General features: G+C 31.9%; 6 protein-coding genes across 16 annotated transcripts; 4 read left to right on the forward strand and 2 right to left on the reverse strand.

Moving 5' to 3' along the window:
- Nucleotides 1-7,362: 7,362 nt before the first annotated feature.
- On the reverse strand, nucleotides 7,363-9,087 carry LOC108332987 (ribosomal RNA-processing protein 17). 2 transcript variants are annotated; one of them, XR_008245626.1, is made up of 4 exons: nucleotides 8,835-9,087; nucleotides 8,588-8,687; nucleotides 7,605-7,955; nucleotides 7,363-7,510 (listed from the first exon to the last, which is right to left on the reverse strand). XR_008245626.1 is itself a non-coding variant. In XM_017568284.2 (3 exons), the coding sequence occupies exons 1-3, from the start codon at nucleotides 9,033-9,035 to the stop codon at nucleotides 7,705-7,707; spliced, it is 552 nt and encodes a 183-aa protein (XP_017423773.1). In that variant the 5' UTR covers nucleotides 9,036-9,087; the 3' UTR covers nucleotides 7,363-7,704. The 2 variants fall into 2 exon arrangements, 1 of the variants encoding a protein (XP_017423773.1); XM_017568284.2 differs by having other exon boundaries at nucleotides 7,363-7,955.
- An 8,804-nt stretch (nucleotides 9,088-17,891) lies between these two features.
- Nucleotides 17,892-22,209, forward strand: LOC108334448 (sphingosine kinase 1). 3 transcript variants are annotated; one of them, XM_017570305.2, is made up of 10 exons: nucleotides 17,892-18,300; nucleotides 18,375-18,497; nucleotides 19,257-19,357; nucleotides 19,527-19,599; nucleotides 19,701-19,787; nucleotides 19,876-19,953; nucleotides 20,066-20,136; nucleotides 20,519-20,815; nucleotides 21,234-21,356; nucleotides 21,449-22,209. In XM_017570305.2, the coding sequence occupies exons 1-10, from the start codon at nucleotides 17,985-17,987 to the stop codon at nucleotides 21,638-21,640; spliced, it is 1,461 nt and encodes a 486-aa protein (XP_017425794.1). In that variant the 5' UTR covers nucleotides 17,892-17,984; the 3' UTR covers nucleotides 21,641-22,209. The 3 variants fall into 3 exon arrangements, with proteins under 3 accessions (XP_017425794.1, XP_052727286.1, XP_052727289.1); XM_052871326.1 differs by having other exon boundaries at nucleotides 17,905-18,300; nucleotides 20,519-20,819; nucleotides 21,449-21,474; XM_052871329.1 differs by lacking the exon at nucleotides 19,257-19,357 and having other exon boundaries at nucleotides 18,043-18,300.
- Nucleotides 22,210-23,946: 1,737 nt separating this feature from the next.
- On the forward strand, nucleotides 23,947-24,981 carry LOC108334489 (syntaxin-125). The gene has a single exon (XM_017570365.2). The coding sequence runs from the start codon at nucleotides 23,947-23,949 to the stop codon at nucleotides 24,862-24,864; it is 918 nt and encodes a 305-aa protein (XP_017425854.1). The 3' UTR covers nucleotides 24,865-24,981.
- A 1,930-nt stretch (nucleotides 24,982-26,911) lies between these two features.
- LOC108334527 (vacuolar protein sorting-associated protein 28 homolog 2) lies at nucleotides 26,912-28,608 on the reverse strand. Its single transcript, XM_017570378.2, has 2 exons — nucleotides 28,452-28,608; nucleotides 26,912-27,852 (listed from the first exon to the last, which is right to left on the reverse strand). The coding sequence occupies exon 2, from the start codon at nucleotides 27,751-27,753 to the stop codon at nucleotides 27,115-27,117; it is 639 nt and encodes a 212-aa protein (XP_017425867.1). The 5' UTR covers nucleotides 27,754-27,852; nucleotides 28,452-28,608; the 3' UTR covers nucleotides 26,912-27,114.
- A 2,276-nt stretch (nucleotides 28,609-30,884) lies between these two features.
- LOC108334464 (endonuclease 4) lies at nucleotides 30,885-34,538 on the forward strand. Of its 5 annotated transcripts, none has more exons than XM_052871335.1 (9): nucleotides 30,885-31,117; nucleotides 31,363-31,564; nucleotides 31,799-31,963; nucleotides 32,059-32,114; nucleotides 32,379-32,462; nucleotides 32,975-33,067; nucleotides 33,239-33,306; nucleotides 33,675-33,748; nucleotides 34,187-34,538. In XM_052871335.1, the coding sequence occupies exons 1-9, from the start codon at nucleotides 31,001-31,003 to the stop codon at nucleotides 34,303-34,305; spliced, it is 978 nt and encodes a 325-aa protein (XP_052727295.1). In that variant the 5' UTR covers nucleotides 30,885-31,000; the 3' UTR covers nucleotides 34,306-34,538. The 5 variants fall into 5 exon arrangements, with proteins under 5 accessions (XP_052727295.1, XP_017425826.1, XP_017425818.1 ...); XM_017570337.2 differs by having other exon boundaries at nucleotides 31,363-31,543; nucleotides 31,859-31,963; XM_017570329.2 differs by having other exon boundaries at nucleotides 31,412-31,543; nucleotides 31,765-31,963.
- Nucleotides 34,539-48,361: 13,823 nt separating this feature from the next.
- Nucleotides 48,362-50,558, forward strand: LOC108334497 (uncharacterized). 4 transcript variants are annotated; one of them, XR_008246398.1, is made up of 6 exons: nucleotides 48,362-48,493; nucleotides 48,629-48,993; nucleotides 49,125-49,251; nucleotides 49,381-49,444; nucleotides 49,975-50,220; nucleotides 50,357-50,558. XR_008246398.1 is itself a non-coding variant. In XM_017570377.2 (5 exons), exons 1-5 carry the CDS (start codon nucleotides 48,386-48,388, stop codon nucleotides 50,434-50,436), a joined length of 789 nt encoding a protein of 262 aa, XP_017425866.1. In that variant the 5' UTR covers nucleotides 48,374-48,385; the 3' UTR covers nucleotides 50,437-50,558. The 4 variants fall into 4 exon arrangements, 1 of the variants encoding a protein (XP_017425866.1); XM_017570377.2 differs by lacking the exon at nucleotides 49,125-49,251 and having other exon boundaries at nucleotides 48,374-48,419; XR_008246399.1 differs by lacking the exon at nucleotides 48,362-48,493 and having other exon boundaries at nucleotides 48,513-48,993; nucleotides 49,541-50,220.
- Nucleotides 50,559-53,227: the final 2,669 nt, after the last annotated feature.

A 53,227-nucleotide genomic window follows, 5' to 3' on the forward strand; every position in this document is an offset into this window, starting at 1 on the left:
AAAATAAGATGAAGTTGTATACCTTTTTTGTATTCTAAATGTTGTTTGACTTTTTTAAAAAGTTCTAAAGATTTCTTTGTAGACAATACTTTTAATTGTAGTACTCAAATTTTCATCTTCTTCCAAAATTAAGATTTTTAATTATTTCTTTGGTTTGATAGTAAAAACAATAATATATATTTGTCCATGTGAATATTTGACAAACTTAAACTTTCATAAGAAATTGTCCTTGACTCTTATTGATTTTCATCACAAAATAAAACGATAATAAGATTTAAAATTTAAAATGCAATCATAAACTAAAAGACACGGAATTCATTCTTAGTATTTGATCACAGCAACATAAATCATATTTTTGTCTAACTCATTAATTTGCAATCTTTTGTCATTATGAATATTTTTTTCTTAATCAATGTTTGTTTGAAGAATAATTGGCACATATGCTTCCAATGTCAATCAAGAGTAATGATTCTTTGACACACCTAAATTTTTTACATTCATTTGACATTATCATTTGTTACTTTTTACTTTCTTCTTTCTTGAAAAAATACAAAAAATTTACACTTTTATGACCATTTTACCCTTATGTTTTGTATCAAATGAATGTAAAAGTGTGTTATGATACCATTACTCTTTCAATCAATGATTTGGTTTCCCTGAACATTTTACTTCATTTAAGAATTTAGATGTAAACCACTCTGATTGACAAGGTGTATATGAACTTAAATAAGCACTAGTGAAAAAATAGGTTTTTGTAACGACATGTTATGACGAGTGAAAACCACCAGTCATAATAGGTTGATCGATGATAGTTTCGTAATAAACATAAGATTTATTATGATGGAGTTATGGACACCAATCATAAAAACTAACACGATGACAAACTTGTAAATAAACTGAAAACATATTATGATAGGTATATGATGATATGTCATAATATACGAGACAGGGCGAAATGTATTATGACTGATTTTGAAAAACCTATCATAATATCTCTCTAAATCCATTTTTTCATTTCCCTCTTCAATTTCACTCACGGTTATCTCTTACTCTAGAGGTTTCTTTTCAAGTTTATGTTTCCAATCCCTAATTCTTTCCCTTTGCATCTTGTGTTTATCGCTCAGTCGTTCATCACTCATTCATCACTCGTTCATCACTCACTCTCATTTTGATTTTTCGGACAACAAATCCATCCTTTGACTCATTTTTTGGCACTTGAAATCAAGCATCCAAAACAAGCTCATTGGTTTGTACAACATCAACATTTTTTCCTTCAACTTGTAACTTTACAAATGTATGCAATGTGAGCAATGTAACACTAGGAGCCAATGTGCATGCTAATGACAAGTCGTTGGTTGAAGACGGATTATAAGAAATATTAATATTGTTTATTAGCCTGTGTGAAGAAAAGATGAAAATGAGCATTAGTCAACATTATGTGAGAAATAATATCTTATGGTTATAATAAAAGGTTTAGGCAATCATCATAACATCATAGCAGAGAGACGAAAAGGATAGCTTAATTAGAACTTGTCCTACATGTGGTCATCATATCAAATGCCAAGAACAAGATTTTTTTTATTATTATTATTAATAAACATGTTATGCATATATATCATTATCCTTTTGGTTAGTTTTACCTAAGATCATTTGATCTGGAGGACTTGATCTGTTAAACCAAGACATCACAATAACAAGTATTTCCATAGAATAATCAGTAACCACTATGATTAACTTCAGCGATGCCGACAAAAAAATGGGAATGAGGTGTGTCTCATTGTTAAATTTGAATCCATCAAAAACAATCTTGTACACAATGAAGCAGAGGAAAATGATAAACCCAAAACAAATGATCAAGTAAGCTAACAGGCAATGAATCTCAACAACAGTGACAGGACTCGTACAAGTGAATTGCCAAAGTTGCGATCCATATTACAGGTTCCTCAATTCTAACACGGTGATGTGAGAATGAAACAGAAACCGTGTAAATGTTTTCTTTTCACCCCCTCACCTTTGCCTTTATTTCATCTACAAACACGAACAAAGATTTACCACATTTTAATTAACTCTTCTTTCTAAAAACTACTTTTATCAAAGAGCGAGAAGGATTGAATATTACAGTATATGTATATATAATTTACACCTATTCTGTACATACATCACTTTACCTTTTTGGCCATTTCCGTAAAAGAGTGAAATTAGAAGATAAAATGAAAAAGAAAGAGGGAAAATGATTATGTCTATGTGTGCTCGGACATATATGAATAACGAACTAATAATAAATTTCAATGAACTCAGTTTTGCATGTGGGACTGACTAAACAAAAACAAAAATGCCTGTACTCCGTTTAACAGGAAACTAAACATGTTCAAATGACTAAACAAAATCGCATATGTGTACTAAGTTTTGCATTTCCTTCGTTGGATTTAAAACCACAAAAAAAATTACCTGCGACGGCGTAGTTGAAGTGAAAGGCAAGATTTATAGAGTTTTTAAACAAAAGTCAATACTCTAAATTAGAAGTTTATCTATTAAACTTATCACTAAAAGGGTTGTCGATTCCGATTTGGAAATGCAAGAGTCAACATCAGACAATGGAAGGGATGAGCGGTTTTCAGACAGCGAAATTGCGAGATGGTAAGAGAAACTAAGTTTTATCTTTCAAATGTCCTCACACGCCCTTCAATTTTCCAATTCCGGCGTGGACCTTCCATTGCAAGTGTCATCCTGCCAAAATAAACGAAAACTTGAAAAAAAGAAACACCCACGTAGGTGTGTCAAAAGTGGGCAACATGTAACATCCCGTTTTTACCAAAAGTTATATAAAATTTAAGAATAGAAATCTTTTTTAGTTGAAACATCATTATTGTCCAAAATTTAGAACTAATTTTAAATATCACAAACTTAAAATATTTTTTCAAATGTTTTCCAAAAGCTTCTAAAATTTATCACTGCGTCTCCTCACATTTATACATTAATAATTATATCGGTAAATTTGTTCTCGTATAACAAACACATTATAAGATTATTATACAAACAAGTAAGGGTAAACTAACATCCAAAAGATCAATACTAAAACATGCATAAATATATACTACACATAACAATAATCATATTATCATGCAATAATCATACTAGACTCGATCGTCCGGATGAAAGGTTAATATGAAATATCAAGGGGCTGTATACTTGTGGAGTCTCCACTACAAATTACAGACTCATTGTTAATGCAATACATCATGTCATCCATAAGATTAGTCAATCAACACCTATGTCCAAAACTGGCACATAGACTAGGACCTTCTGCCACTTTCACCACATAACTCATCATTTTCTACTTGAGACTGAATGGTTATTAGAGTATCAGGATAACCTCCAATGTTAGGACTCCTAACATCAATGTGTACACTAATCGATTACAAACACAAAATCTCTCTATGAGACCCTTGGTCAATCTCATATCATGTTCATATTCATCAATCAATCCATCATGTAATACATACTTGATCCAAATTCATGCTCATAGCTTAACTTAGAATAGTGTTCAAGTCAATTATACAACCATACATATAAATCAATTACACAATCACTTAATATTTAACCCAATATGATAAAAGATTATTAACCACTTAAGCAATTGGAATATTACGTGAAAAAATTGTTCCAACGCTTAATGAAACGGAAATCTTAATGTTTTTCCTAGATGATCCAAAAACATAATTAAGGTGGTGTTGAGTTCCCTAAGAAACAAGAAACTAATTTCTCTAAATATAGACATCTAATTAAAAATTCGAGTGGTCAAAGTGAACCAATATGTCTTAGGAACTACATATCTAAATTTTAGGTTAATCTAATATTTAACTATATAATAATTGAGGTTTTACCAAGACCTTAAGGACAAAATTCAAGTGCTTTTCAGCTCCACCAAAAATACGAAATTAATTTCTCTAAGTATAGACTTTAAATTAATAATTTGAGCGATTAAGATAAATTGATATCTCTTATGAACCATATATCAAAATTTTAGGTCAATCTAACGGTAAACGAAATGGAAATTGAAGTTTTACCAAGATAATGTAAGGATAGAATTTAAGTGGTTTTCATATCTACCCAAAATGAGAAATTATTTCCTCTAAGCACAAATATCCAATTAAAAATCTGAGCAGTCAAGATGAATAAATATATCTTATGAACTACATATCAAAATTTCAAGTCAATATAATTGTAAACGAAGTAGAAATTGAAGTTTTATCGAGGTAATTTAAAGATAAAAATAAAGTGTTAATCAAGTTACTCAAAAATATTAAATTAATTCCTCTAATAACATACCAATATATCTTATAAAGTATATATCAAAATTTTAGTTTAATATATTGGTAAACAAAGTAAAAATTGATGTTTTACCGAGATAACTCAAAAAATAGAAAATAAGAAAAATATAGTCTAGAAAACCAAAATGTTACTTTGGTTCTTGGCTTCCTTGTTTACTTTAGAAGTTTCCTTCATTTTATAGGCTAACTTAGGGTCCCATAATTCTTATTTTGTTCATTATTCAATGTCAACACCGAAATGTATGCCTACACATTAATTTGAACCTTTGACCCTGCTATCACCATACATAGTTACCATTTGAGCTACCACAATTCTTTATTTAGCTTACCACTTTTCTTTTATATAAATCTATTAAATGTTTCGAATCATAAAAAAATTTATTACTACTAATAATAAAAATTATTTACTATTTATTAAGATAGATATTTTCAAAAGTCTTACACAACATTTTACTATATTTAAAAAAATATCATTTCGTTCTTGTGATCTCGTATATATATGGAATAAATTAATTGTTTTCTTTATGTTTGGTTACAATAGATATATCATGTGATGATGATAAGTTCCTTATCATATGTAATGATGAAAGTTCCTTATCACAATGACATAAATATCGATGTAACAAATAACAAAATGTTGATGTATTGCATATTTCAAGATAATACGTAAAAATAAAATAAAATAAATTAATGAATCTTGAAAATGTCAAGCATTGGATTAGAACTCCATTTAACCCATATATATATATATATATATATATATATATATATATATATATACTAGTTTCCATATGATAAATCGTTTAAAAAAATTGTTAAATTTGTATTAGAGTGTGACAAAATTCTACAATTGTGTTATACAAGAAATACAATTCATTCAATTAAAATATCAGATACCAAAATCGTGCGACTACATTGTATTTAAATATTTTTAGATATAAAGATAATTAAAACAGGTTGTCTTCTCTTTTCAACAAGTTCTTTCCCGTCAACGAGGTTAAATTCAACTAATTTCAATTGTCGATTTGATTAAATTGTGGACAGAGATAATATGATCAAATCCAGTCGATATCAACTTAATTAAATTTGACTAAATTTTGGTTTGAGATCAACTCAGTCAAATTCGATCAAATTTTGGTTATGGTTGACCTTGTCAAATTTGGCTTAATTTCAATTAAAGTGGACTCAGGCAAATTCGAGCAAAATCAACTCGGCCGAATTTAGTTAGAGCCGACTAAACTAAATTCTAGTCATGACCGATTCAATTGAATTCGGTCAAATTTTGATCGAAGATGACTTGACTGGATTCAATTGAATTTCAATCAGGGTCAACTGAATTTCAACCCCTTGGTCAAATTTGACCAAATTTCAATTAGGGATGACTTAATCAAATTCGAAAAAAATGTCAATTGTGACCTACTCTATCAAATTTGATCAAATTTCGATCGTTAAATGTAGCCAAATTTTTATTGTGGCCCGGCCTGACCCATTTCAACTTTCAACTTGGTTTGGTCCATCTTGATCTTCAACCTAAGTCGACTCGTCACAACCTTTGGATCAAACTAACCTATATTGACTCATCTTGACCTTTGGCCTATGCCAACCCACCTCGACCTTCAACTCAAGCGAACTAATCTCGACTTTTGGTTTGCATTAACCCATCTTGACCTTCAACTCACACTAGCACTTCTCAATCTTCGATTCAAGTTGACTCGTCTCAACCTCCAACATATGTGACTAATGTGTATTTATCAACAAAGTAGTTTTAAATTAATGCACAATTAACTAAGTTATAACTAACTAAATTGTAAAATAGTTCAATTCAATTTTTGTTATAAATAATTCAATTTTTTAGTCTAATATGATAGAAATATTTGATAGTTCATATCAATTAGTATAATTTTACCCACATCTACTAACATGTATTTGTTCAATACTAACTTTTTACAAAGAAAACTGGCAAGAATAAATGCAAATAATAATTATAAAAAAAGACAATTTCATAAACTTAATATTTAATTATAATAATCAAAGTAATCCTTTTAAGTTGTGAAAAATAAATGCAAATAAAAAACTATGAAAGTGAGAATCTCACAATCCTATCAATTGGTGTAAAACTTGTAAGAATTTCTTAAAAATAACGTACGGTAAAATTTTCTTAAGGTTAGCACCAGAGGGAGAGTTTCTTATAATACCATTTTTATTATAAATACTCTAATTCTTAGTTCTTTTTTCTTTCATATTATTGCACCACAATTTTTTTACAATAATTATAATTTATTTATTTCTGCTCCTGTCTCCTTAACTTCCTTTTCTTGGATTTGTTCTTAGTAAAAAAGACTAGCCAATTAATCATCGGCCACATGCATTTCACTGGGTAGATAACTCTTTTACTCCGTTCCTGCAAAATTGAAGACAATTCTTTCTTTAATTGAAACATTATTTTTTTCTCATAAGGAACAGCTAGCCATTTGCTACCAATTGTAAAATCTTGCTCATTAAATACAAATAGATGTGCATTTTAGACCAGGCATGGGTAACAGATGCTGTCATGCCTTGTCGATGATGCAACTCCCAATTTGAAAAGAGCCCTATATGTTAATAGCAAATATATTTTAATATTAGTCCAACATCCGCACAATTTCACCAAATTTTCAGTCAAGTCGCTTATGGCTAAGAAGCTTTCAACTAAATTTTGATTGCTCAAAGTTTTTGCAACTGAATCCCAATATGGCAGCAGTCATTTGACCTGTTTTAATTTTTGGAGACACGGCTGTAAATATTCTTGATTAAGGTTTAAATAGAACTAACAACTGCAACAGCTTAATCTTGAAACCCGCGTCAAGTTTTCCCTAACTCCTCAACTTTACCAAGGATTTTTCTTAAGGTTGTCACAGGATTAAGGGCTTGATTCATTATGTGTCTTCATATAACATGAACCATAGCACCCAGAAAAGGAAAAAAGATAAAACTAAAACCCTTCTTTGACCTGAAACTAAAAATTTAGACATAAAAATAAGAGAAAAGAAAATCTAGAAAGTTAAATATGTAAATTAATTAAATGTACAATACACAATACCGTTACCGATTAACCAAACAAGAGAAAAAGTAGGTGCTTCTTCCTTAACTCTCGAATCCCCCAAATTAAGAAGTCGGCAATGACCCCGCTGGAGAAAGTCCTGTCATGAACATTAGGTACCAGGTAACCAACTAGAACAAATATTAAAAATGAAACAAGTCCAAATCCTGCAATAAGCAAGCACGAGTTCTCACTTCTAGGTGGCCAAGTTACTGCACTTAACAAACACCTCAAATAAACGCAGTTCATTGTAGACTTAGGATTGTCCTGAAGATGCACGGTGCTTAGCTACCATTACTTCTTGCCCCGCTTCTTTCCTTTCTTCTTGTCTCTCTTATTTGATGTCTTGGGTCGTGACTTCTGTTTTGCAACCTTCTTAAAAGATTTCTTGTTCCTTATAGGTACCCTTTGCCCTTTATCAGCCACAACGGAATGGGGGGTCACCGTCTCCTCCTTCCTCTCACTATGATAACTTTCTTCTTCAGGGTTGATCTCACTTGTCACAACAGTAACTTTCAAATCAGCGTTCTCGTATGTTTTTGTTTCTTTCAACAACAAAAGGTAAACCCAATCACCAAATGAGTCAACCCACAAGCACAAAAGACATCAATCACACATCATACACTAAAAAGAGCCTCAGATTCATTAGTAAATAAACTTTGGACAGGTTTTACTTCAAACTTTCAGGTTACACTTTTTTGTTTTCCATATCTCCTCTGAAAAAAAAATCTTGTTCAAGGCACAGTTAAACATTAAATGTGAGCACTCCTTCAAGGGGGGATTCAACCTTTATTTTCCACGTTTAGGCCTCTTCCACTAGACCTCACCCCCGATGATAAACTTTTAAGTTACATGTGTCCTAGTATCACATCAGGCTCAAACACAACACGAATGCCAGAGTAAAAAGGAATGCTGATATGACTAAGGTTTTGTTTGGATAATCTCTAGTTAAGCTCATGTGTAACCAACTTTATACAAACTCTACTCTATTGTTTAGCTTCTTCAAAAAAATAAAAAAGATAACTCAAGATAATTTCAAGTGCTATTAAGAAAAAATAACTCATTTCACCCTCTTTTTTTCTCTCAATTGTGCACACTGAAAAGAAGCTAGTCTAAATCAACAAGTGAATAAACAAACAATACAACTGCGAGGAATATTCCAATTGAGAAAATGTACCGGCAATAGATTCAACTTGGTCTGCAACTTCTTCTTGGCGCTCCTCATTCTGATCAGGTGGCACGCCTCCATACAGAACGAATTCTCTTTCCAACTTCCTCTGCAAAACGAGTACAATCAAATAGATATGATAACAAAATCCATAACAAAAAAATTAACACAAACCAAACCCTCCATTGGTTGTAAAAGAATGTAATCTCTTAGTAATAATAAAGCACATAAAGAAGTAAAATGGAAAAGTGAATACCTTTTTGCGTTCTTCGCAGCGTTTGCGGCGCAGTGCCTCGTTCTGTTGCTTCTGCGCTTCCTTTCTTCTCTTCTTCTTGCGCTTGTGAAAACCAGTGACGTAGTCTTTGAGGTCTTTCTCGTTGAAATTGATGCCCAAAGCTTTGTTCTTCAGAGCCCTCTTCGTCAGGTGCGTGCCTTTGCGCTGCACTGTCTCCTCCATCCGGTAATCAACCAAAACCTAGAATGCGCACAAATCCTTCCATACGATGCAGTTAAAATATGGCTTAAATACAACCTTTATTTTTTCTTTTCTATTTTTGTCTATGTTTAATTTGATTTATTTAATAGGTCTAAATTTTAGTTAATTTTGGTCACTTAGTCTTTTTTTTAATGACATTTAAATACTTAGAGGGTGATGAATAGTATAAGTTGTTTTTTATTTAATTATTTATAAAAAAAAATAATTTTAAAAAAAATTATTTACATGGGAGATTAACATTGTATCATGTGCCAATATAGTATTTTATGTCAAGTCAATATCATTGTAAGTGTCACATGTTAGTGTTATATTCAATTAAATTTCAATTTTTAATAATTTTATTCAATTTAATTTTAATTTTTGATAATTTTGTTTATTTCAGTCTTAATTTAATTACTCTCCAAATTGATCATATTTAATCTTATATAAATGTTATATGAATTTTTTATTAAAATTCACATTTTTATTAAATATATTTTTCATTATTTTTAAACCAATGCTAACTATATTATTAGAAGGAAATTATTAGATTTAGGTTTAATTTTTGTTATATGTAAATGGTAGACTTAGAGTTAGTTTAAAATTAGAAGGAAAATTTTTCATTATTTTCAAAATTAAAGAAAAAGTCTTCATTTTTTTTTAAATTAGAAAAAGAATTTTCATTATTTTTAAACTTAAAAAGAAAATTCTTCATTATGTTTTAGATGAACTCTAACCCTATTTTTTACATGTAGCAAAAATCAATCATAAATTTAATAATTATATTCCAATAATAAAGTTAGAATTGGTTTAAAAACAGTAAAAGAAATATTTAATAAAAATATAAATTTTAATAAAAACTTTAGTCTAATATTTATATAAAAATTAAATTTGTTCTTAAATCAGAGAGGACAAAATTGAAATTAAATTGAATTGAATAAAATTAATAAAAATTGAGATGACATTAAACAAAATTAACAAGACTAAATTGAATATAGGACGTTAATATGTCACTCATACAGACTTGAGTACACTAACTTGACAGGACAGATCATCTGACACAAATGTTGACTTGACATGTAGAGAATTATTTTTAATTAAGAAAAATTAATAAAATAAAAAAAAAACATTAATGAACAAGTAACACATGATATACGTTTCGTTAACCATTTAAACGAAGTTAAAAAAATAACATATTAACCAAAATTAACAAAAAAAAAATGAAACTTTATTAGAAAAACAAATTAAAGAAAAATAAATGAAGAAAAAAACAAAAATTGAGAATTTTTTTAGAAGAACAAATTAAAGAAAATGGATAAAAATATGAACAAGCTATATTTAAGCCTTAAAAAAGTATGTCAAATACCATATTTTAAAATATAAATACAGTATTCAAGAATAAGGATTGTGTAAAGTGTTAATTCTTTGGTTATAATAGTGTTAGAAAAAAACACATGCCAACAACATTAGAAAAACGGAAATTCAAAATTTTAATCATTTTGATGAAAAAGTTATTACTTCGATGAGGTATTTCTATAGGGTTTTTTTTTCAAATTATTTGTTTTCTATGTTAATTTATTTGTTAAAAAAATAAGAAATATTGTTTCAATAGAATTTTTTAACTGACTTTTGTATAAAAAATATATTTTCATGTAAGGAAAAAAAAATTATAACTTCTGTTGAAAATAGAATTTTATATCGGGCAAAATATAAACGTCTTTTTTATTAGAACATTTAACGTGGTGAAATATTAAAAAAATTTAAATTCGTGAAAAAAAAGTTATATTTAAATTCTTTACAAGTTTGTAACTTTTTATTTATTTTTCGATTGGTTAAATTTAATACAATAAATTGTTTAATAGTTATATTAGCAAGTCACTTTTATGAAACACAGATATTTAGAATTTCAAATAAAAGTAACATAGTACAATATAAAATAGTGTTAAGATATACTAACATAATACAAGTACAATATAAAATAGAATTATAATAGAATAAGAACAAAATAAGCAATAATTATATTCGTTATATCATTTATTTTTATTAAAGGAGGTTGTGTTGGGTCTATCAAAGAAGAGTGTTTCCATATGTGGTGTTTGTGTTGTCTCTCACAATATTTGTAGGGAGGTTCAACACACACATACACATAAGCCCTCACGGATTTGCTTTTGTTACCACTCCAAAAGACCTTTTATCAATGGAGACATCTAATGTGTATATAAACTCATGTTCATCTCTTATTTTATCTGATGTGGGACTTTGTTTGTACCCAACAGGTTGATCTATATATTATGCTTGATGATTATATTTGAATATTGTGATTTTTTGGTATATAGAACATGTTTATTGGTTTTGTATCTCAACTAGTCACATTTTATAAAACACAAATTAGAATAATAATAAAAAAGCACTAATCATATCTTGTGTACGAGGATCATCACCTAGGTGAATCTAGATATCATGCTTCTTGTAATTATGGTTGTACTTGTATGTTATTAGATTTATCTTATGAAACATTGTCATAAATTCTTTAGTATGTATAATATACCATGTTTTTTTTTAAAAAAACTCAACATAATTTCATCATCGATGTTTCCATTGTCATTTAGGTTGTGAATATATTTTTTATAAGTTTATTGAGATATTTGCTTTTGATGAAAATGTACGTCAAACATCTTATATTGATATTCGTGAATAAAAGGAAGTTGGACATTATCAACATACAATTAAAATTGGTTCTTTTTTATTTGTTTCTATTCCATGTGAGTTATCGAGAGAAGTTGTCCTTATTGCTTTTTATGTGATTAAAAAATTTATTTTATGTTACTCGAGGTTTGTCTTATTTTAAAAAATTCAATGGTTGTGTTTGTGACTATTTTGTATTGAGAGTTTTTTTTTTTTTTACTTTCCTTACTTTGTCTTTTATTCATATGTAAAATCTAACTTATTATAGGTTATGATGATGGTAAAAAGAATATCATTTTATTATATGATCCTATCCATAACAAATTTTATATATCACATCGTATCATTTTAGTTACTCTATCCGTTTTCACAATATCATAATGTTTAAACTCAATTGTATTAATTCCTTTGTCATATATGTTGTCTTTGAATAAATTCAAGAGACTCATAACTGATGTATTCTAATATTGAATTTGAAATGCTCAATATAAATGGTTATTTAAATTCATATATATCTTCTATGTTTATGGCTCCTAGAGAATCTTTGTTGAAATTATATGTCTAATAAGTTACTAGATTTTGTTTATTTCTTTTCATTTTAATTCTTTTGTTATCTTGTTAACCATTATTCACATTTTATTTAAGTCATCTTTCTATCAAGAAATTATTTTTTATCACACTTTACATATGATAAATACTAGGAATAAGGTTTATTTTCTTAGGAGAAAAAGTGCAATTGGATCTCGTTAGGTCCAAAACATAAAAACCAACTTTGGTGAATTTGTTTAAAAATACAAAATTCACTTGGTTGCCAAGAGGTTTTCTTAATATATGATATATGACATGATTGTATAATCTTTTGCTCAAATTTCCAAAAATGGATATTATTGATATGAAAATGTATTCTAGAATGATGATCTTTAAATATATATATATATAAATATATATATATATTATATGATTCATCCTTTTGGGTATTTATCCATAATTACAATGATAGTTGCTTAGTATTATTTGATTATTTAGATATATGGGTAGATTTATCAATTTGATCCAACCCACAAGATTTTACCCTAATCCATGTGGGTCAAAAAATTTACAAGGCTAGAAAGTTCACAAAAAAAAAAACATTGAACCAAAATGACAACAAAAGTCTCATGCGTCAAGCCATGAGCCATTTTTTAAAGTAAAAATCTTATTTAAAAATGAAAATGAAAAAAATATTAATTAAAATCATCTTTATAAAGATATTTACTCAATCTAAATCCTAACTCAATATAAGCAAAGTTAGCTCAAAATTAGGTCAAGTTAGACCAGATTGACACCATCTCAAGTTGGTTGACATGAGTCTAGGTCAAGTCGAGACAAAGTAGGTCCAAGTCAGACCGATGTGTTGAGCCAAATAGAGCATGAATTAGGACAAGTTAGGTCGAATTAAGTCCAGTTTGCCAAATTTAGTTTCAAGTAAGTAAGGTCAAGTTAAGATGACTTATATTGGGTTAAGTTGAGTTGGACTAATGTTGACAAAGTCAAGTCGCACCTAGGTCAAGAAAATTAGGTAAGGAAACAGTATGTGTGGGTTTGTCCCAGACCAAGATAGACAGGATTAGGTCAGACACAAGTTAAGTAGGTTGTTAGGATTATGCCAAGTTAGAGTGGATCCAACTAACCAAAATTGATAGGGTCTGCATCATGTCGAGTTGAATTGTAAAATCATAAAAATTATAATAATTATGAAAATAAATAAATAAAGTTAAATAAATGTTTTAAATAAAAGATAAGAGGGTGTAATAGTTGTTTAATTAAAAAGATAATAGATATTGTTATATATTAATAAGTGATAACTAAATATTAAAAAAAATATTTAAAAATTAATTAGGAGAGATATAATGATTTATTAAATATCTATTTTATTAAAAAGATTATGGAAGGAGATATAATGGTTTATTAATTTAAAATATTTATTGTATTTAAAATATTTTCTAGAAAATAAAAGATTTGGTGAATAATTATTAAAAGGATATTAAAAAAATTCTCTAAAATATATATATATATATATATATATATATATATATATATATATATATATATATATATATATATATATATATAAAAGGTGGTTATTATATATAACTGGGTTATATGTGATAATTATTTCTTAAACATATTTATTAAAAATATATAAGATTTATTATGTGTGTGATTATGTTTATCTACTAGAGATTTAAAAAGATTTTATAAACAATAAAATAAGTGATAAAGATTATGGGAGATATATCTTGAATGACAGTTTTTATTTTTGAGAATGGTATAAATATGAGAAGAGTGGGTGAAGGTTATGGTTTTTTTAGAGAATATGTTGTTGGTTATACTTAAAAGAGAAGAACAAGAGATAACTATGAAGTTAAATAAGGAACATGACGAGAATCTACTTCATGAAAGTTGAAGTTGATTCCATGGATATGATCCGGGCAAAAGCCTAAAATAATGAATGAGAATATGCTTAGAGAGTGGTTTGGGTGTGATTCTTGAAGGAGGTCGGGCTAATCCTTAAGGAAAAGATCTAGGATAAGTCAAGAAGACAAATTATCCCATGAACTCAGAAAAAGAAGAGCTGCAAATTTGATAGAATTTCTCTATATTATTTCCAAGTTGTTCTTTACCATGCTTGAGCACTCCTACTTATATATTTGAGGAGTTGACTCAAGTCTCCACAGAAGAAAAAAGATACAAAGAATCTAAAACTGAAAAGCTTTATAACTTTCTTAGTGATTAGTCAATTGTCAAATGCATATTCACCTTTCTTTGCTTCATGTGCAAGCTAGTGGGTGTTTTAACCCATAAATAATGTTCTAAGATCCCTGGAGGCCCAATCTTTCCAAAAAAACACCTTAGTTTGTATGGTCATTCAAGAATTAAGTTAAAAAGCCAAAACTACATGATTACAAAACACACTCTGATTGAATCAATTATGGTACTTATATAATTGATTAAATTAGAGATGTTGTACTTCTTTCCTGAACAAGCTCTATTTTAATTGATTTTTTTTTATCTTTTTAATCGATTAATCTAAAGACTTTTATACTAAAAATGAGCAAAATACACCGTCCTAAAGAAACACCTGTTTGGCTTAAATGCAAGGCCTAAAGAAAAGACTTGTTTACAAATAAAGGACTAATCCTATACAAAAATATATTACTCCTAATTACATATTCACGAACAAAGAAAAATGCTTAGGTCTTGCCACTAGCTCATGTTGCAACTCCCTAGATAGGTTTGCACGAGCACAAGTACAAATGTGGTGAGAAGCTTTTGGAATGTTACATACTAGAACTAGGTTAGGGAATTTAATTTTTCATGTGATTGTGTGATGAGTATCAATATATATTGTCGTATTTTGTGTTAATGATCACATTATTCCTAGACATCTAAGTAAGTATGATTGTTATGGTTTGGATAGGTCTACGATTTAGACAAGTTCTCGTGACTACTATGGTTTGGGAAGGTCCCCATGATTGCTACAGTTTGAGTAGGTCCTCATGACTGTTATGGTTTGGGTAGGTCCCCATGATTGCTACGGTTGGACAAGTCCCCATATTTGTTACAAGTTAGGAAAGTCCCCATGATTGTTATGAGTTAGAGAAGTCTTCATGACTACTACTAAATGATATGTTATGATATATGTGATATTGATATTTCTTTAATTATAATTATTGTTATATTAATTTACCCTTCTGTTTCTGGTTATGGTTTCCACTTGCGATGATTGTGTATGTTGTTTATGAGTAGATGATGAAGCAAGGTTGGATGCATAGCAAGGATAAATGTGGAGAGTGGGGTGAGTCTCGTCTAACAATTTATAGTTTATAATTTTCTTTTATTCATGTTACTCAATTATTATGTAAAGACACTTAATTATTGTTTTCTCCATTTCAATAAAGGTCTTAAGGTTATTTATTTTAAGTATTTTTACAATAAGATTTTGGAAGTGATTATTGTATACTTAAGCATTAGATAACTCAATTTTTTTAAAACAAAATATTATTTTCAAAAATCAAGTTTTTGAGAGGATTTATTAGAAATCATTGGTTCTTTATAACTAAATGACTTTAAAAGTGTTAAGAAAATTAGGGATGTTATAAAGATCACACTGCATAAAGTTAAGTTAGATTCATGTTAGACCAAATCAAATTGGATCCATGTTAGGCCAGTCAAATTAAGGCCACAAAGGGTCGAGTAGACTTCGAGCTAAGGCAGGTTGAATATGCACCTTAAACTGAGTTGAGTAAGACCCAATCAAGTTGAGTCAAGTCAAGTTTGACCTATGCTAAGTCCAATCAAGTTGGACCTATGCTAAGTCCAATCAAGTTGGACCTATGTTAGGTCCAATCAAATTGGTTCCACATTAGGCTAAGTATAGTTAGATCTACGTTGCATTAAGTCAAGTTAGGTCCACATTGGCCCTCTCCAAACTAGTTCAAGTCGAGTTCACATGGATTGAGTCATTTTGTACCCACCTTGGGTCGAGGTATGCCCACCTTAAGCCAAGTTCAGTAAACTCACTTATTGCCAAGTTATTTTGATCCACCTTTGATGAAGTCGAGTTAAGGGCAATCTCTAACAAATTTCAATTTGACTCAACTTGAATTGAGTCGAGTCAGTCTCACCTTGGACTGAGTTGAGTCCGACCACCTTGGGTCGAACTCAGGCCTAGTCAAGTTTGACTTACATCAAATTGCACAAATTGATGTTCGTGTTAGGTCAAGTAAAGTCATATCACATAAAGTGAGTCAAATCAAGCTTATATTGAGTCGAGACAAATTAAGTAACAATTAAATCAAGTTTAAATTATGTTATATTAATTCAAACCGAGACAAACTAACTATAATTAATATAAAACATTTGAAAATTAATTCACAATATAAGTATTAAAAAAAAGTCATGTTATTATAAAAAATATTAAAAATTAATTAAAATATTGTGACGAAGACTTACGTATTCTTAACTCACTTTTAAGTAGAAAACAAAAAACATTTTTCAACCCACTCATTCAACAAAAAATGTAAGAAAAATATTTATAAGCACATAGAGTTTGACCCATGGTTAGATTTACATATTTCCAAAATAATTTATGCATATAATTGCTATCTCATTCTGTTCACCTATTGTTGTAGTGAGGACTGTTTCCTATTGTTGATACAGTAACATACAAAACCACAGTTCCAAAAAAGCACCATACAGCCCTCACATTCCCTCCATTTCATGTTTATCTATTTTTCTTATAATCCAACTATTCATGTCCCAACACATGTCCTTTTCTATCTCTTATTGCCTACAACCTTCACAATTTTAACTAATTTTATTTGGTGAATGCAGTTATCATACGTTATTTGATCTTATCATTATAAATGATATATGGTACTATATATGTTTTTAATTTTTTATATTATCTAATTCTTATTATGATAAGGTAATAAATGCCTGACATGTATTTTTAATACTTATTATATAGCAATATCTGTACCAATATAATAACAATATCTCATTATTGTAAAGAGTGTAAAGACGAGGAACCTCTCTATGTTCTCCCTAAATATTTTGTTTTGTTATTTAAATAGGACCATAAATAATTGTATACGACACTCTTGTAATAATATTACATTCTACAAAATTAAAATAATATAATTTTTTTATTTTTTATTTTGAATTTATTTTTCTTCCTTAATTCTATAATGATGACGTAATCCTAATCGCAATGTGAAAAGGAGAACTCTGATAACCTATGCTCATTTCGACACTGACTAATTCATATTTAAATGTAAAGTATATACATTAAAATTATAACCATTAACATAATACCTTTTTAAATAAATTTCAAAAGGTAAGAAATCATTTCATTTAATTTTTTTTTATCAAAGTACACGTTTAGGAACAAGTTTAAAAAGGTGGTAAAATTTATAAAAAAAAATTGACTAATTTAATTCCCAAAATAAATTAATCTAAATATAATACGTATTACTGAATACTTATTCTTGGAGTGTGTGTAAATATATTAAAAACGAGTTTATTAGTTAAAAACACTGCTAGTCTACTTTTAAAAATTAAGCCTTTTATTATATATTAAAATTTGTTCGGTAAGATTGAGAAAAAGAAATCAACAAATTAATCAATTGTATTCCTCCTAACTCAAGTCATTACCTTTCGCTCTGGCGGTTTAATTTGCAACCAAACCGGTTCTCGCAGGAAATGGACCGAACCGCCGCCATAATCTCCGATCAGGTCAACGTTGACGGAACTGTGAAGCAGTTATCCCTGCTTGCCGATGGGAAGCTGTGGTGGCCGGATGGAGGTAAACGGAATTTGACCATCGAAAAAGAGGTTATCGGGTTCGCCACCGATGGTTTGAACATTAGGCTGAAAACCGTGGTGGAGGGAGCAGATGGATGCTGTGGTTGCGGGAGCAGGGGAAAAGTGGTCCGAAACGACGTCGTGTTTCGGCCATCGTCGGAGGAATCGCACGGGCTCTGGTGCCGCAAGCTTAAAGAATTCATCGATTCCCTGGGTAACTAATTCGAAGCTTTTTTGGAGCTTATGTGATTAATTTTGTGCTGCGGATTCTGATTTTTATTGGAACAGGACGCCCCAAGAGGCTCTTTGTTTTTGTTAATCCTTTCGGGGGAAGGAAATTTGCTGCCAATATTTTTCGAGATCATGTTAAACCTCTTTTGGAAGACGCACAAGTCCATCTTACTGTTCAAGGTTTTGATCTTTTCCTTAGGTTTTCTTTCTTTTACCATTATTGTTATTGTAAAAAATGTGTGATTGATATTAACAATCTATAAAGACCAATCAAACATTAATATTCCTAAATATTAAAAGAGCCAAAGATTCAAAGTATATATATATATATACACACACAAATATCTATCTCCACTCAAGGACGTGTAATAGTTATATAGAGTGTGAAAACAAAATGTGGGATATTGGTGGAGATGAATAGGATGTACTTGAAAGGGTAAGAATCTTGAAGTTTCTAAGCTTCTAGTGGTGACTTGATTTGGAGTCAGTTCTTTTGAGAGACGATGAAGAAGAGAAGGAACTATAATGACATTGAAACTTATTCAAGGATTTAATTCATTTTAAATTATAAATAGTGTTCATTTTTTTTTCATCATTTATACAATTTAATTATATTTATATTGATTATATTGACGCCCTATCCTAAGTTTATGGAAATGTCGTATTCATGCACTATACGTAAAAACTAAAATATAAAAATTTGTTGTAGGTATAAAATCCAAATAAATAGTAAATGTTATTATAATAATTATTATTAGTTTAATGTTTATAAGTGTACAGATTTTTTTACGGTGAATAATAAAAATTACTTTTTTAAAATACTATTATTAAAGGTTAAATATTTTATTATTAATGCATTCTATCATAGTCTATAACATAATAAAAAAATTATAGTACTATCTATAAGTTGGAATTATTCTTTTTGTTATTATATATCAGAAACCAAGCATCAGCTCCATGCAAAGCAAGTTGTTCAGTCACTTGATTTTTCCAAATACGATGGAATAGTTTGTGTCAGTGGAGATGGGATTTTGGTTGAGGTTAGTTCACTGAAATTATTGTTGTTAATTGGTTACAGTTCGTACCAAGTGCTACCATTATGATTGTGAAATTGGCTGTGTGAACTAATGATTGTTTGAGTTTCTTTTGTACACATGGTTGCCTATGTTTCTATTTAATTATCTTACTAACTTCACGCATTTTTAGTAGGTTGTAAATGGACTGCTTCAGAGGGAGGACTGGGACACTGCAATAAAGATACCCCTTGGAGTAGTTCCTGCAGGTTTTGTTCCTTTTTCTTCAATGAATTTAGTCAATAAATTTTGTTATGTTAATCTTCCAATTATCTCCTCTGTGATGTACGTTCGTATAAAATGAATGAAGGTACGGGGAATGGCATGGCAAAGTCTCTTCTCGATTCAGTGGGTGATCCCTGTACAATAACCAATTCTGTTCTTGCCATTATAAGAGGTTTCGAACTTGTCACAATTGTGACCATATATATGATTTCTTTTTACTGTGTTGATATAAATATTAACTTTGCATTAAATGCTGTCAGGCCATAAGCAATCACTTGATGTGGCCACCATCACACAAGGGGAAACCAGATTTTTCAGTGTGTTGATGCTTGCATGGGGTAACTATAAATTAACGTCACCATATATTGGATTTTGAAAAAGAGGTGGTTGTGAGGAAGCATGTGGTTGTGGCCATGTTATTTGATGTAACATTTGATAATTTTATTTCAGGTCTGGTGGCTGACATTGATATCGAGTCTGAAAAGTATAGGTGGATGGGAAGTGCACGAATAGATTTTTATGTAAGTAAGCCATAATAAGTAGGAAGACATGTTTGTTTATGATGCTTTCTTTAGTTGCTGAGTCTTTTTATATGAATTATTGTTGCATGAGTTTTCTTATACTTTGGTTGAAGGCAAGAACATAAATCAAAAAGCCGTTAATCATCAAAGTATTGATCACCTACAAAGTTTACAAAAAAGTTAATCGTGTTTATGTAGAAGCCAAAGTACCAAATTTAAGAGTCTCTCGATTTCTTGCGCCAGAATTATGTGTACCTAGTAGTGACCCACACTTCAGTGCCAGTCTAGTTTGGTGATATGTTCTCGTTGTTATACAGTAATTTCCTTGACTTAAAAGGATTGAGGTTATTTTTTACTTTGTTTGCATTACCTATTGTTGTAGGCTCTCACTCGAATCTTCCATTTGAGGCATTATGAAGGATGTCTTTATTTTGTGCCTGCACCTGGATTTGAAGCTTACGGGGAGACCATAAGTTACCCTGGCAGTTCTGCCAGCAAACGCATAATTAGTGATCAAATGGATGGGGAACCAGGGAAGTTAAAAAGGCTAGGCTATCAGGGACCTGAAATTGACTTGGAGAATCTGAGTTGGAGGGTCTTAAATGGACCATTTATTTCTGTCTGGCTTCACAATGTGCCTTGGGGTGCTGAAAATACCAAGGCTGCACCAAATGCAGAGGTTGGTTGTATGCGTAAAAGTTCTTTTGTGTATCATTGCTCTCTCGTACTCTTTCACCTGTTGTGTGATGTCATAGCTTGAACTGATTCGTATTGCAACATTAAAAATAGAATTAGAAGATGAATCCATATAAATTAGTATCCGAACTGGTCCCATGGAGGCTAATATACAACTAAACGAGGAATGGCTATTGGTATATTTTGCTTCATTTTAATGACTATTAGACATCAATGTTCATTATAAGTATCGTGCAGAATAGATCATAGAGACACCCCAATTGTTGCCATCATTGACATAACTGCTAGCTGACACCACACCAGAAATTTTCTCCCTCTATTCTGTGACATCTTAACTATTTATTGCTGATAGTTGCCATGAACTTGACAAGTCTTTTGTTAATTTAATTTGGTAAATGCAGTTCTCAGATGGTTATCTGGACTTGATCATTATGAAGAATTGCCCCAAATTACCGTTGCTGTCATTGATGTCAGAAATGAATAATGGAGGTCATGTAAAATCGCCACATGTCATGTACCTAAAGGTGTGGACATCACTACTGTTATACTTTTCCTGCACTGATTTATTTGCACGACAAGAATTGTTACTTTCTATATCTTTTGAAACAAACCATAGGTGAAAGCTTTGGTCTTGGAACCTGGACCGCGCTTGGGGGACCAGGAGAAGGAAGGGATCATAGATGCAGATGGTGAGGTTCTGGCAAGGGGTAAAGGATCGTACCACTGTGAGCAGAAGGCTTTGATGGCCTATGATAAACTTCAAATAACAGTGGATCAAGGTTTAGCTACTCTTTTTACTCCTATCTAAAATCCTTCATCTTTACAACAAAAGTGAGAAACAGATAAAGAATGAATACTCTGGGTTTTAAGAATTTTGGACGAAGATTGATGTATACACCAAACCTTATTTGACACTTAGCTTTGTTTGCTTCCGAACCTCCTCTGTTGCAAAGATGGAAAGCGAGGATGAGAGAAGATATCCCTTGCTTTTCTCGAGCTGATTGGCATGGAAAAGCCAAGATTTGAACAACTTCTTCAGCAATGAGAGAGAAAGACGAAAAAAAAAGAACAAGGAGGTGGACGATGTACCATTGCTAGAAAATGTGTTTTAAGGGGTATTTGAATAGTAAAATTAATAAATAATAAAAATAATATTAGAATAATAGGTAAAATTATTTTATATTTTACTCTTCAACTCATTTAAACAGTTTTACTTTTTTATTTTAACTTTTTTCTTTATTCCATACTGTCCAAACAAAATATCAGTGGGAAGTATGTATATCATCATTAAATGTGAATCTCTAACTGCTGTGGAAATGTTCGTTGTTCTATGATTTCTTCGGAAATGTTCAACAACCAATAATTTTTGTGATTGATTATATTTAGTCTTATTTAGTTTCTTTGATTGAAAAGGATCAATCCGATTTGAATAATTACATTTAATTGAATTTTAATTATTAAGTTTAATTGGATTTTAATCATTAAGTTGAATTTCTAATTGTATAAATTATTTATTTGTTAAACATGATTTACAAATTGTACCTAAAATATAAACATCCAATTTTTTATACATTAATTAGTTAAGCCAACATAGAAGGACGCGCAAATAGATTATTTAGAATTTCTTGTCATCGTAATTGACAGGCATCATTTCTTAATGTGCTAACCAATGTTCCTCACTAATATTAGACGATATAGTAACAATTAATAACGTAGATCATTTTTATAATATTTTTTTGTACATATTATGTTGATTTTATTCTTATTAACAACTACTTTTTATTTTCTTTTATTATCAGTAAAATATCACCTATAATAAATAGGAATTATCGTAAAGTGTTCTTATTTTGATTATAATGTTATAAAAGTTAATGTAATATTTATTTTTTATTTTTAATATAAATTATATTTTTCATTTTAATAATTGTCATAATATCTATTTTTTAATTTTGTTTTTTGTTTTTATTTTTTATTATTTATTATCAGTAGATACACCTGCACTTATAACATGCATGAATAACAAAGACCACAATTTACAACGAATAACACAAGTAAAAAACCCACTAACCCATTCAACAAGAGAGCCTACAAATCTAATATGAGTAAACAAGATAAAATTTAAATTATATTACTATCAATTAAAATAACTAGTTCAATTATTTTATGTTGATTTTAATAAGTTCTTTATTTATTTATTATGTAAAGACTAGAAGTACAACAATAATAATGCTAATTAAAGATTAAAAATACCAGTTATGATTAATATCAACCATTATTTGTCAATAATGTACATGTATAGATAAATACTAATTGAATACTTGTATATTACAAAGTATAAACATGTTTAACATACAAATTATTGCACATCTTTAAGTGATTTTTTTGTTTCTTCCTGTTTGATTGAAGATTGATTACACTGAACAGTTATTGTTAGAGAGAAATATTTGATCTTACTTATACAACATTACTTTATTTAATTTTTTTAGTTTCATTATGTTAGATATTTAATGTGAAAGATGAAAATGAATTGAGCCGCCATGGATTTTCCTTTCAAAAATAGAATGTGTGAAAGAGGGAAGACTGGCTGCTAAGTTCCATCTATTATAGGCTTCATCATTTCTAGCTTAAGCTCTGTTAGGTTCCGAACACAATTGCATAAACATCCAATTTGTTTTTGTTTTAGATAGTATCAAAATGGAACATCTAATTAAACAAACAATATATAATTTAAGCTCTAAAATCGATCTTCCTAAAAATAAAAAAGAGCAGAAGCTTTGAAAGGACACAAACCATCTTAAGATTCCATTCAAAAAATGGCAAACACAAATCTTGTTTCGTCATCCATCATTAATTACCATAAGCCAATGAGACCAGCACCATAAAAACAAGAACAAGAAAAAAAACATCCTCAAAAATTAAACCTTGCGTTGGTGGCAATTACTCGCTTCTGTCAATTGTCACCTTCTGGGTTCTCTCCATTGTTGGTTTTGCAGAGGAGGAGGATGAGTTCAGCACATGCTCCTCAAGATTTTGATCATAGCATGCAAAATATCCCACGTTAGAAAAAGAACAAAAAAAGGTTTTAGGTAGTTGGGGAAGAAAGAAGGAAGAAAAATGAACGACCTTTTCTCAAACTCGTTCAAGAAATACAGTGACCTGAAAGAGCAGGCATACCTGGATGATGTGGAGGCGGGGAAAGAAAGCGTGAACCTTGATAAGTTCTTCGAGGAAGTGGAGGACGTGAAAGAGGACATGAGGAGCGTGGAGATGCTGTACAGAAGGCTGCAAGAGGCGAACGAGGAGAGCAAAACGGCGCACACGGCCAAGGCGATGAAGGAGGTTCGGGCGCGAATGGATAAGGACGTGGCGCTGGTGCTGAAGCGCGTGAAGGTGATAAAGGGGAAGCTGGAGGCGCTGGAGCGGTCGAACGCGGCGAACCGGAGCTTGCCGGGGTGCGGGCCGGGGTCGTCGGCGGACCGGACGAGGACGTCGGTGGTGAGCGGGTTGGGGAAGAAGCTGAAGGACATGATGGACGATTTCCAGGGGCTTAGGGCGCGCATACAGATGGAGTACAAGGAGACAGTGGAGCGGAGGTACTTCACGATCACGGGGGAGAAGGCGGAGGAGGAAACGATCGAGAATTTGATATCGAGTGGGGAGAGCGAGAGCTTTCTGCAGAGGGCGATTCAGGAGCAGGGGAGGGGTCAGATAATGGACACGATTTCGGAGATTCAGGAGCGGCACGACGCCGTTAAGGAGATTGAGAAGAACTTGATGGAACTGCACCAGGTTTTTCTGGACATGGCGGCGATGGTGGAGGCGCAGGGACAGCAGCTGAACAACATCGAGAGCCACGTGGCGCATGCGAGTTCGTTTGTGCGACGGGGCACCGAGCAGCTTCAGGATGCGAAAGAGATTCAGAAGAGTTCGAGGAAGTGGACCTGCTATGCCATCATTCTCGGCGCTATCCTCATTGTTTTGCTTCTCTTCCCTCTCCTCACCTCGCTCTTGCCTCATCTCTTGATGAGGTGAACCACAACACCTCCATACAACACAACATGCTTTTTCTCCATTTTCGATTCCAGTAGATTAGGAATCTACCTGCTATTCTTCTCATCTAATGTAAATATATAGCTTTGTTTCATTTCATTTCATTTCGCCTCTTTTCTATTCAAAACACTAAGTACACTTTCATGTCACAGGCTCAAAATGTGTTAACCCTTTTAAAAACATACCTGTTGGAGTATGAGAAAAAAAAAACTCGTGTTTTTAATCTGCAGAAAATATGAATTCAGTATATTCTCTAATTTTACAAAATGGTCGTTTTATTTGTTTTACACCAGCTCCATTGTCATTTTCCCAAGCTAAGGATACAAGTGAATAACGTTCTACAGATTAGAAATAAGTTAGAACTTTGAGTGGTCTGAATAATTAATGCTTAGAATTTGAAAGTGAAACTGAAATTCAGTCAATCTGAATTCCTCCTAAAAATGGATCTGTACTCAATATTCATGTTAGAAAGGATCAGACCTTAATTTTGCGACAAAGCCTGATGTCGTTCATGCTTCTCCTAGCAGCATTTCTACTTGCTGCAGCCATTTTCTTGCTACATAGATTCCAGACAGCAAACCTCATTGTAAGCATGGCTCCCAAGTCCTAAATGATTTCTTCTGCAGAATGCTACTTAGCTTCTCGTCCCTAACGTTAGTGTCCTTAAAATGTTATACGCAATGATTGTACAATTCCTTTAAGGTACTAATACTACTAATTATTAGAATTTATTTTTAGGAAATAATGAAAGGAAATTGCTTGTCACTGGCAGTACAAACAGTTTTTGGTCATAACAGAATAAATTGTTTTAGTATTAATTTAGTAACAGTCTTCTGTTGAAAATTGACTATTTATTTTGTAAGAATGGATTAAAGTAGTGTCAATTTTCGTACTCACAACCAAACAAGTGATCCAGTTAAATATCATACGGTTAAACTGTACTCTAACCATTAAATAACAGGTATACCAAATCTTTTTGACTTTCAATTTATCAAACAAATTCTAGGTAACTGTCTTTTTCCTTCTAATATTATAGTGCCCAAACTATCCCACTTTTTTCTTGAACTTCTGAACACCAGAAGTTCATAGCTTGAGATGAAGTGCACCAATTTTAATCAATTTACCCAGTCTCATTCTAACATGCAGTGGATAATGGCTGTAATTTATGGCAGAGAACCATTTTTATACAGATAACCTTTGCACACGGGAATCACTTGTACCAGTGTCCACCACAGCGCACCCTCTTCATGCAATACTTGTCAATTAATTAATATGATCAAAGCAAAACTATAGCATCCCAATAAAAAATTTCCAAACAAAAATTATAGAGCACGACGCTAACGATTTTTTCAGTAATTTTGTGCATCTGAGCCTACTGGCATACAGTGTGTTTTTTATAAGGAAAAAAAGTTATTCAGTGAATACAAATAGGGAAGAAAGAAATAATATAACACGAAATAAAATGAAATGAAATAAAATAAAGTAGGAAGGTTTAAAGAAAAACAAGGCACAACATGAAAAGAGACAAAAAAAATAAAAATTCATAGTTAAACGACTTTTACAATGGACTCTGCATAATTTCTAGTGGTTTCTCACCCCAAATCATGAAAATGTGTCTTCCAAGCTGCATTCCTCCACATACTAGAGGAGAAATGAAAAGACACAGGTCTCTCCTTTTTTTATCCCCCATATGGAACACATCCAAACAACCTTTCTGATTTTCACCTATTAGTTCACGCTCTTCCCTGTTTCCTCGCATCTCCACCCAATAATTGCATAACTACTTATGATAAGCATAGTTCATGCACATCAAAAGCTATCAATCATGTCAATTTTTTGAAAGATATACCTCTGAATGATATAGATTAGGGGTAGTTCTGAAACACATCTATCGGTACAAAGACAAAGATAATACAGCTGTAAACTCAACAATCGAGTTTATGTGAGATTCCACCCCCGCTAGGAGGACATAGAAACTCAAATCAAACCCAAACAATCAACTGCAGGTAAGAAAACAAAAGCTGGAAACTAGTCCACAATATAAAATGAAACTTCAATGATCAGCACAAAGCCATCATTAGTAAATATCCAAGGAGCCAGCATTAAAAATGTATAAGCTGTAACCAAATAGAAAATTCATTTACTCCAATCAACAAGATTAATAACCAAAGCAAATACAAAAAAAAAACGAGGGAAATTCTGATTTAATGTACAAGCACGCTGGCCACTCAATCATGTACCAGCATTGGGTAGGGCTGCCATAAAGGAATTGTAAGAAGACTCAAGATCAAAGTGAAGCTGCCGCGCCTGTTGTTCTGTTAATTCATCAGCTGCACCCATCTTGGATAACCTTGCAATCCATTCTTTCATTTTGGTTTTACCCTCAAAATCGGGCGGCAGGATTGTCAACTTATTGAGTGAAGCATTAAGGTCCGAGAGCAATGGATGCACCTGATCCACAGCCACCATGTTAAGTTTCAAGGAATCCATTGATGTAATAAAATTCTGCACACACTCAGCAACAGCAGCAGCCGAAGTGGAAGCAGAGGCAGCCGCAGTCGCACGATGCTCCACGGTAGCAGGCACACCAGACACCACAAGGCGGTTAAGTGCAGCCGGGCACTCCATCTTATAAGTGTCTGCAAACCGCTCAATGCTAGGCACAGTGTCTTTAAGGGTGGAAGCTAAGGTTTTGAAATGAGCAATGAGCTTCTGGCACTCCAACTCATATTCCTGGGGTGAGATTATGTCTCTAACATAGGCTTTCTCAAGCCTCTCGGTGGCCTTAATGATGGCATAAAGCTCGGCAAAGTTATCAAACATTTCTCTCTCGCGCTTGTCATTCCAGAGCTTAACCTCCATGGTACTCATAAGTATGTGAACACGCTATATTCAAACCAATCACACAGTGGGGATGGAGGAAAATTGGAGAAGAGAACGGGACACGCGCAAAGAGAAGGGCCTTCTTCGCTGAAAGTAAACCCACAAAACCCAAAACATAGCATGTTAACTGCTGCTAAGATCACAACGCCACAAAGGGGATCTAACAACTAACACCATTATTTCATCACACCAAACATAAAAATGCATACAAAACAGTGACCAAAGTACTCACAGACCCATCAGAAGAAAAACAGTAAAAAACGAAAAATCTCAACTTTGTCTCAAATAAATCAAAACTAATGCAAGACAGTGAACTAATCTCAACTTTCTCTCAAATATACACTCTGGGTATCAGAAAACTTTTCTCCTAAAGCTGAAAAATCAAGGTAAAACGCGGTTTCAACGATAACAACAAAAAAATAAAACAATGGACGTTATAGGTTTCCGAAATTTCCCTTAAATTTCTCAGAAACCAAACATCAAGGGAGCATAAACACAAACGAAAAGAAAGAAATCAGCAGACAGGCATGAAAAAAGGAAAGAAAACCCATGTAAAAGTTCATCACAAAAAACCCCAAATCAAAAGAAATTGCAAAGGCGAAAAGCAATAATCAAGACAGACAGAGACAAAGAAAGAGACAAAGAAAGAGCAAGAGAGAGAAAGAGAAAGAGAGAGAAGGGCTTACAAGAAGCAGAAGACGTTATGGAATGGTTGGGAGAGAGGTGGCTTCCATATGATTAAGAAGGGAATGGATTGCATGAAATAAATCGGGTGCGGTACGGTCCACGGGGAAAGAGAAAGGGGTTGCGTGTGGGTTCCCACATATTATTATTGCTGCACGCCACGGCTTACGGCATCGACGTGTAGCAGTTGAAAACCAAATAACTACTAATAAGAAACCAAACGCAATGCTCAAATCTCAATGCATTTCGCCTACTATTTTTCCTCCTTCTCCCTTCTCTCCAACACGTTACCCACCAAATCACACATTTTCCCCTTTTCAATTTCATTATGTTTCAACCTAACCCTGACCTAACTATTTTCAACTAAACTTTTTTTTTCTAACCCTTAATCACATTCAATAATTTTTTTTTTATTTTTCTATTATTATCTTTTAATTCTTTGCTAACAATTACAATAGATAAAACATTACTTCTTGTCATTCATAAGGTCTACAAAATGTTTAAATTGTATACATAGATAATATATGTTTAGTTTTTTAAACATTTAATATTTTACACAGTTTGTTCTAAAATATACTAATGCAATTGTGAATTTGGGACACGTGGCTTATTTTCAACTAATACGAATTTGGGACCATCTTAACCAAAAAAATCAATAATTCAATCTTAGAAGTCCCTCAAATGATTTGATGATTACACAAATAAGATTATTATTTGCATTATTGCTTAGTGACATGCCACTGTCAACTTCATCTATTTGGATTTGTAGGTTGTAATTTCTTTTTTACAGCATTTGAAGCTTCTAATTAAGACAGTAAACCAATTAAATTTTTGACAAAATAAACTCACCCATTGTCAGCTAAACTTTTTTCAATACTTTTCTAAATTGTAGTTATTTAAACATACAACTCCGAATAAATAACTATTTAACAACTAATGACTTCTACAAAAAAATTTGTTGCTTTTACATCAAAATTGATTTTATTTCAAAAAAATAAGAAAAACTTAATTATAGTTTCCATCGTGTAAAATATTCTATACGTTATTGTGATAGAAATTTCTGGAGTCTATAATAATTACCTAGTATAGAATATATTATTGAATAGTTTGTATGAATATCTAAGCATTATTATAGCTACTACAACAAGTAAACAAATATTACAATATGTATAGTGACATTTATGATACCCAAAATATTAGTTACAAAATTATGTTGGAGGAAGCTATGCTCCTTTTGCAAGCAAGCTTGGATTTGCCAAAATTGACCTTGAATCTAAAAGATTCTATAGAGAACTTCTCTAGAGTGGAAGATACCACCAAAAATAGATGTACCTTTGCTTTGTTATTATAGCATTTTCTTATGTAAGACATGAAAAATATCTTTAGGAGTAAATCTAATGAAATTGGCCATTCCTATAATGAATGTTAGGTTTTTATCAAGTATATCACAATAGTGTTAAGATTAATGTTATATTATATAAGGTAATCCGCATAGACTTTGTGGTCTGCTTTTGAAATTATATATCTCTAATATTATTTGAAAGCATAAGCATACTAATTATAAAAGTTTTTAACAACGTATACTATTTTACAAAATATTTTCTTTGAGAATAAAGTATCTATCATCAATAATAAATGTATACAAATATTAATTAGTCAATCATAAGTTAATACTAATGCAATTTTTATCATAGTATTTCTGTCGTGTAGAATCATAAGTTAATACTCATATGATTATATTATAGTATCTCTATCAAGTAGGTTACTGTTAGAGTAAAGTTAAACTTAAGTTAATTTTCTTTGTATTATATTAGAATTATTTACAATTTATTGATTATTAAATCTACCATGCATCTGTTATTGAATCATTCTTATATCACCTATTATATTATCTGTTATCTTATCACTATCAAATCTTCTATAAATATCTATTAGATACAAATGTTTTGGCCTCTTTCTCATTTTATACGAAAAGATTGACCCTAACATACGATTTTAAGAGATGTATAATATATATTTTTTATTTTTAAATTATTCTACCTTAAGTAGTAATGTTTATGTTTTATTTAAAAAATAGCATATTCAGAAAATTGAATTATCATAAATATTTTTTCCTATTCGCTATAAAATGAAAGTAAGAATCCATTGTTCAAATTGGGATATAAGTTTTGATGTTACAAAAATGTCAAATTACCGTTTTTTTTTTCTAGAATAATGTATCTCTTACTACTTCCTTTAATATAATCGTATAAAATTGTGAAATAATTTATTTGATTTTAGAGAAAGATATAAATTATTCTTAAGAGTATTTATAGTGAATTAAATAGTTTTAGTAATTTTTTAAAATTGAAATCTCTAAAATTTATAATGTTTTCTGAACATGAAAAAGGAAAATCTGAATTTATAATGTTTCCTCTTGGTAAATGACAGTTTAGGAAGTTACTTTCTGGTTGGGGTTTGGGGATTTACATAGTATTTAGGCTTAGCACCAAACTCATTCATGTCTATGATTCCATCTTATTGCTGTTGATAGTGTAATATTAACATTAACATGATGCATATGGAAGATGAGAGAGTAAGAATGTTGTTTCTTCTGTTGCTGATGCCACTGCCAACTGTTCTGGGTTGGGGAAAGGAGGGCCACTATGTCATTTGCAAAATTGCACAGGTAAAGTAACAATACCACACTACATCTCTTTCTAGATTCGTTATCAATGTCTCAATTATTCCTAAATTGGTTTCAATGTATAACAAATGATAACAGATCCAGTGTAGTGTAGAACAAGCTGTGAAAGCAATAAAGTATAAATGAAGGGTTTGTTAGAAGTTTAGTTGTTTTGGGAGTATAAGTGGTTTTGGGGTTTTACCATGTGTATGTGTTGGTAAAGTATTCTTGGAAGGTTTGAATTGCAGGGGTATCTTAGTGAAGGTGCTCTGTTTTCTGTGAAACAATTGCTTCCAGATTCTGCTGAAGGTGATCTTGCTGCAGTGTGCTCTTGGGCTGACGAGGTTAGGTTTAATTACCACTATCGTTGGAGTAGTGCTTTACATTATGTTGACACGCCGGATTTCAAGTGTAACTACGAATACTTCAGTGAGTATGTTTGGCCCTTTGGTACATAGGCTTTGATGGAATTTTTGTATATGTAGGTTCTCTTTTTTGGATAAACTTATCAACACATTCTTAAATGAATAGAGGATAAGAAGCTAAAATGAATTATACTTCTTCCATGAGTTAAACTGTCAACTTCTGGAAAAGTCCAATAAGACTTGGATAACACACTATAAGTTCATTTTACTTTCTTATTGTATTAGTATTTCCCGAGAAGTTTATCCAATAAGACTTTAGACTGTTCAATGACCACGCACTTTCAAAGTTACTATGATGCGACTCTCATGATTCTTGAAGGAGACTGCCATGATTCTTCCAAGCATAAACATAGGTGTGTAACGGGAGGAATATACAACTATACAATGCAACTTAAATCAGCTGATGCTGGATCTGAACTAAACTGTATGTGCATGCATTCATAGAGTGCATTCTTAATGTTTTTAGTTACGTACGAAGACATGCCCTTTAATTTTCTGTTCTGATTTTATCAAATGCAGATAATTTGACTGAGGCACTTCTGTTCTTGTCACATTTTGTTGGGGATGTTCATCAGGTTTGTTCTTCTTGTTTCCTATTTAAATATTATCAAAAACACAACTTATTATTGGTTCAAAAAGTAACTATGGCTTTCAAATCTTTTGTCCTCGATTTGCATGAGTGGAAAATTAGAGTTTGAGTTTATCTATGGGTAGGTAAGTTGAGAAATGAGAACTTGAAACTCTAAAACAAGCATTGGTGGTAATTAGTCAATATATTATTTCTTCAGCTAATTTGTGCTTGAAAGGATATGTTTTTTCATTCCTGATTTCTGGTGCAGCCCCTACATGTTGGTTTCATTGGAGACCTAGGTGGAAATTCAATTACAGTTCGTTGGTACAGAAGGAAAACAAATCTCCATCATGTAAGTGAAATTCCCTTCTGTGACTTAACTGTATTAAGTAACTGAAATTGTTTTTCCCCTTTTCTCAGTGTAATTTAACGAAGATTTATAGTTTTCTGAGGGAAACTTGACTTGTAGTGGAACTCTATATTATTTTTTATTCAGTATCTTGTTGCTTTCTTCATTGTGTTTGGGAGAAACAGGTAATATGGTCAAGGAAGAGATTTAGGATCCCAGTCCATTTTTAAGGAAAAAACATACGAGTTAGTAATTTTAATTCTATTTATTCTTCGCAGTTTGAACTGATACCTACACTTAGCATTTGATGCCAAAGTTAAAGAAACCTTATTGTATACTCACACGCTGTAGGTAACAGATGCACCCACTTTTGCAAGTGATTCTTAATTTCTTTGACACTAAGATCTTCTACATAATCCTTTGGTTTTTATCTGTTGGTCATCATGCTCATCCAATCTGTCCCCGTCAATAATGCAGTAAATCGACTAAATTCAGTGGTTTCGGTTTTGGTCCAGGTGTGGGATGACATGATTATTCAGTCTGCTCTAAAAACATTCTATAATTCAGATCTTTCTATTATGATACAAGCTATTCAAAGGAATATTACAGTGAGTTTTGTTTTTCTAATTTTTTTAATGTATTTATTCAAATGATGAAGACACCCAGCATAGGTAAACTGAAACTTTTTCTTTGGTCATCATGGTCATTGCTATGCTGGGACTTGTACATATACGTATAGGTCAAAGTGGCTAACTATTGTTTTTACTCGTTTTCTGCAGGATAATTGGTCATATGATGTATCACATTGGGAACATTGTGCACACAACTACACTGCCTGTCCAGATCGGTATCAGCATAAAACACAGCCTTTTTCATTATACTCTCTAGTTTTGTCTCATTGGCTGCTTTGTATTAAACCGGTTACAGTATTCATTGCTTGATAGTCAATATTTTTATATGCATATTGGCAGATTTATATTCATTTCTTGTGCCTTATTGTCATAACTCTGCACCTTGAAGACTTTGAATTGATTAAGTTGAAATAATTATCCTAATCACAATACCAATTACTACCTGTAACTTTCCTAGTAAGGTTACAATTGTTGTTGCATATTCAGATAGCCAGGGACTCCCCTTGGTTTGCCACATCATATTCTTGCACACAACTTATATAATTTGAAATTGCATATTCTGATTTTATTGGTTTCAATTCAGGTATGCTTCTGAAAGCATTAGTTTAGCATGCAAATTTGCCTACAAGAATGCTACACCAGGAAGCACTTTAGAAGGTATTATTTCCTATTTCTCATGGACAAATAAACCATTAGAGGAACTCCATAATCGTCAGCTAGAGCTTTTTCCTCTTTTCCTTCTACTGTGGGTAGTGTTCTTTTTTCAGAATCCTTGTTTTCCTTAGCTTCAATTCAAGATAGTTTCCTTGTTTGATATGAAAAAAGACCGGAGGGACTCATTTTTTGTTTATCTGTGGTGTTCTTTTCTACTTCGATTGTGCGAATCCATTTTCTTCCAAGTCATCTTCTTCTTTTATCAAATATATTAATAGAATAAAATCTGAAGTGTGTATCACAATTTTCTCTGTACCTGATCATGACCGATGGAACGCACCAACTTATTCAATGTTCAATGATTGCCACCCGTGTGCAATAGTTTATTTGGTTTCATAATATGTGGAGGGTTCCCTTCATTCTTTATTGTGAAAAATGTAGATGAGTACTTCCTTTCTCGATTGCCTATTGTGGAAAAAAGGCTGGCTCAAGGTGGTGTGCGACTTGCAGCTGTCCTCAACAATATCTTTGCTTCTAAGACCAGAACTGCTCAAGCTTGAAGACATCTTCAGGAGTTCAGCATCCATGATAAATATTGCTGTCACTTGTGTATCTACTACCAAAAGGAGAGACCTTGAGTACTCTTCTCTTGCCAACTCTTTTAATATAAAGTAGCACAGTTCTTCTTGATTTGCTGATATGCCCGTTCACTGATGCTAAAGGACAATTTGCTTGATTTGGACTATAAGCACATTACCTAAAACATTATAAAGAGTTTCTATGTTGTTTGTGATTTTTGTGCTTAATCACACATGTAAATACTTATCATTCAAAATATAATACAAGAAAACTTAATGGAGAATATTACTAAGATAAAAACATATGTTTTACACCACCATCATTCTTACTTATGAGGTCTTTACTTTGCATTTATCAATGAAATTAACTTTGGACCACTGTAGAAGCTACATGTACCTAATAGAGGTGGTGTGATTGCATCATGAGGTGAGAAATCTTGCTTCACCGTATTATTTTGTATATTCACTTCCATACAGCAGAAGGGTCAACATGGGTCATTTGCCTCAACATGGAACATCTCATACTTTTTCTCAATGGCTGAAAAAAATGCAATATGAACATAGTGAAAAACTTAAAAAGCTAGTCTGGAAAGTCATCAATAATTCACCTAAGGTGGTTGGTTGCATCTTGCTCCACCTTTTTTTTAAGTAATGATATGCATAAATACCTATAAAAAAACACCTAATTTAATCTTCACCTTTTCTATATCTTTCTCTGCTTATCAAGTTAGATTACTTATCAAATCTACACTTTTATCGTTTTTCTTTCTTTCTTTTATATCACTTTCTTATTGGGGATCAAAACTCTTCTCACACACTCACAGGCTGTAAAGGAAGAATAATCATAGAGAAGAACAACTGAATTTTGCATATTTTCAGAAGTTTACACATGCGCGCGCGCGCGCACACACACATATATATATATATATATATATATATATATATATATATATATATATATATATATATATATATATATATATATATATATATATAGCTTATGATGATTTGAGCAAACTAACCATAAAAAACTATATTTGGATTTACTTCAACACTCCCCCTTATTCAAACACTCACAAGTAACAAATCCTAACTCTTTTAAGTTTCACAAATCTATCAGGCTTAATTGTCTTAGGATGTCTGTCAACTCAACTTCTGTTGAGCAATAAACCAATTGAAGCTCACCATTATTCACTTGTTTATAGTCTTAATGCATTTGTTTCTCCCATGAGAAACTGGATTCTTGACCAGATAGATAGCTAATTTCTTGTCAACTAACATTTTTACAGGTTTTTCCACTTCAAACTTCAATTCATTTAGAAATGAATCTATTAAAAATAAAATTGATTTTTACATCAGACAAAATGCACTGTAGTTTTAATCATTTCAAGCACAATGATTTAACATTTTTTGTTTTGTTTCGTTATTTTCATTATTTTTAATCAAGTAGCTTTTATATTATTACTTGTAATAATAATAACTCAGTAGAAGTATTCATTAGAGGCTTTAATTTTTTAATTTTTTAAATATGGTTATTTTCTTGCTATGGATTTATTTATTTTCATTATTTTTAATCAAGTAGCTTTTATATTATTACTTGTAATAATAATAACTCAGTAGAAGTATTCATTAGAGGCTTTAATTTTTTAATTTTTTAAATATGGTTATTTTCTTGCTATGGATTTATTTATTTTCATTATTTTTAATCAAGTAGCTTTTATATTATTACTTGTATTAATAATAACTCGGTAGAAGTATTCATTAGAGGCTTTAATTTTTTAATTTTTTAAATATGGTTATTTTCTTGCTATGGATTTATTTATTTTCATTATTTTTAATCAAGTAGCTTTTATATTATTACTTGTAATAATAATAACTCAGTAGAAGTATTCATTAGAGGCTTTAATTTTTTAATTTTTTAAATATGGTTATTTTCTTGCTATGGATTTATTTATTTTCATTATTTTTAATCAAGTAGCTTTTATATTATTACTTGTATTAATAATAACTCGGTAGAAGTATTCATTAGAGGCTTTAATTTTTTAATTTTTTAAATATGGTTATTTTCTTGCTATGGATTTATTTATTTTCATTATTTTTAATCAGGTAGCTTTTATGTTATTACTTGTATTAATAATAACTCAGTAGAAGTATTCATTAGAGGCTTTAATTTTTTAATTTTTTAAATATGGTTATTTTCTTGCTATGGGTTTATTTATTTTCATTATTTTTAATCAAGTAGCTTTTATATTATTACTTGTATTAATAATAACTCAGTAGAAGTATTCATTAGAGGCTTTAATTTTTTAATTTTTTAATTTTTTAATTTTTTAAACATGGTTATTTTCTTGCTATGGATTTATTTTATACAATAAATATATATCTTATAATGCATAAAATTATCCTAAGATTCATACAGGCGCTTTTTTATAGATATGTCCAAATATATGATTTCTTTAAACATAAGGATAACATGATAAGTTATTATATATATAAATGAACTACTGAAACATACAAAAGAAAATTAATAACTATGTAAGAAAAGAATAAGAGTAAATAATATATTTTTAACTTATAATAACGGTTATTTTATAGTTAAGTAAAATAAAGAGAAGAAAATTAATTAAATCTTTTAAATATGTATACTTTAAACAAAATCAATTTAAGTGATGTTTAAGTACTTATAAAATTTAATTTTTAAAAATAAAATAAAAAATAAAATAGTTTGATAGAGGAAAAAAATAATATTGTTTTAGTTTAATTTTACACTATAAATTTTTTAAAGTAATGAAAAATACTTTAATTGTAGTTTTGACTCTAACCATACTGATGTTGAGAACTTTCTAATCTTTAAATTTTTTTAAAAATACTATTTTTCTAATAACTTGAAAATTAAAACCATTATTAACTTATTTGATCTACTTTTGTCATTTTAAAATAAAATATTGGTTAAATAAAAAATTATAAGATAAGGGTCTTATTGTTCGTCCAAACTTTCAATTATTCTTAACTAATATAGATGAAGTTACATGTATTATGGAATAATATTTTATATTTTATATTTAATTTGACAGAGAATGTCGGCAATGTGGTGCTCATTCCCTCTTATAAATAAAGTAGTTATAACATCAATTTCTTCTTCTATATAGCTAAATTGCTTACCCAGATTTTCTCTTTTCCACTCCTTTTTAAGTTTTCAATTCTAAGTTATAACTATAATAAGTAGAATTCTAAGTTATAACTTTATAATTAGCAGGTAAATCAATTTCTCTTATGCTTATTTTAATGGTAGAAATAACAACCAATTTACCTCAGATTTTGCATTACATTATTTTACTGCTAAAAATATATTAAAAAAAAAAAGACGTGAACACGATCAAACCAAAATTAAAAAAAAAAAAACTGATATTCTGATAACTTAAAAATGATAATAATAGTGGTTTATAAAATTAGAATTCACTTCAAGATTGACTTTGTTATAAAACCTCCAAAATCACTTGTAAAATCCCATTTAATCTTCATAGGATGTCCATCTCTCCCCCTCTCCAAACTGTAAGTTTTGTTCTGTATAGGGTTCTTTTTTAAAGTGGTTATAAAAGTTAAGGGAGTCAAACAAAATAATGAAAAATAATTAAAGTAAAAATAATGAGATAATGTGGATAAGATAAAATAAATAAGGATATAATTTTAATTTTTAACAATTATTTTGATCATTATTATTGCTACAAAAGATATAAAAAAAATCATCTTAATAATTATGTTGATAGCAACATAATTGATTATGTTTTCTTTCCATATATATATTCACATAAAAGATTACTTATATCTTTTATTCCTTGTTTCTTAGCAAAAAGAATATCTATAATTTCTAATATTCTAAGCGATAAAAAATATTAAGTTAGAACTTATATGAATAATAAAAAAAGTTAAAGTTGAATAATTATCACATTTATTTCTCCATTTTGTTATTATTATTTTTATTTTGAATTGAAAACATATTATTTTATATTTTGAATTAAAAACATATTATTTTTATTTTGAATTAAAAACACCATATTGTTGTAAATTTTGAAGATCGGAAATTGAAATTTTACATTTTAAATTAACATTTTCACTATTGAAAGAGTGTATAACAAATCTTATGGGGACAATTTCTTTCAACACTCCGTATTTTTTTTTTCACGTGAAAGGTTTAAAATATTCATAGGTTAAAAACGTTTAGGATTTTATTGCTTGAAAATTTATTTTGAATTGTGGAATGCAAAATGCATAACTATATGTTGAATTGAATAATTCAGGATAATACGTTTGTACAATTTTAAATTATTTAACATGAAAATCTATAACATATTTATGAATTTGAAAATGCATTTTAAATCTTAAAATATATTCTGAATTGTGATATTTATAAATATATTTACAAAATAAGTTAAAAATACAAAATTAATGTAAATATATACTATGAATCCAATTTATTAATATTAAAAGAAAATTACTTAAAAATTGAAATAATACATATGAAAATATGAAGAGTGCAATAATTCTATAATAAAACTAGAAATGTGTAGTTAACATATGTATAATTAGTCATCTTAATTAGAATATTAACATATTCAAGCAAGTTTCCAGGAGAAGACAAAAGCAAAATACATTGGGAATATTAGGAGAAAATTTATTGGCCAAAAGTCCATGGGGGTAGAAACTACAAGTGCAAAATAACACTTTATGGTATGAAGTTATTGACTCAAATGTGGAGGGTAGAGGAACTTAACAGATATGAAGAAAATAAAATCTCAATTTGGTGGAAATATAGGTAGAGATGAAAAATGGATTTTTGTAAGTGAAATTAAAGTGTTATTTATGTAGATTTATGAAATTAAAGTTATTTTTAAAACAATTATTTTTTATTAACTTATGTTGCAATTATTTGAATTGTTTTAAGAAAAATAAATGTTACAGTTATGATAATGGACAAGAAACATAAGACTTCTAAAGTTGAAGAATTACATCTCAACTATGTCACTGTTTTGCTCACACCCGCATTGGATCAACTGGAAGGACTTCCTCCTGAGTTCACACCATTTAGGTGATTATTACAAAAGAAAAAATCAACACACAAACAGACAAAAACAACAAGGCTAAACTAATATTGTAAACGAATAAAATAATACAATTATAATTCAACATACAACACATTCCACTTTAAAAATCAAACAAGAACCTAATCATATATACATATTCTAGACTTGACAAATCTGAATACAGGTATTAATGTTGAGCTATGGCGTGTTGTGCACTTAGTGGTGGAACAACTGGCCTGCCTGAGGCTATCACACAAGGTTAGTCCGTTAACAACAACTTAGACCAAGGTAAAGTCTCTACACTAGGACCTCTTGCTACTCTCACCACATTCTTCACCTCTCTTTACTTGAGAATGAATGACCATTAGAGTGTTAGGATAACCAAGACTGAACTCCCTACATCAATACTCACATTATAGGGCATCATCATGTAATATCTCCACGAGAGTCATGGAATTACGTCCATCTACCATGCACATGATCAAAACCAAATCCTCATTATCATCATATTCATCAACCATACACATACCCATAAACATGTTCAAAAATCATAAATATTCATTTATTCAATCAATTAAGTATAACAATTTTATAAACAAACTTACCCAAATAAAGAATCCAAAGCAAGAAAAAACATATAAGAACTTAGAAATAAAGTGCCCCAACAAATTTTAAATTTTTAAGTTTTTTTAAGAGATAATCGATTATCACACCTGATAATCGATTTTTCCCGAGAGAATTCATGCAAAGATGATTTTTAGACTGCAATAATTGATTATCATATGCGATAATCGATTATTCTCGAGAGCTTTGAAGAAATAATGACCTTCTAACTAGAATAATCGATTATCAAGTAAGATAATTGATTATTCTTGTCATTGTTTTTTATAACAATCTGATTTTGATACACCTTGAACCTATCTAAATGACCAATTTGAGATCTTTAACACTAAGATTGATATGAAAACATGTTTATAGACGAAAGTAGAGTACCACATTGCTTATTTTGTTAGAAACTAGATGCATCAAACCAATCTAACAACTCAAAAGCACCTAAAATCAATTCTACACATTCTAAACCAAAATTTTTCAAACTAAGGGTCTTAACAAGTCACATAGACCTAATAAAAGATCCTAAACTCTCATTTTCATCACAGACCCTATATGCTAGATTTTCACTAGTTAAAACCTTCAAAATGAACCAAAATCATGACAAAACTCAGCATAACAACCAATTACCAATTCCACCTTAGATTTTACTTATCTCAACATCTAAACAAGTTTAATATAATCATAAAACACACCTTAAACCTAAATTTTCCTATTCAACCATTATTTCAAAATTTCACTTATCAATATCTCTATTTTTATCTAAAAACCACTCTAAATTTTATCTATTTGCTACTTTCCAAATTAACATTAGATTTCTGGTTATTTAAAGTTCTAGACAAGTTTAAAATATGTGAAAACAACTCACTAACCTCAAATTTCGTTCCAAAATCATTATTTTAAAAAAATCACCTACCAAAACCCCAATTTAGACAAAAACCAACCTAAATACATTCCTTTTTTACTACTTTCAACTCCATAACAAATTTATATTTCATAGCATCAAATGTCCAAGCACGCATAATTTCATAAGCATACATCATAATATTCATCAATAAGCAAACAATCACTCATCAAGATATAAACTTCATACAAATTGTAACAGATTCCACTAAGTATACGTAGCACACTCCATCAAACATGATTACATACTTCTTAATTAATATGAAATTAAAGTAAATATTAGCTTCCCTTACCTGTTTGAAGACCAACGACTCTATAGAACCCCTATACTGCTCCCACAAAACAAAGGACACTAACTATGTCTACTGTTAACACCCAATTTCGTCCGGATTGACTAATAGATTTATTTTCATCAACAGTGTAAAATAAAAATAAAAAATTAAAAAACTAAAAAAAAAATAATAAAAAATAATAATAATAAAAATAAATAAAAAAATAAAAGAGCGTTCGTCCTCTAACGTTCGGCTCCTTCCCCTGCGTGCAAAACCGTTCGTCCATGACGCCCCTCCCACTACACGACCGTTCGTTCTTTTTTGACAAATATCAGTGACGTTCGGCAATCTTCACCGTCTAGCGCTCCAACTGCCGACTGTTCGTCCCATACAGTTCGGTCATCCTTGGCCTCAAACGTTCACTATTCAACCGTTCGGCCATTCGTTCATTTAGGACGTTCGTCCTCACCCTCAACCGTTCGGTCATCCTCAATCGTTCACTATTCGACCGTTCGGCCATTCGTTCATTTAGGACGTTCGTCCTCAGCCTCAACCGTTCGGTCGTCCACAAGCTTTTCAACCGTTCGGCCGTTCATCCTCAACCGTTCGGCCTCTCAGGTTTACCGTTCGGTCATAGTGTTTATTAAACGTTTGGTCTTCATTTGAACGTTCGGTCTTGGTAATGTTATTCTCATTTGAATGTTCGGTCTCCATGTGTTTGTCTTCAGCGTTCGTGCTTAATTTCTTCCAGCGTTCGGTTTTGAGCGCTCGTCCTATGCCTTGTGCGACCGTTCGTCCAGTTTGTTCTACCGCTCGTCCAAATGGTAATTTGTTTTAAAAAATGTTCGTTCGTCATATGCGTTGCTGGCATTCGTCCAAATGGTCGTTCAGTGCTATTAAAAGGGGCCCATACGTCCCAATTATTCCCTAATTATTCCCGCAATCTTCCACCAACCCAATAATTTCTGCATCCTTCAATCACAGTCTGCCGACAATTTCATCCAATCTGAGCTGCCGACACTTATCTCTTTTTGTCAATTTAAGCCCAGGAGAATCACCCCCAGAGGCAGGGATCTCCGTCCCGCACTCACCCTTCTCTCTGCACATCATCACAATCATCATCCACACGCCCACTACTACTAGGCACTGACCCATCTCTACTTATCACCCCATCTTCATCCTTACCTACGACCATCTTAATCTTCATTCATCAAACACCTCACTACCACAGCCATCATCTGTATCCATTTCCTTTTTGTCTTCCCCAACCATCACTGATCTCAAACTCTCTCTGCTCTTGAAACCCATCCCATTCGGTCAACGTGAACCACACCTCCAACTCTTCATCTTGATCTTATTCTTCTTTCATCATTCATTTCCAACAATGAATACCACGGCCTAACCTCCAAACACCCATCATCATTAACCCTCACTTGTAATACCAAAATCCCCAAAGTCGTTTCCCTGCAAGTAAAGAGAATTAATCCAAACACCCAAATCAATACACAAATCAATACACAGCAGAACTAATCCAGTGTTTACCCCTCCCTGGGTTACCAATTTCGAAACAAAGAAGAGAAGGAGGGAGGAAGCAATGGTGCTGGCCGGATCGGGGCGGCGTGATGTGGTGGATGGTCCAGAGAGGCAGTGACTCGGTGGTCAATTGCGGCATGGTAGCTGGATCAGAGAAGCAGTGGCGCGTCAGACTGGATCGAAGAAGCGACGACCCCGACTTGGTGGTTGCTGCAGCTGGCGCAGCGGATGGCCGACATCGTTGGTGGCTGCGAGAGCGTGTCCAGATCGCGGTACAGCGAGTAGCGGAAGAGGAGAGCTTTCGCCTCCATCGACAATGGCTCCGACAACGAACGTCGTCATGGACCGTGGCTCGCGGCTGCCGTTCGGGCGAAAGTTTGGTTGTACGTGGAGGAGCTCAACTACCTTTGGATTCAAATGAAGAGGAAATGAGACTTTGGTCTCGTTTAGCACAAATGGGAGGAGGTGGCAGCACCCCTTGGGCCAGATCCACATAATTAAAACAACAAAAAAAAAGATAATAAAAAAAAACAAATAAAAATAAAGAAAATAATAATAAAAATTTCGCTTTCACACACTCCGTTTCTCACTTGCACTCCCCTTCAATTTGGGCTTAGGCCTTTTCTGCCAATAGAAAAAAAATGAAGAAGAAGAAGAGTTGGGCTGAGCACACTATATTTCAGGATGCACCTCCAGTTTCATGTTTACACTCCTCACAGACACCAAGTGGTTGAAGAGGAGGATTTTGGCCCAACTAAAGGAACCTCAGTTTTACTCTGCACGCACTCTGGTTTTTATCTCTGTACCACTATACCTCTTAGGCTTTCTTTCTTGCTTTATTTTTTATGTTTTTAGTTGGTTTTTATTGCATGTAACCCCCTTGTATAGTAACCCCCATCTCTTGATTTTATTTATATCTATTAGACTTGTTTGTGTCGTTTTGCATGAAAATTACAAAACATAAAAAACTTTAAAAAACACATAATATAAATATTGGTATGAGTACTCGTGCGATCGTACGCATCAGCCTAGTACTCATTACCCAAAATAAAAATAAACAGAAAAGCCGTATAAGTACTTGTGCGATCGTACGCATCAGCCTAGTGCTTATTACGCAAAATAGAAAAAGCCGTGTGAGTGCTTGTGCGATCGTACGCATCAGCCTAGTGCTCATTACGCAAAAAAAAATCAAAATATTACGAGAAAAATACAAAAAAAAAATATAAAATCGTCGAAAACCAAAAAATATCAACAATTTCAAACAACAATCAATATTGCCTTGCCAGGACTACGTGATCCTTGATTCTCCATCAAAAGTGGAGATACGTAGGAGCAAGGCCAGTCCTTGTCAGGTTCACTTCCCAAAAATCCAAAATCATTTCTCAAACAAATCTCTCAAACAAACTTTTCTAGTAGTTTCTAAAAGAACTATGTAACCCTGATTTCTCATTCTGAATGAGAATACGTAGGAGCAAGGTCAATCCTTGTCAGGCCCAAAAAAGATAAAAAATATGTTTTGTTTCTTTAGAGTTTTATTTTAGGGGATAGTTAAACATTTTGAAAACCACATCGTATTCGCGTGTTTAGTTAAAGGTACTGCCTTAAGGCAGGCGTTGTAGGGTGTTAATACCTTCCCTACACGTAACCGACTCCCGAACTAAGAATCTCATTTTCGCAGACCATGCCTTATCATTTTATGGTTTTTCCGTAGTTTTCCAGAATAAACTATGGTGGCGACTCCAAATCTCTTTTCCAAAACCTTTGTTTCATTTCTTTTTCGGATCGTCGTCCCGTCGCGATTTTCGGTTACGACAGATGGCGACTCCACTGGGGAATCCAGAGAGTCAGGCCATTTAATTAGATGCGCGAATTCGATGTGGTTTTTCTTTATGTTTTTTTTGTCCTTTTTCTCTATCTATGTTTAATATTTGGAATAATTGCATGTGAGTTTCTTTTACTTGTTCTTTATGTTTGAAATAATTGTTCCTTATCTATGTTTGATATGTCTGCTTATTTGTGTTTATTTTTGCAATTGTTTTACATTATAATCTCCTTCCACAGATTATGCATATCATGAGTGGGGCCCTATACCCGGGTCTGAGCGCAACTTAGAAATAGAGGAGTTGTGTAGCGGTGTCACTCTGGGATGTACTTCCTGTCTGACTATCGTGAGAACTCCAGCTAGAGTCTGTTCTCTTCATTTGTGTCTCCACATCTAGTTGATTACTCTGACTGTTGTGGAGAAACAGTGAAAAGAGCCATAGCTCTAATGGCCTTGATTTAAGGATTAGGAAGCTATCCTTGTGAGTGCATATATTTGGCCTTAGAACTTTAGTCACTCAACCTGCGATAAGGCACAAAAGGGAGATTAATTGTTCAAGTTTGTCTGTCAGTCTTTTTCTTTCTATAATTGTGTCATGTTTCTTTCGATAAAAAAAGAAAAGAAGAGAAAAAAAATTGATAAATAAATAAATAAAATTTGAATTCATAATTAATTTTGTCTCGGAATCATTCTAAAAAAAAAAACGAAAAAAATTTACACTTTCTTAATCTTTGGGGCAACACTTTTTTCGTTTATGTATGGAAGCAGTACTTCCAGTTAAGGATCAATTAAAGAAAGCAGAGTGAGTTCAAGCCCGATTAAACTAACTCGATTTCATTTAAAAAAAAAGGGGTTAACGACAGTGTGCCAGGGGAAATTATAATAAAAACGAATCGCAAGAATGAATCAAAATTGTAAATATTTTGGGGGCAACATAGATCATTATTTCGATTTTCTGGACATCGTTTTTCATACAAATAAAATGCGAATTGTTATGCTTCAAAAAAAAAATCTTTTGTTTAAGCATGCAATATCTTTCCTTAAAATTTAATTGTTCTGAGATGTACATATATTTATTTTTCATAATTTTAAAAAAAATAAAAAAAATTAACTAAAAAAAATGATTGAAACCATATTTTTCTTTGAGAATAATTCTTGGGTTCATGCATGCTTTTATTTGAGTCCGATTTTCAAAAAAAAAAGGGGTGATCGAAAATTCGAATTCATATTGTCCAAAACTGTTTTGCAATTTTATTAGTTCTTATTTCCATCAGAGGCTTATCTTGAGCCCACTTCTTCATTGTTTCATATGAATAATTTTGAGTTTTTACTTCAGATCTCATTTTTCGAGTTTAATTTTCCTTATTTTCCTTCATTGTAAATATAAAATTTTTAAGCCCATTTCTTCATTGTTTCAAGAGATATTTGAAAAAAAAAATTAAAAAAAATTTTAAAAAAAAATGTGTGTTCTATTTCAGGTGTGTTATTTTGTTAATGTATGTTTTGTAAATATGGTTTTGTCTGCTGTTTTTGACATTTGCGTTTTGTGTGCTTTGATATTTTGTGTTCGGTATTAGGTCTTTTGTTTTGTTAATTTGTGTTCTGTTTTTTTTTATTTTATTTTTTGTTTTAAAAAAAAATATAGTCATATGAGCAGAATTTGCAGTAATGGACAGAGGAATATAGTTTGAGCAGAAATACTAATTTGAGTGCATTTATTAATAAAATAAAATAAAAAAGCAAATATAACAAAAATACATAAAAACATAATAATGATGTTCGGGGTTCGATCAATAATGATCGTTAAGTATTACAGTCCTTATTCAAATTCTGGCCACACTCGGCCAACAAAAACAAAAAAAAAACATAAAAAAAACATAAAAAAAAGCTAAAAATATAAAAACTTTAAAATGAAAAGTGGTTACTGGGTGGCGATCTTAAGGTAAGCTCCGTCGAGGGAGCTCTGGTACGGAATGCAGGAGGCATAGGTGGAGGGATTTGTCGTTCATCTCTTTCGTCGTCGATGATGATCGGAATGGGGAACAGATACAGCAGCCTCGATGCCCTCATAACTACCCAGTCATATTCTTTCAACAAAAATTTGTATGTTAATAATAGAAGAGGAAGAGAAAAATTCAATAAAAATAGAGATATGATCAAGGTTCTTACCATACATGTATCGCGACAGCAAAGAAAAGATGGTGCCAGTGGGGTCTATCTCCGCTTGCATGCGCCTGACCCGATTGTCATGGTTGTTGAACCAGCATTGCACGTTATATTCGTCGGCTTCTCCGAAAGTCCTTAGTCGAGACGCGATCTCGAAGACTTGGGCTCTGCTTGGGTGTGTGACCCCATAATTGTATATGTTGGTCATCATCTTGATCTGATCATCAGTAGGACGCCACCGCTGACAGGTGGATCTCTCTATTTCCATCTTACTCATCCTTCCTCTCGAAGTATTCCAAAACATAAAATTTTAAAAAAAAAATTATAATAAAAAGAACAAAAACAAAACAAAAAGCATAACTAAAGGAACCTCAGTTTTACTCTGCACGCACTCTGGTTTTTATCTCTGTACCATTATACCTCTTAGGCTTTCTTTCTTGCTTTATTTTTTATGTTTTTAGTTGGTTTTTATTGCATGTAACCCCCTTGTATAGTAACCCCCATCTCTTGATTTTATTTATATCTATTAGACTTGTTTGTGTCGTGAAAAGCCGTATAAGTACTTGTGCGATCGTACGCATCAGCCTAGTGCTTATTACGCAAAATAGAAAAAGCCGTGTGAGTGCTCGTGCGATCGTACGCATCAGCCTAGTGCTCATTACGCAAAAAAAAATCAAAATATTACAAGAAAAATACAAAAAAAAAATATAAAATCTTCGAAAACCAAAAAATATCAACAATTTCAAACAACAATCAATATTGCCTTGCCAAGACTACGTGATCCTTGATTCTCCATCAAAAGTGGAGATACGTAGGAGAAGGCCAGTCCTTGTCAGGTTCACTTCCCAAAAATCCAAAATTATTTCTCAAACAAATCTCTCAAACAAACTTTTCTAGCAGTTTCTAAAAGAACTACGTAACCTGATTTCTCATTCTGAATGAGAATACGTAGGAGCAAGGTCAATCCTTGTCGGGCCCAAAAAAGATAAAAAATATGTTTTGTTTCTTTAGAGTTTTATTTTAGGGGATAGTTAAACATTTTGAAAACCACATCGTATTCGCGTGTTTAGTTAAAGGTACTGCCTTAAGGCAGGCATTGTAGGGTGCTAATACCTTCCCTACACGTAACCGACTCCCGAACTAAGAATCTCATTTTCGCAGACCATGCCTTATCATTTTATGGTTTTTCCGTAGTTTTCCAGAATAAACTATGGTGGCGACTCCAAATCTCTTTTTCAAAACCTTTGTTTCATTTCTTTTTCGGATCATCGTCCCGTCGCGATTTTCGGTTGCAACATCTACAAACAATGAAATTATAATCAGGATATGTCGTTAGGACCACTAGTCGACAAGAAACTAATAAGAGAGTTTGAATAACACATGCGAGAGGTAATCTTTGCATGTATCTTAAACTGAAAACTAAAAAAAGGAACAAAAATTGACTTGCTCTATATGAAAAAATAATCTATATGAAATGGATAACTCATTGCCGTGATATTCTATGAACCTCTTAATCGTTAATAGATAAGATAAGATGATAAATTTGTTAGTCAAATTAATATATAATTTATCTTAGATTCATATATATATATATATATATATATATATAACAATACAATGTATATTGTTCTAATATATTTTCCACACTAGTCAACACTATTACCACTACAAAAATAATGCAATACAGGGGAAAACCTCCATTAATTTCTGGTAGTTTTCGTACAAAACCGCATAAAAGTTTTTTTTTCTAATTTAATTTCTGGCGCTTGTTTTAGAATCCACCGGTAACACCTCATATTTTCCTTTTTAGCCTCTCTACTTTTCCACAAATCCTAATTTTTCTGATGGTGCTTTATTTCTCGTTTTCCATTTTTTCTCCACTACTGCAGCTTGACGTTCCTTTCTTCTCCACTTCTCAGGTTTTCATTTTTCCTTTCCTTCTCAACTTCCCCTAGCCGTGGTCTCTGTTGGCTCTCCTCGCCGTTGTCTCCGTTGGCTCTTCTCGCCATGGTCTCAGTTGGCTCTCCTTGTCGTCGTCTCAAAGAGTACACCGACAATCAGCTTTTGTTTTCATATTCTATTTTTTAATCCCCAATTCTATGAACGTTGTTGTTTGATTTCGAAACCGTCGAGTGCCATTGACATTCTCACCAGAGTCGATTCCATTTGCAATAAGTATGACAAATACGACGTTGAAAAGCACTGCGATTCTAATGTCTTTGGTGACGATGCGTTTGTCAGGCTCTACGCCTTCTTTGACGCCGACATCGAGGCATTACTTCAGGTATGCCACCGAAACTCTTATAACTCAATTTGTGCCCTAGCTGGAGATTTTTTCTACAGAGTCACATAATTAGGGGTTTCTCTAATGGTACTGGAGGACTTCATATGTATTTCTTTTGATTGTTTGTTCAGAAAGCAGAAACTGCTTCTAAGCAAAATTAATAATCTTCAATTGAAGATGTCTTTCCATGATTCAACACCTCTTAAGAATAAGACATGTTCTCACTTCCTGATGCCTGAATTGTAGTTGCTATTAATTGTAAGTATTTAACATAACATGATGTTTGCAACTTTCTGTATGCACTTCCTTTCGTTGTAACTCACTCTAAGGGAGTGAGCAAGAGGAAAGATACGTTAACAAAAGCTAAATTCTCGTGTTTTGGTCTAGGCACACTTGAATCCCATAACTGTAGATTCAATCATCTTCAAGGTCCTCCACGACTGGTTATCAGGTTCCTTTCTACAACATTTTTGTGGCCATTTTGGATTTTCAAATTCTTGAATGTTCTATTTTCCTCTCTCTTATAGTGTTTAGAAATGTATCTTAGATCGCAAGACTCTGCACTTTGAACTTTAGCACTGCTGAAAGTTTGCTCTTGTAACGACAATTGATTGCTGGGAAGTTTTTGCCCCATTTCTGGCTAACGTAATATGTTGTCCCCAATTGGAAGTAACTCTCACAATTCTCATTGATCAATCCAATGAATATACAATGTACTTGCCTTAAATGGGACCAATGCTAAACATTGCCTTATAGATGTAGAACAAATTTTGATGGACCAGGGTGCTGCTACTAATCTGAAGCATATATGTTCAATTCATTCTTCAAATTTAATTATAATTGCATGACGAATCTAGTTGGTTATAATTGATTCCATTGAGTACCTTTTAATCACTTGATGATAATTCCAGATGTCAATCCTTCTGGCCCTTTAATTTTGCCTCTCTTTTACATATATTTTCTCTTTGTCTTCTGCATCAGCTTGTCCCCTGGTTTTCCCTGACACAATGCAAGTTGCCAGAGGTTGTGGGGATGGGATAAGTAATAAAACGGCCTGTTGTAATGCTATGGAAAGTTATGTGTCTCACTTGCAAAAGCAGAGCTTAATCATGAACTTGCAAGCTTTGGATTGTGCTAAAACTTTGGCAATGAAATTAAAAAGATCAAAGATTACTGCTGATATTTATGGTCTTTGTCACATCACCCTTAAAGACTTTTTCCTACAAGGTTGGTTTAGTTTCTCTGTTCTTGTTAGTATAATGAGCTCACACTTAATACCTATAGTATTTTATACCTGATGCTAACAATTCTTCTCTCTCCCTTGTTCAACTTGGTGTGGAAATCAACAATGTGGATTCTTCAGTTGGAAATCAAGGTAAAGTGTCACTTATGGGGAAGGAAGGGGAAGGGGGTTCACTTAAACTATATAAATTGATTATATGATTTATAATTTATAATCAATATACTCTGTTAATGTATATCGATATAAATTAGTTTTTTTTAAATGGTTAAGATTATGAACTTTGTGAATATTAAGATAAAGGATCTCAGAATTTGCCAATGACTATGATGAGAAGCATAAAATGGAAGAGATAAAAAGTTGTCAGAGAAGTTGATTTTCAAGGATGAAAGTCCATCTTCAGTAACAGATTTTTCCACCAACACAAGGTACATGGTCTGCATATATATATATATATATATATATATATATATATATATATATATATATATGAGTAAGCAGCATTATGAATAAATAATGCACAACTACAGCGTTCATTCCTCCATTATTAGATTAAGATTTAATAACAATGGTATATTAGTATATTATCTAAAGAAGAAGGGAACACAAATCATGCAATACCCAAAAAGGTTAAAGGAAAAATATCTAAGGGCAGCAATGAGAACTCCTGCAGCAAACGATATCACAGAAAAAGCCACCTGAAATTCGAGAGAAAACTGTATGTAAGATAATCAGTTCAAGAAAGGAAAAGAACAAAATGCTACTAATCTTTATAATCATACCCATGGCTAGTCAAGTTTGACATTAGACCCAGAGAAAATGAACAACGTTTCATATACTAAAGATTGTTTATAAGGTACCATTTCCAATTTTAGAGTCCACGGATGATCAGTATTTCCAGGAGAAGATCAAAGGTTGTGTAATAGGAGAAGAAGATCAATATTTTGTTCACTTAAAATATGTAATTTATGTCGATATACATTTAAGAGTATATTGATTATAAATTGATTGTATAAGACCATAATATAGGAAAATTGATTGAATGTTAAATGTAAATATATAATTTTTTTTTTAAAAATGATTTTTCAGTGGTTTTGGAAAATCTCTGGTAATTACTGGCGGTTTTGTAAAACCCCTAGTAATTACCAACGGTTTTGTGAAAATCCCTGTTAGTACCAGAGTTTTGAAATCCTCAAAAATTGTAGCGGTTTTCAGAGTTTTGAAATCCTCAAAAATTGTAGCGGTTTTCAAAATATCACTGGTAATTGTGATGTTGTTTTTCCAATGATTTTTGTAATTGTGGAAAACATATTTAGGGGAGGTTAAAACATATTTGTTAATAAATTTAAATTATCAATATACTATAAAATTTTAATTACTAATAGATGTCATTAATAAATCTTTTATCAACGAAAATATTTGTCGATAAATCCATTGATAATACATATTTTATTTATCGATAGATCTTTTTATCAGTACAATTTGTTGATATATGTAAATCTTCAAATTTGTTAATAAAAACTTTCAATAATTTAAAATGGTCATCACTAATGAATTCATTCGTCGATAAATTTGATGATAAAAGAGTGATAAATTTTTCATCCAAATAGCTTAGTAGGTGCGTAAGTGGTAGAAATGGAGGTTTAGAAACATGTCTAAGCCTTTTCATCTTTATTTCCTCTCTACTAACAACCACCACAAGTGTCGTCAGAAAGGAATGGAGAAGCGTGCCTTGCTTGCCACTAAAGCTTCCTTGCGAACTTGCCACCATCATTGTGACAAATATGGAAAAAGGACGCACACCACCACACCACTCAAGCCGCCGAGAACCACCCACATTGAAGCTGTTGTGCCCATAAACACTGCTCCATAACAATCATTGCATCGCTGCTCACCAAAACAGAGTAGATGGTTGCACTTAAGCACAACAAAGAGGATGACAAAGAACCAACCTATGACTCCATTAAACCTAGTCACCACCGCAACACTGTCGCAAAATCAACAACAATCGACATTTTGTTATGTCCATCGATATGATCCACAATATTCAACATGCAGAAGATACCAACGCTTACCAATATCGCCTTTCATATAATGTCAGATTAAAAGAATGGTGGTATGATTGTGGTCACTTTCAAGAAAATCGTCTCTCTTGTCATCATGTCATAATTGTGAAAGGCTTGATGAATTTGGTATGGTGTATATGGTGGTAGAATGATCTACATATGTTAACCTAGTTAGGAAAGAAGGCTAGAGGAGGCTAGGAATGTCTTTGAATGGTGAATTTTAAGTAGAAAAATGGGTTGGAGTGATCTCAACAACATTTTTTTAGTATATTCTCAAAAGTGATTTACATGATGGAGAAACACTCAATTTATGGGGACGAGAATCGCTTCCTACACTTCCTCCTGGTGCTTAACAGACTCCAATTGTCATATATCACAAACCACGTGGAGTGCCACGTTTTTAAAAGCTAATTAAACATATGAAAATAAATGCACAAATCAGCAACAAGAGTTAGGCGCATATCAGTGGGTTAGGCATTGAGTGGCATGTGGTTAGGCGCCAAGAGAAGCTCGTTGGGTGAGCTTTGACTGGCTCATCTTTTTTGGTCACACTCCTAGTAAAAGGTTCATTGGTTGGACCAAGTCATCAAACTGTAACCCCTCATCACTGCATTGTCTGCGCCTAGTCCCCAAGACCGTTGGCCACATCATCGTCGGCGACTGTCGCTGGCATCGCGCCACTTCCACAATTAAAAACTCCTTTGTCACGATGTTAACAAGGGCTTCTTGTTCTGCGTCATCTATTTCGTTCGAGTTTTGAATCAACAACATTGTCACCATCACGCGAACTCTCATCTCTCTAATCAAAGTCACCACAGGCAGCCTTCGACAACGCTGAGCAAAGCCAAAACCGTCGCTCTACTTCAATCATGAATTGTACTTCTTTTGTTGCTTCTTCCACTCAGCTTACCATTGATTCCGCTTCTTT

The sequence above is a fragment of the Vigna angularis genome, chromosome 1, assembly GCF_016808095.1.
Source record: "Vigna angularis cultivar LongXiaoDou No.4 chromosome 1, ASM1680809v1, whole genome shotgun sequence".
Lineage (NCBI taxonomy): Eukaryota > Viridiplantae > Streptophyta > Magnoliopsida > Fabales > Fabaceae > Vigna > Vigna angularis.

Excerpts from the sequence above, each read along its gene's own strand:
- LOC108334448 (XM_017570305.2), top strand. The coding sequence starts at position 17,985 with ATGGACCGAACCGCCGCCATAATCTCCGATCAGGTCAACGTTGACGGA. Across the intron at positions 18,498-19,256 it reads AGTCCATCTTACTGTTCAAG|AAACCAAGCATCAGCTCCAT; the intron begins GTTTTGATCTTT and ends ATTATATATCAG. Across the intron at positions 19,358-19,526 it reads GAGATGGGATTTTGGTTGAG|GTTGTAAATGGACTGCTTCA; the intron begins GTTAGTTCACTG and ends CATTTTTAGTAG.
- LOC108334497 (XM_017570377.2), top strand. The coding sequence starts at position 48,386 with ATGCAATACAGGGGAAAACCTCCATTAATTTCTG. Across the intron at positions 48,994-49,380 it reads ACATCGAGGCATTACTTCAG|GCACACTTGAATCCCATAAC; the intron begins GTATGCCACCGA and ends GTTTTGGTCTAG. Across the intron at positions 50,221-50,356 it reads TAAAGACTTTTTCCTACAAG|TTGGAAATCAAGGTAAAGTG; the intron begins GTTGGTTTAGTT and ends TGGATTCTTCAG.
- LOC108334489 (XM_017570365.2), top strand. The coding sequence starts at position 23,947 with ATGAACGACCTTTTCTCAAACTCGTTCAAGAAATACAGTGACCTGAAA.
- LOC108332987 (XM_017568284.2), bottom strand. The coding sequence starts at position 9,035 with ATGGAGGAGACAGTGCAGCGCAAAGGCACGCACCTGACGAAGAGGGCT. Across the intron at positions 8,688-8,834 it reads GCTGCGAAGAACGCAAAAAG|AGGAAGTTGGAAAGAGAATT; the intron begins GTATTCACTTTT and ends CTCGTTTTGCAG. Across the intron at positions 7,956-8,587 it reads CCAAGTTGAATCTATTGCCG|AAACAAAAACATACGAGAAC; the intron begins GTACATTTTCTC and ends TGTTGTTGAAAG.
- LOC108334527 (XM_017570378.2), bottom strand. The coding sequence starts at position 27,753 with ATGAGTACCATGGAGGTTAAGCTCTGGAATGACAAGCGCGAGAGAGAA.
- LOC108334464 (XM_052871335.1), top strand. The coding sequence starts at position 31,001 with ATGATGCATATGGAAGATGAGAGAGTAAGAATGTTGTTTCTTCTGTTG. Across the intron at positions 31,964-32,058 it reads TGCTGGATCTGAACTAAACT|ATAATTTGACTGAGGCACTT; the intron begins GTATGTGCATGC and ends TATCAAATGCAG. Across the intron at positions 33,749-34,186 it reads ACCAGGAAGCACTTTAGAAG|ATGAGTACTTCCTTTCTCGA; the intron begins GTATTATTTCCT and ends TGAAAAATGTAG.